This window comes from Gorilla gorilla, chromosome 15 (assembly GCF_029281585.2).
Source record: "Gorilla gorilla gorilla isolate KB3781 chromosome 15, NHGRI_mGorGor1-v2.1_pri, whole genome shotgun sequence".
In the NCBI taxonomy this organism is placed as follows: Eukaryota; Metazoa; Chordata; class Mammalia; order Primates; family Hominidae; genus Gorilla; species Gorilla gorilla.
Window position 1 is genome coordinate 16,001,821 of NC_073239.2, and position 72,089 is coordinate 16,073,909.

The following is a 72,089-nucleotide window of genomic DNA, read 5'->3' on the forward strand; positions in this document are numbered from 1 at the left end:
AATCTCTCTTCTCACATATGAGTGTTATTATATTTTTTGCTTTTTATTTGGATGGCTATGTAGGCAGCAGCCTGGAATTCTATACTTCTGGAGCTTGTAATGTTTTTTTCAGCTATTATTCCTTTAATGTCCCAGCAGAAGAGAAGAGATAGACTACATCACAACAAAATCTGTGAAAAAATATGGCTCAAAATGTTTGTAAATTGGTAGGAAACAGCCTACTAATCCAAAATGTCCAGCAAAGCCCAAGCAAGTAAAATCAAAGAAAGCTATGGAAAGGTTCACCATCATTAAACTGTTAGGGCCAAAGCATCTTAATACAAAATAAACTTAGGTTAGTCTTTCCAATCATTTTCTACTGCTTGTCGTTAGTATTAAAGGAGGGAAATTACAAATTGCCTACTCTTAAATTCAAAAAGAGTGTCTGATAAATACTTCGTGACAATTTATGGCACAGATTCTCAATTTCCTTCTAGTTTGTGCTGCTTTTTAGAACTCTCGTTAACCACTTAAATTTTACTGAAGCTACAGGTCAGGTAACAACAGCATGTTGGCTGCATCCTCTATACAGAACTTCTTCACTGTTTCTTGCACCAGATAGTATTGCATTTCTCTGTTACTTACCTTGATGTTTATAATTGCATAACAGTATAACATGTAAAATAAAATTTTGCCCAAAGCACATTGACCATTTTCTTATCGCTCTGTGTGCCTTTATCATTTTACCCAAATCTTTGTACCCTTTCCATCTATTCTATTAGCATCTTTTATTTATCTGTTTCCAAAGAGCCTTTGAGGCCAGGCGCAGTTGCTCACGTCTGTAATCCCAGCAATTTGGGAGGCCAAGGTGGGCGGATTACTTGAGGTCAAGAGTTTGAGACCAGCCTGGTCAACATTGTGAAACCCCATCTCTACTAAAAAATACAAAAATTACCCGGGCATGGTTGCAGGCTCCTGTAATCCCAGCTACTCGGGAGGCTGAGGCAGGAGAATCACTTGACCTTAGGAGGCGGAGGTTGTAATGAACCGAAATGCCATCACTGCACTATAGCCTGGGTGACAGAGTGAGACTCCATCTCAATTAAAAAAAAAAAAAACCTACTATTAAGAATAAATGAATCAAAAAAGAAAGAGTTCAAATAACCATATGAAATTAATTGTTCACCTATAGGTTGTTAGTTCACCTAAATCCATAGAGGAACCATGAACCATAAGCCCACTGATGTTAAATGAACTTCCTGAATGCAGACACTAACTCATTCGTTATCTGCTTCTCCTCCTCTTAAAGATTGTAAATATTATAAACAACCCTAAAATCATCTTAATTACTGACTTTTAAAAAAGTGTATTTGGCAATTTTTCTCTCAGTGTTTTCTGATGTCCTTGGTTCTATGTGATTCACCTTTCTCCTTGAGTTTACTCCTGTTGGCTTTTCCATCCAAGTCATTTTGCCCCATTTCCGGTTTATAACTAACATAACTTTCCTACTTTTCTGAATATTAATCACTTTCTTTCTGAAATTTCATCAAACATTCTTTGAACCAGCAAGCCCACTCCATAATGTGAGAGTGGGTAAATTGACTATCTCTAGACAGGAAAAATTCATATTATAGTACAAAAACACAGAGAACATTACGACAAATATTAAGGAGAACAATGAATGATTCAGCATTTTATGGCAGGTGTATGATCTACTAAAGTACTAACTCATGCTTTTTCTTGACTTGCACTTCATCACAAATCAGAGCTTAATAATTTATCATATTTAAGTAGAAGGTTCAAACTATATTAGATCTACTGATGCAGTCTGAAAGGTAGCAACATCAGAAGTATCCTCCATGAGTAATTTGGGCCCTGTCATTTCTCTACTGGTCTATAAAAAATGTGCCAAATTATTAGTCATTAACTCTATTTTCTGCAGAGATATGGTGGCTGACTTCAGGAGAAATGCAAATACAAGCTACAGCCACTACATCGGATTTGACAAGAGGAAAATCCACAGCTATATGACTTTGGACGTCTGCCATAAGCAATCTTGTATAAATAACTTTGAACTTAGGATATATGGGCACATTGAAATTCAAATTAGGGCTTGAGAACTCCAAGGTTCATTTAAACACCCCAGGATGAAACATGGTTAGCAGTGCTCCAGTCCTCTAACATAGATGATTCTGCCGACATGTCTATATGCACTTTAACCCTAAAGTAGCTGCTTATTCTGCATATTAAGATTGTGTGGAGTTTAAAAAAATATTTAAAGGAAAACAATAATAAATGAGTTATTGATAATGGAAAACATTTTTCCACAAAAAATCATTAATTAGACAAAAATTCTACAACATAGAGGCATAGTAATTAAATACTTAATGACAAAAATAACATTTCATTGACTCTTATTTGTTACATACACCAGCAATTTACAATGTTTGTTAAAAACGAAAAGAAAAAAAATACGTTAGCTGTATTAAGAATCATAGATAAGGTGGCCATATAATTTATTGTCCAAACCAGAACACTTTGGAAATCATGAGAATTACTTTAGGATAACTCATAAGCTAGATATGTCCTGAGCAAATCAGAACATGGTCACCATGAATTTTGGAGGATGCGTACCTATTGAGTTCTCTTTTTGAAAGTAACAAATGTTACATTCACTGGGGATTAACCTATATAAGCAATCCCCCTATTCTCACAAATAGATCAGTGTTTAAAAAAACAATATGTATCCATGTCATTTGCAGTGATTCAGCCTTATGAAGTTGTTCTAAATACTTCTCATTTTCTGTGGCTTTTAAAGAACATTTGGCAATTATTTCTTTCTTTCTAAAGGTAATTTTTTATTTAGATTTCATCCAAGTAATGAGGACAAAGATCATATTTTCTATAAGTTTAATTTGGATGCAAATCATTGTATTTTTATGGAATTAAGAATGGTATATTTTGTTCATTAATAAAATATTTTCTGGCTACTTCTCTCAAATATTTCTAATGTTCAACAAACGTCACTGTTGCAGGATTTTTCTCAGTCCCTTTGCCAGTGGGGACCTCTGCCTTGCTTGGGGCATGCTACCTGCCACAGGAGGTGTCCTGCCCAATCGGCCGGCACAGGCTGAGTCTGACTTGCCCACTGCTTCCCATGTTCTTGTCTCATGAACAAGAAAAACGAGAATGCACTGAACCTTGAAGGGTGAGGAGGGCAGAGAAGAGTTTTATTGAGTGATCAAACAGCTTTCAGCAGAGAGAGGATGTAGGAGTGGTCCCCCTAACTGAAGGCAGGAAAGCACCCCATGTGGCCAGGTACAGGGCCTTTTATGGACTCAGAATGGTGAATGTGTGCTAAGTGGTTTGTGAGTATGCAAAAAAGGTTAAAGTGAAGACACCACTCAAAGGTGGGCAGAATAGTGTAGAAAACCTATTAGGAAAGGGTAGGTATATATAAAATAGGTGAAGGGTGTGATCAGTCAGGAAACCATGTCAAACAGGTAAACAAGTTCTTAATCTGGTCAGAGGATTTAACCTGTAGCTTGGCTTTCGAGCTTTAAACTGTCTGGCTTGGAAGTGGGGTTTCACAGGGACCCGGCCCTATCTGCCTAGGCATTTGGCTGTCTCCTGCCACTATTATCATCACTGTGGTGATTACTAGTGTGGTTAGTAATTCATAGTGTTACATTGGGGTTTTTAGTTTAAAATCATATGTTTATTATTTTCCCTCCCTTATAATTACTACAAGTACAGGCTAAAGGTTTATATTTCACTGGAAAAATCAATCTGGCTGCCATACATTTGAATACATAACATTATTCAATTGATACAGTGGTGCAGAGTAGATGTTTAACATTTAGAGTGGCTTCCTATAGCCCTGTTCATACAGTCTTCACAGTTTTTAAAGAATGGAGCCAAAATAAATTTTCGAGCTCATTTATCCAAGTTAATCTTCACCATAATACCCAAAATTCCTGGAGATGCTTGATTATACATTTAGATTCATTGAAATTTGATTTCATGTTACAGGTGAAAAAATGATTGTTTTTGACCCAAGAGTAAAAAAAGAGAACCGGATTATTATTATTATTATTATTATTATTATTATTATTGCACCTCATAAGTATATGGTATGCTTGAGTCTTCAATTCTTCTTCAAACCCAATTCTTTAACAGGATTTAGTTTGCATAACACATATTGCAGCTCATTATGATTCTATTGGCCACTTGCAAAGTAGTGGCTATTTGGGGTCTAATTACATAATTATGTGACTACTCATTCAGTTTCAATATTTGTTCCTGGGAAATAATTTATAAGAAAAGATTCTCACTTCTTATTTTAAGAGTCTGGAAAGTTTTACTTGCTTGCCAATGCCTATATTTTAAGTTCACATCTTTATTCTCTTCAAGTTTATGTAACTTTTTTGTTATTTGATATGTGATTTTTGCCCTCAAGATATCTTTTATGCCTTACCCTATGCCTGAAAATTTTCCTTAAATTATGGCATTATTCTCAATGTTGTCTTTCATCCCAGATCAATCTAATTGTGGGAAAAATAATTTACTTCCCAAATGATTCTAAGTAAAGAAACTTCCACGTTGTTGAATAATTTACTATTTTATTCTAAATATAAAATGGCTGATTTTTTTAGTCAATTCTTTTATAATTATTTTGTGATTTACATCAAAATCTGTCTTTAAAAATTTCTGAGAATGAAAAAAGTATTTTCAACTTGCTTTAGACAATACCATGAGGAGTAATAAGTGCAATTTTGATGTTTAAATAAACTTTGGGTTCATCAAAATAATCTGTACCCTGAGGAATGTACTATCACCATAAAGGTTTTTTTTTTCTTAGTTGCTTGATCGTTATAAAAGTTGCTTAATAGCCAAATATTTAAAAAAATTCCAAATGTATCAAGTTATTACTATTGTTTTTTATTGAACACATTGTTTCATGAAGTGCCTGTATTATAATTTCCCAGAATTTTTAAATTAAGCTTACTCTTTAAAAAACTGCTCAGTAGTTTAGTAAACCAAGACAAGATACTTTACAACATAAAGTGATACTACAACTTCATGTTGGGAGAGTAGGCTTAAAAGCAGAGGGTGGACAAAACTTCTAAAGTTACCACATTTCAGCTGGAAAAAAGTTAATTGGGCACGGTGTCTCATGCCTGTAATCCCAGCACTTTGGGAGGCCAAGGCAGGCGGGTCACGAGGTCAGGAGTTTGAGACCAGCCTGGCCAGTATGGTGAAACCCTGTCTCTACTAAAAAATATAAAAATTAGCTGGGCGTGGTGGTGCACGCCTGTAGTCCCAGTTACTCAGGAGGCTGAGGCAGGAGAACCGCTTGAACCCAGGAGGTGGAGGTTGCAGTGAGCCGAGACTGCGCCATTGTACTTCAGCCTAGGTGAAGAAGCGAGACTCCATCCCAAAAAAAAAAAAATTAATTGGTTAATTGGTGACTTTGGTGACCTAAAAGACTGTAACGAGAGTAGTGTCTAATGCACCTGTTGAATTATATCAAAAATGTTTTATTTCTCAGAAGAGAGGTTTTAGTTCTTCACATCATTTATGCATGTACTGTACTCCCATTGAAAATTAAAGTAGTTATGCTATACTCCAGTGGTGTAAGGTTGTTCATGTACTTGCCAGAAGAGATGATACACAGGCACCTGTTCAGATGTCTTTGTCTACAGAGAGCTCTCTGCCTATGTGTGATATTTCACATCTTGGCTCACACTTATAAATGCAAATCCAACACTAAGGGACATTACAAATTTATGGCACACTGGGGATCTGTTAATTCTGTGGACAAGAATTAAGCTTCTTCATGTATTCATCCTTTTAATGAGAAAAAAGTGATACAATAGAAAATATGAGGGTGTAACTTAAAGCAATTTCTATGTAGTTTAATTTCATTTTTAAATGAAATTCTAATACCTATTTTATTTTAGTTTTACCTCTCCATATTCGACATGATATCTAGAAATAATTTTATTTAATCAATGAAAACAGATAAATTGCTTCATTTACCAGCTGTATGGCAATAGCCAAGGGGTGGATTAAGTGATGTACTAATGATGCTAATGCCAATTATAGAATTACCTTCTTAAAAATATATTAATTAAATTGCAATGTCTCCCTTTGTTCACTTTGACTGACATTTTTGGAAGTTTGGAAATCTTGGTTTGGTAGTTAAGTAGAATCCCATCAGGCAGAGTACAGGGAAGTTGAAATGCAGGAGAATTACTTTGATTCAAATAACTATTTGTTATTAAACTATTCAACAATTATTATTCAATATAACTCCAAATTATTAAACTATATTAATTATTCAAATAACTGCAATTATTAAACTATAACTATAATCAAACTATTCAGTTATATTTTTTCTTTAAAATATCCATCTAGTATGTGGCAAGACAGTATCTGCTTGTATAACTGTATTTACACCATTGCTATGATTTAAATGTTTATGTCCTCCCAAATTCACACATTGAAATGTTAACTCCTAAAATGATGGTAGCAGGAGGTGAAATCTTTAGGAGGTGATTGGGTTTTGAGAGCTTAGCGCTCTTGAATGGGATTAGGATAGTTTTAATACAAGTCCAAGAGAGATCCCTCACCCCTTCCACCATGTGAGGTTAGAGTGATAATCTGTCAGTTCATGAAGAAGTGGGCCCTCATAAGACACTGAATCTGCCAGTGCATTGATCTTGCATTTCTCAGCCTTTAGAATTACAAGAAATATTATTTTTTCCTACTAGGTGATCCCTTGATGTGGTGCTCTTCCCCTTTCCCTAGGGTTGGGACTTCTGCGAGCCAGACTGCAGTGATTGTTATTGCTCTTCTGGGTCTAGCCACCCAGTGGAGCTACTAGGCTCCAGGCTTGTGATGGGGAATGTTTGCAAAGAGTCCTGTGATGCAATCTGTCTTCAGGTCTCCCACCTGTGGATACCAGCACCTGCTTTGGTGGAGGTGGCAGAGTAGTGAAGTAAAGTCTGAGAGAGCCCTTGCTTGTACTTTTGTTTACTGTGATGGCTTTCTGGAATGCTGGTTATGCTAGCAGTGAAGCAGTCACGTGGAGGCACTCAGGACCTCTGGTTAGCCAGGCAGGGGAATTAGCTGTTGTTTTCTCCTTCCTGGGATCAGGGTTATTCTGTCATAAGTTACTGTAATGGCTTGAGTTGGTTGGCCAACAACGAGGTGGTGGTGGTTTCAAGAGAGCACCAGTTGTGATAGTAGTAGGGGGATCTAAGCTTGCGCTAAGTTGGCCAGTGTATTTTTGTTCCTCAGGCTATGGGCAGGGCCATAAAGCTCCCAAGAATTTCTGTCTTTTTTGTTTCTATCTTTTATGTATCTTTTGTGTACCCACACTGCCAGCGTGGGTAGAGAAATACAAACAGGTAGGGGCAGAGTTAGACTGGTCTGGGCTCAGACTCACCTTGGGCGGGGCTTGCTGCAGCCATTGTGGTGGATGGTGGTGTTTCTCAGGACAATGAGGTTATGTTCTAGAGGGGATTTTCGTTGCCTCTACTGTATTATATAGTTGGCCAGGAAAGTTGGAGATAGCTGGTGGCAAGAGGCCTCAACCAGGTCCCACACAGTTGGCACGGTCAGTGTCATAAAGGTTCACGTTAACCTAAAGGTTAACATAAAGGTTCTCCACGTCCCCACCAGACTCAGGAGCCCAGCCGGCTTCACCCAGTGGATCCCGCACGGGGCTGCAGATGGAGCTGCCTGCCAGTCTCGGTGCCGTGCGCCCGCACTCCTCAGCCCTTGGGTGGTCGATGGGCCTGGGCGCCGTGGAGCAGGGGGTGGCGCTCGTCGGGGAGGCTCGGGCCGCACAGGAGCTCATGGAGGGGGTGGGAGGCTCAGGCATGGCGGGCTGCAGGCCCGAGCCCTGCCCCGCGGGAAGGCAGCTAAGGCCTGGTGAGAAATCCAGCGCAGCGCCGGTCGGCTAGCACTGCTGCGAGACCCAGTACACTCACAGCAACCGCTGACCCGGATGCTAAGTCCCTCATTGCCGGGGCGGCAGGGCGGGCCGGCTGCTCCCAGTACGGGGCGTGCCAAAACCACGCCCACCCGGAACTCCAGCTGGACCGCAAGCGCCGCGCGCAGGCCCGGTTCCCGCTCCCGCTTCTCCCTCCACACCTCCCTGCAAGCTGAGGGAACCGGATCTGGCCTTGGGCAGCCCAGAAAGGGGCTCCCTCAGTGCAGCGGTGGGCTGAAGGGCTCCTCAAGTGCCGCCAAAGTGGGAGCCCAGGCAGAGGAGGCGCCGAGAGCGAGCGTGGGCTGTGAGGACTGCCAGCACGCTGTCACCTCTCAGAACTATTTACTCAGAATGAGTGAAGGCAAGTGATTAAATGTACCTTTTAATTGAGTGTAATCTGCTTGCTTTACATATTCAAAGTCTTAAAACATACCAAAAAGTCTATTTACCCCATTCCTCTCAATTTATTTTGTAGTAGTGGCTTTATCCTCTTTTACTGGCAGTATGTTTGAATACTGGCCTCCTTTATCAGGTAATTAATTTGTATGTAAGTTTGAGGAAATTAAAATGGCTGTGACTATCTTGCTTCATGAACTTGATCCACTAGAGTAGAAACTAGCGTACAGAAAGAAAAAGCAGCACAAAGAAAGTAGGTTAAGGGCAAGGCCCGAAGTGCAAGAAATGACTTAGAAAAAAAGAGAGTACACTTCAGCCTGTGTTGATTATGGAGATATTATCCAAATGGGATCATGAAGAAGTCATAAATTCCACCAAGAGATTTAAATGCATGTGTGTGATAAGAGGATTGGGAAAGGAGGTAGGAGATTGTGAGGGTATTTCTTGTCAGTGAAATGCATGGAATTTATGCCCCCAAGACATAAAAAAATCAATCACTCAACATGTATTTAATAAGTGACTACAATAGATATCTAACTAGTTTTGTCAAGTTTAGACAATCTGTAGGAAGACTTAAAAATATATAAAAATAGATGTGAGTGTAAATTTTATGTATCATGACATCGAGTGCAAGACGAAGTAATTTAAATTTTATTTTGTAGGGACTGGGGAGTTTTTGAATTAGTCGGCAGTAGGCAGCACTGTAAGATCATCTCATGACAGTGCTAAAAGTATGTAAGCAAGAGGCTAGTTATGAGGGCATTGCAATTGCAAATGCAGGACTATTGTGTGAGGTCGTGAAATGGCCATAGGACTAAAGTAAAAATGAATTTGGGAAAATGCAAAAAAAATTAATAAAACTTTATTGCTGGGCCTGAAGAATACATTTGCTATTCATAGTTCAAGATAGTTATATTATTCTGTTGTATCTACAGCCCTCAAAACATATAGAAGTGTTGCACTGATTATCCTTCCTTTATTATTTTATTCAATAGTGTATATTCAGTTTATTAAAAGGATACAAATGTATATTTTAGAGAATTTAATAAATATTAAAAATTAAATATATAATAATGACTCTAATACAGAAATATATAATGTATATTTGTAGTAGATTCCCATCTATTTTTAAATTATTTAATTTCAATTTTATTTTCTAAATTATTAATAGGCAAAACATCAAGTTTTTCAGTCCCTCTTTAAAACACTTGTTTCCTGATTGTTGTCCTAAAGACATTAGTGTTTTAAAAACTAATTTTCTTGTTAAATAATGACATGCAATTTACTGAAACCTCACCTGTGTTAAGCGTTTAAGTTACCTCTGATTGCTGGAAGTTAGAAATCATGAAATTGTACATATTTAATACAGCCATAATTTAAACATTGCTATTATTTTTCAATATATTTGCTAATTTGCTAGATTAAAAATGGTATTGTGGTGCTTTCTTTTTATTTCTTTTCCTATTGGATTGACATTTATAGATGTTTATTAGTAATTAATAGAACCTGTTAGAAATTTCTGCATAGTGACATTTCCTCAGTTTCTAATTTAGCTATACAAGTAATTTGTATAAATAATGTGGATCAATTCTCAGTGATATTTCACATTTTTTAAACTTTGTCTCTAAATAATTTGTATCTAAACATCATGCTTCAAGAAAGCCTTTCATGATTTAATAATTATTCTCATGTTCTTTTCTTTTTTACGGTTTTCTTAACATTTAGTAGGTCATTATTTGCAGTTTATTTTGTTTTGGTAAAACTGCAAATACATTTTTTGACAAAAGATAACTTCAAACTTATTGTTTTATTGTAGTTTAGGATATTGATTGGTTTTATCTAACCTAGTATTATTATTTAACATTCTTTAAGTAAAATAAAACTCCTTGAAAAGTGTGCTAAAATATGTGTGCAAGTTCTAACTTTAGGTATAAGTACCTTTTATTTTATTGTTTGTAGTAATTTCCTTTTTAACTATCAGTACCTGAGATTTCTCTTTTCTCCATGTTTTCAATATGCTACAGCAGGTCGAACATTTAATTTTGAGCCAAATTGATAAATATGAAATTGTAACTAGTATTATAGCTTACATGACTGTTACTATTTTGAGTACTGTCTCTGTTCTTATGGGTCATTCTGATTTTCTAATTTATAAAATCTTTACAAACTTTTAAACTAAATTATTGTGGCCAGGCGTGGTGGCTCATGCCTGTAATCCCAGCACTTTGGGAGACCGAGGCAGGCAGATCATGAGGTCAAGAGATGGAGACCATCCTGGTCCATATGGTGAAACCTTGTCTCGACTGAAAATACAAAAATTAGCTGGGTATGGTGGCACGCGCCTATAGTCCCAGCTACTCGGGAGGCTGAGGCAGGAGAATCGCTTGAATCTTGGATGTGGAGTTTGCAGTGAGCTGAGATCATACCACTGCACTCCAGCCTGGCAATAGACTAGGACTCCATCTAAAATAAATAAATAAATAAAAATAATAATAATTAAATTATTGTATCGTGCATTTGTATTGACAAACATTATAGTTTGTCTACTAGTTCTATGACAGTTATTTGCTTTAAAATATTATTTCCCAGCCTGTGGATGGTATTTTAATATTTTATTATACATTTTGTTAAGCAGAATTTTATTGTATTCAAATATCAGTATTTTCTCTTTTTGATTATGCTGCTTTGTAATTTGTATGGGAAATTCTGCCAGTTTTCAAGACATTAAAGATTTGTCCCTAAATTGTCTTTTAATAGTTTTAAATAGTCTTACTTTTAGATGTGAAAAAAATGATACTTGTATATAGTGTGAAACGGGAGAATTATAACATTTATGTAGATATTCAGTTGTCAATTATTGACTGGTGTTCTCTTTTGCTGCTAATTTGAATTGTGAAGCATGCTTGTATTCACTGTGTCCCAAATTCTCTTATACTCTACCCTATATTGCTGAGATTGGGGTTCTTCAAAATACAGTTTTGAGTCTCATTTGCTAGGGGGTTTGCTTTAGACTCTATCATTAAAATACACTGGAGATAATCAGAAGGCGAGAGAAAGAAAGAAGATGCTTGCTTCTGGCAGTTATAGGCAGTTACTGGAATGGCAGTGAGTATACAGGGTCTCCAGACTCCATGGAGCACAGGCAAAGGCAGCATGGTATGGGTCTGTTCTTGGCAGAATCTTTTCAGTGATATCAGAACTGACTGAAACAGCACCTCTAACAATGCAGCAGCGGGCAATAGATAATAAAATCCATCCAGAAGAGCATCACTATTCTTAATTTTAGACTCTCTGGCTGACATTTCATTCTCCTTTTTCTTCTTCTACACCTTACAACACCTTGTCACCACTTCTCTGTATTGAGACATTTGTGTTTGAAATACCTGGAGTGCTTTCTATTTTCTTCTCTGGTTCCTGACAATAACTATCTTTGTTTCTAGCCTTTTTATTATTATTATTGATCTATTCATCTTTGCCTTTACCTAATTAGTATAGATTTAGAATAATGTTATCTGGCTTGGCAGAGTTAGCTATCTTGTTTTCTTCAAAACTAACATGAATATCCTTACAGCATATTATAATTGTTTGTATTACTTTTAGAATTAATTTGTCAACCTTGATAAAATGCTGTTGAAATATTTAGTAAAATTGTATTAAATTTGATACACATACTTAGGGTAAAATAACATCTTTATAGTAATAGTTTATCCTCCTTTTAAAGCATATATAACTCTTCATATTTAAATTATATTACATGTTCTTCAACAGCATTTGGTGATTTAATCCATATGAATATTCACACATCTTTAAGATTTGTTTCTAGGTACATAATTATTAGTTACCTTTATGGTCAGGGTCTTTAACCATTTATTTTTCTATTGCATTTTTTTACATGGCTATTAATCATATATAAAAATGTTACTAATTTTGAACAGTGATTTAAATATTCAACCACATTGATAAGTGCTTGCCATAGTTCTCAAAGCTGTCTGGAAATTTCTCATACATATAATCATGTTGTACACAAATACAGCACATTTTACATTTCTTTTTAAATTCTCACACCTGTTCTCTCTTTTATTTATTTTTTGCCTCATTAGATTGATGGGACTCTTCATTAAAATTGCACGATACACAGTATTCTATAAGTATTTCTAAAATATTATTTAATAGTATGTTTGTTCTAGATTTTTATCTTTATACACTCCTTATGGGTTTAAAAATGTTTAGTTGTGTTCCTTAAATTCTATGAAAATGAATGTGTTTTTCTTAAGTGAAAAAAAAATTCTCTTCAATACAGAGTAATTTTTTGAATGGCATTTGGGAAAAGCCTAGCTGTGCGATTCTTCTGGTTCATGTGGCGTCAACTGGTATCATTCTTCAGCAGCACTCAGTTAGCGACTGAATAGAGCTGAAGAATTCAAGAAGGCTGTACTTACCTGCATGGCATGCTGGCGTACCTCTGCAATGTTTCTGTTTCTCCACGTAGTTGGTCTCAGTATACGCAGAAAACTTATGTGGCATATAGCTTCTAAGAGGGAGTCTTTTATGTATGGAAGAGGAAGCTACAGAACTATTGAGGTCCAATATAAGAAGTTATACAAAATCACTTCCATCACACTTAATTAATGAAAGAAATGTATAGGTAAAGTCAGATTAAAATGATGAGGAGATGCCAGGAGGTGGTGAAGCAAGATGGCCAAATAGAAGCACCAGCAATCCTCCCCAAAAGGAACACAAATCGAAAAAGTATCCACACAACAAAAGCACCATCATAATAACGGAAACTCAAGTGAGCTATTACAGTGCTTTATTTTAACATCATATTAAGAAAAAGGTCACTGAAGAGGGTAGAAAAAAACAGTCTTGAATTGCCTACACCAAAGGTCTGGCAGAAGAGAAGCACCGAAAGTCATCCTTCCCAACAGGAAAACAAAATTGAACAACTATCCATACAACAAAAGCACCATTATAAGAAGTGAAACTCAGGTGAGCTATCACAGTACTTGATTTTAACATCATATTAAGGAAACATGCACTGAAGAAGGTAGTCTTGAATTGCTTACACCACAGGTTACCCATCCCCTAGCAGTGGCCGTGGGTCACGGAGAAAGAACCTGTGCATTTTGGGGAGAGAGAATGTAGTGATTGTGGGACTTCACATTGGAAATCAGTGCTACCTTATCACAGCAGAAAGCAACACTGGGAACAACCCAGGTTGTGTCCTCCAAGGAAGCATCTAGATAAGCTCTAGCCAGAGGTGAATTGTCCATTCCAGCAGTCAGAAACTGAGTTTCAGCAAGCCCTGCCACTCTAGCAGGTTTAAGGGCTCTGGGGTTCTAAATACACTTGCGAGGCACTCTAGGTCACCAGGACTGTAATTCCTAGGCAATTCCTGGTGCTGTGCTGAGCTCAGAACCAATGGACTTGGAGCACATGTGACCCAGTGAGACACCAACCAGGGTGGCCAAGGAAGTGTTTGTGTCACCCTTCCCAGAACCCCAGGAAGTTCAGCTTGCAGTTCCAGGAGAGATTCTTTTCTTCTTCTTGAGGAGAGGGGAGGGGAGAGGAGAGTAAAGAGGACTTTGTCTTGCACCCTGGATACCAGGTTAGTCACAATAAAGGAGTGCACCAGGAAAATTTTTGATACGCCCATTTCAGGCCTTAGATCCCAGATGACATTTCTAGACACAGCCTGGGCCAGATGGGAACCTGTTGATTTGAAAGGAAAGACCAAGTCCTGGCAGAACCTGCTGGCTAAAGAGTCCTTGAGTCCTAAAAATTCAGGAGTGGTAGCCAGGCAGTACCCTCTTCAGGCCTTGGGTGAAACTCAGAGACTTGCTGGCTTCAGGTGTAACCCAGCGTATTACCAGCTATAGTGTCTAGAGAGAGAGAGAGAGAGAGACTCCATTTATTTCGTGAAACAGAGGAAGAGTAAAGAGAACTTTGTCTTGCATCTTGCATACCAGCTTGGCCATAGTAGGGTAGAGCACCAGGAGAGCTGCTTGAGTCCCTGATTCCAGGCCATGTTTCCTCTGTGGCACTTCTGGACCTGCCCTGGGACAGAGAAGCTCACTGTGCTGAAGAGAGAGACCCAGGCTGGCAGCATTTACATCAAACAAAACAAAACAAAAAAACTACAGGCCAATTCCCTTGATGAGCATTGGCTCAAAAATTCTCAACAAAATATTAGCAAACTGAATTGAACAATACATTGAAAAATTATTCATCCTGATCAAATGGAATTTATTCAAGGGATGCAAGAATGGTTCACCATAAATAAATCAATCAATGTGATATATGTAAACAGAATAAAGGAAAAAAATGATCATTTTAACTGATGCTGAAAAAGCATTTGATAAAATGTAACTTTCTTTCATGATAAAAACTGTAAAAAATCTGGGTATAGAAGGAGCACACCTCATCAAAATAAAAGCCATAAATAACAGATCCACAGCTAGTATCATAATGGGGACTATCCTAGGCAACATAGTGAGACACCATCTCTACAAAATATTAAGAAATTATCCAGGAATAGTGGTACATGCCTGTAGTCCTAGCTATTAAGGCGGCCTAGGTGGGAGGATTGCTTCTTGAGCCAAGGAGATTGAGGGAGCAGTAAGCCATGATCATACCACTGCACTCTAGCCTGGGGAACAGAGCAATATCCTATCTCAAAAAAAGGAAAAGAAAAAAAAATTAAAAAGGGAAAAGAAAATAAATTCTAGCCAGAAGTAAGCCAAAATATATTTGATATTTTAAAATACGTCAATCTAGGACACTTTTGCTTGTGATACTCACAGAGTGAAATCAGCAAACTGTGTTCTATGTTTCCTTTTGTTTTATATATTGTGATATTTCTTTACATTCTTTAGCTAAAAAGGTAATCTTTGTTAAAGGAGACCAAGAAAAACCCACAAAAAACACAAAAAATGTATTAATCATCTACTCCTTTATTCTTCCAATCTTCTCTCTCTATAATTAGCTGAAATTCCAACCTGACTTAATTATGTGGGTTTTCTTCTGATGCTTTTACACACGTATTTATAGATGCACACATATATTCACTATGTTTGCTCTGATTTTATTTTCATAACATTAAGCTTATATTACTTACATTTGTTTACAGCTTTTTGATGTATCGGCAAAGTATCATGAAAAAACTTTCAGTTAGGCAGAAACAGTGAAAACTAATTATTTTATTTAACAATGTAATGTTTTGAACTTATAAATATAACATTATTTATACATTATATAAATATAACATTATTTATACATTATATAAATATAACATTATTTATACATTATATAAATATAACATTGTTTATACATTATATAAATATAACATTATTTATACATTATATAAATATAACATTGTTTATACATTATATAAATATAACATTATTTATACATTATATAAATATAACATTATTTATACATTATATAAATATAACATTATTTATACATTATATAAATATAACATTATTTATACATTATATAAATATAACATTATTTCAGTAAAAATTCCCAACAATTAGTTGTTTTTTCTCCACTGAAAAAATGTTGTGTTGCAATATTTTTATTGGTATGGATTGCACAATAGGGATTACTTGGTCATAGTGTATATTTATTTTTAACTTTTATTATTATGCTAAATGTTTTGATTCTTTTATTAATCCAAAAAATATGTTTGAATTAGCCCATTTGCCTTTTTTTTAAACAACACACAATTTTAAAACCAACACAGAATTCAGCATAATAATAAGTTAGTGCCCACTGTTTTTCATGAATATTGTTGACATGGCTCGGGTTCAGAAGCAGACTTCTGGGGTTGTTATCAACTAGTATTATTTTTCTTTAATTATTTTGTTTTGTTCAACAGCCTGATAATGTCTTACATGCTGCGGTTGCTCAATAATTTCCAGTGAGTTACTGAAACTTGATCACTTGCCCTTAGCAAGTAAGTTCCTATTAAAAATAGCAACGGCTTGCTGTGGCCATTGTTTGGGTTGTTTTGACTAAATGTATTCTGGTAATAAGTTTATAGGCTCTGGGTGTCTTTTGTCATGCTGAACTGCTCTTCTGATCTGTGAAATCTTTTAGTTTATCTTGCCTAAATCCTTAACATAAAACTAAGAGTGTAATGTTTTTAAAGGATATCATTTTATTTTCTTAAAACTACCGTGTTTTACTGAACTGAAAATGCAATCTCGAAATAATAATTTGAGGAACTTCTTACCACAGATCATCTCTCTTCCACTTTATTATTTTGTCATTGACAATATTTAGGCACTGGCATCTAAAAAAATGCATTGATAGGAGATAATTTTGATGACATCTTAATAAGTACTTCATTGAATTTTTCAACCGGTAGAGCATTAGCACTTTATACCCTATCTACGGCAGAAATATGTCAAGCACAACAGATTACAGGTATCAAACAGCACCTTTTTAAATTTGTTGTTTAGTAGTGGGAGAGTTTGTGACCAGCCCACTATCCAGGTGTGATTTACCGCTGAGAACAAAACTCCCAGAGTCACGAATTTATAGTCAAATAGAAGTGGGCTCCCGGAATAGAGATGCTGTATCAGAACAAAAGTGGCTCTGCACAGAATCTACCTCCAGTAGATATCTGACCAAAGGCAAATTATTGTGATAATTTTTTTCACTGTGACTCTGAGAGACCTGCAGACCATTATAATTCTAAGTTACCTCAAATCAGTTATTACGCTTAAAAAGTCATTTTCTAAAATAGACCTAGGGTAATTAAGCCTCTTTGAAAAGCAGGCATGGTTATGATTTATACAGAAACATTATGAACAAAAAACTTTTTCAAAAGCTAAAATGTTATATTTCACGAACCTGTTGGAACCCAAAAGCTGCAGGTGCTTCTTTGAAAAATGACATTTTCATCATGTACTTGACAAGCAAAGCTGAAATATCAAAGTTATAAACACTCTTGCTTCTGAGTGCCAGCTGCTGTTTCTGTGGAAACAGCCTAAGTTGCAAATGCAAGGTAAAATGTACTTAACTTAAAATTATGAGGTTTTGAATATTTTACTAAATATCTGTTTAGATATATCTCATATTCTTGATGCCAGAAAAATTGACATTTTTATTATTTTATACATACATATCCACATTTGTAAAATTATATAATATTAAATGATTAAAGCAGTTGTTTTTATTCTAAACGTAATCTTATATAAGGTAAATATGACAAAATGAATATGCTTATCACAGATGTTATCAACTACTGTTCAAAATATTAAAAATAAGAAAAATAAGAACACATTACATGTTTATATAATCTAGCACCAACAAAAATAGAAATATTATTTGTTTAGTAGTCTTAGAGGAAACTAATTTTAATTTCAATTGATTATCCATATTATTTTTATTAAAAAAAGAATTAGATTTATTGTTGGATTAATAATAATGGATTCTGATAATTTTATCTTCACTTATCTTGCTCCAGCATTACAACACACAGTTTGGTATATGCAAAAAAGTTATGAAATGACTTCCAACACCAAATTGTTGCTAACAATGGAGTAATCTTCATATTTTTCTGTATACTTAAATTGGTGATATATGATATAGTCAGTGAAAAAACTTCATTATCTTTCAGCATATTTTCCTATACTTGGAATTCATAAAAGAATAGTAATTTTCGTAACTATATAAACAGAAACAGAACTTTATGATATTCTTTTATTGTGTAAGAGCCAATGAGATTTAAAATAAACATGTTCTAGACCCTAAGATCATAGCTCGGAATCATTATTAGAAGACGCGCTGTTCTTTATTACCAATAAAGCATTTTTAGATGTTGTTTCTACTCTTTAAGTTACTTAAGAGATGAGTTTTTAATAGAAGTAACAGTTACTTTACACCATGGAATACTATGCAGCCATAAAAAATGATGAGTTCATGTCCTTTGTAGGGACGTGGATGAAGCTGGAAACCATCATTCTCAGCAAACTATCGCAAGGACAAAAAAACCAGACCACATGTTCTCACTCATAGGTGGGAATTGAACAATGAGAACACATGGACACAGGAAGGGGAACATCACACACCTGGGCCTGTTGTGGGGTGGGGGGAGGGGGGAGGGATAGCATTAGGTGATATACCTAATGTTAAATGAGGAGTTAATGGGTGCAGCACTCCAGCATGGCACATGTATACATATGTAACAAACCTGCACGTTGTGCACATGTACCCTAAAACTTAAAGTATAATTTAAAAAAAAAAGAAAATATCTGAGATTTAAAATTATCATTTGCATAAAAATATATATGAATATGATTAAGCAAATAGTGCCATATTTTATGAAGTTTTCAGCAACTGGAAATAAGGAAGCTTATTGAGGAGTAACAATTTTAGAAAATTATATTACAACATGATCAGAGTATTATCTGTTAAGATTACTAAGATTACTATTTAAATGCAATAAAAGCTTTTTTTTTTTTGAGATGGAGTTTCGCTGTTTTGCCCAGGCTGGAGTGCAGTGGCGCAATCTCGCACACTGCAACCTCCACCTTCCGGTTTCAAGTGATTCTCCTGCCTCAACCTCCCGAGTAGCAGGGATTACAGGTGCCGGCCACCATACAAAAATGCAATAAGTTTTGTATTTTTAGCAGAGACGGGGTTTGGCCAGGCTGGTCTTGAACTCCTGAGCTCGTGATCTGCCCGTGTTGGCCTCCTAAAGTGCTGGGATTACAGGCTTGAGCCACCGCACCTGGCCCACAATAAAAGTATATGTATAAAACTGTTGTACATTAGATAGATATTCTATGTTGTTAGAGGAGAAACTAGTGAGATAGTTTGGTGGTCAAATGAATTCCTATTGAATAATAATTTAAATCAATCTAAGTATTCCCCTAAAATGGCTACACCAAATTTTGCCATTATCATCTGAGTTTTTTGCAGCTAATATAATAATTGTGGAACATGGAAATATTATGTGAATTTTAAGCAAAAACTGAGGATGTAAAATTATATGTACAGTATTACTATATTCATGTAAATAATATATTTATACATATAATAACTATTGCAAGCACATAAAAACTCAGCACTGTGTTACATAGCATTATGAGTGGTGACTATTTTAGGATTTAGCAAACTTTCTGTAATGCTGTTAAATTATCTCACTAAATATAATTTAAGTGCGTGTTGCAGAAAAAAAAAGTAGTTTGGGTACTAAAAAGTTCGTGACTGTTGAAGCTTCTTGGCAAATCACACCTTTTTTTCTAAATAAAACAGCATTATTTGTACCACTTAAAAAAAAAAATAAATAAAAGAGTTTTCTGGCCGGACGCGGTGGCTCACGCCTGTAATCCCAGCACTTTGGGTGGCCGAGGTGGGCGGATCACGAGGTCAGGAAATCGAGACCATCCTGGCTAACACGGTGAAACCCCCGTCTCTACTAAAAATACAAAAAATTAGCTGGGCGTGGTGGCGGGCGCCTGTAGTCCCAGCTACTCGGGAGGCTGAGGCAGGAGAATGGCGTGAACCCGGGAGGTGGAGTTTGCAGTGAGCTGAGATCACGCCACTGCACTCCACCCTGGGCGACAGTGCGAGACTCCGTCTCAAAAAAACAAAAACAAAAACAAAAAAAGTTTTCTAAAGCCTGGATAGATTAACTTGGAACTTAAGAAATACACATCTAGGGACAGGCTGAGTTACCACTGAAAGAATCTACATAATCATCAACTCTTAAGCAACTGATTTTATTTTATTTTTTAGAATTTGTCTTCTGTGATTTGACAAGACACTATATGTATTCAATTATGGTTCTTGAAAGGAAATTGATATATGTGACTTTTTCTTGGTAAGCAACATGAAAGATATATTAATCTTGAATTAAAGCATTTCAAGTTTCTCACAAGTATATTCACTGATTTTTTAAAATATTAGAATAAAATATATAAGAACAATTAAATATAGATGATCCACATCCACACACACATAAACATTTTTACTACACTAGTGAATTTTAGTGACTATGTTAAACATACATTTTAGTAATAATATGTTGAAATAAGAAGTAAATTTTATGAATATCAGAGGTTTAGCAGTTAGTTTTCTTATTCTTCAGATTATCAATTATTCCATATAATTCTGAAAGTGCTTGAAATTAATGTTTCTGTGTTAGTCTTGATTCTTTTCTTTAGTTTATTAGCAAGTGATAGCCAGGTCCCTAGGCTGAGAAAAGTGAATTGCAGTGGCCCATTGCCTGTCATTTTAAATGCAGCATATACCTTAGCAGAAAAAAATCAGGAAGTCAGTAGATTCTATACAGACTATTATTTTTCAAATTACGTTGGGTTTTACTAAGATTTAATAAGACTTTTACTTATTTTGACTTTTTCCATGTTTTAATTTTTAAGGTCTATTTATTTTCTTTTACTTTTATATATTTTTCCCTCTCTTTAATTTCCAAGCACACTGCTTTGTTTGACCCCACTTCTTAAGAAAAAGAAATACTGTTGCTTATCTGTAGCATAGTTATATTTTATATGACTGATAAAAATAAAATATTTGTAAACCATGAGGTTGGTAGAAAATGTAAATGTCAAACTTTCATTCTCACCAAATTTCGCTGTATACTAAATGTATCATGAGGCTCAGTAAATCACAAACCCTTTTTCTGCTATCACCCTACCTTCGCTGATACTATTCTGCATCATCATAGTGTAGAATGGGAAGGGTTTAACCTAAGAGGTTAAACCCTGAACCACAATCACCTAGATACTTAGTGATAGAGCTGACACTCAAACTCAGTTTATCTGTTGCCCTTTATTTATTGCACATAATTCTGTACTGAAATCATTTCAAGGTGAGTGTATTTCAACCCAATGTTCTGCTAGTCATGCCTTAAAACAGTGTGATTATTTCCTTTCCTCATAGTCTTGTTGAAACAGGTTTCTATGTTAAAGTAAAAATGCAATAAATATTAATTAAAGTGATTTACGTTAATTTTCATATATCGATATAATGGGATATATTACTAATAAAATACAACTTACTTTTATATAATTTTATAATTAAATTTTATATGTCATTCCATTTACTGATCAAAATAACCTATTGAGTTTCTTTTACATAGAACAAATTAAGCATTAAAACATTTTCATCATTTTTCCAACGATACAAAACATGTGAAAATAGTAATTTCTTTTTGATGAACATCTAATGGTCTCTCATTGTCAAAATTTTGTTTGATTTGCCTCATATTATATTATTAATAAAAGTGAAACATCTATAAAAATACTTAATCATAGTTGGCAATCACAAATATCAAGAGATTTATATCTTTATTTTGCTAATCATCTAAGTTCACTTTTTAACTTACATTTGCCTTAATTCTCAATTGATGATTCTCTATCATGTGCTCTTTTTAGGAAATAAGGAATATCTGTAAGATTTAATATTAAAAGCTAAGGAAGAATTTAAGAATTCATCACAACCACGTTTGAAAATAAACACAGATTTTTTTAAATTTTTAACTTTTATGGATATGTAATAGTTTTGCATACGTATGGAGTACATATGATATTTTGATACAAGAATGTGTAATTATGAATCAGGGTAATTGGGATATCTATCACCTCAAGCAATTATCATTTCCTTGTTTGGGAACATTCCAATTTCACTCTTAGTTATTTTGAAATATGCAACCAATTATTGTTAACTATAGTCACTGTATTGTATTATCAAACATTAGACCTTATTCCTGCTTTCTCATTTTATTTTTGCCCCCATTAACTAATCCTTCTTCCTTTCTTTATCCCTCCCTCCCTACTACTCTTTCCAACCCTCTGGTAGCCATCATTCTAAAGTTTTTTAGCTCCCACATGTAAGTAAAAGCACATGCGGTATTTCTCTTTTTGTGCCTGGCTTATTTCACTTAGCATGGGTAAACTGTTTTCCAGTTTACCCATGTTGTATCCTAATTATTTCTTTATATTATTAGGGTTTTTAATCTGTCAGTTACTCTCAGGATTAAACAAAAGAAGAATATTGGAGAAAAGTATATTTCATTGCTTGCTTATTACAATTTTACTGTATAACTATTTTATCAGTTGAAAGACGGAAAAATAATGTCTTCTTGTGAATGCTAAATGGTAAGTATATGGTTAGAAAATTCATAAAATTTTATAGTTTTGAACACAAGAATAATTATTATCTAATTCAATAGCAAAGGGAACTGTTTATGTGGCAGTTATGACTTCCTTGAGTGAAATCTCCATGAGGGCAGCTGTTGGTGTCAATTGTGTTCTTTTGATGTATCTCAAGTGCCAGGAACAATGCCTAGCACATAAGAGAAATTCAATACATATTTGTTAAATTAATGAAAATATATAGTTTTAAATTATTTTATTAACTATAATATATGAAGAATATGTTATGTTATGAACTTGGGGCACTTACATATATATAAGCTTGCTGCATGAGTCACCTGCATGTGTAAACTTTCTTTTCCACTTTGGGGAAATGAAACAACATATTGTTGATTCATTCAATAAAAAAGGTACAAGCTAGGAAATTAAATAGTAAAACAGATTAGAATAAGAGAATACTGACTTGGGACAATCTCTTTTTAAACTAATTTAAAGTGTTATAAAGTAATTACCTAATGTGAGTGTAATGTGTCTTAAATTGTTGTCTTTCTTTAGTTAGTGATATTGATATTAGCATCTAATTGAAAAATCACATTTCTGTAACATGCAGGTCAATTTCTCTCATCAAGCATGTTTTATTAGAACATACTCCAAAAATAATAAAAAATATAGGCAGGAACAATATTTTACATATCTCATTATTTTCCTAGTTTATTACCAAAGTTATTAATATATAGCATGACAGTCTATCCTTTGATTGAACTGGAGTTTCTTATTTGATATACTGAGTCTCATACACACCACCTGAGATTACCAATTAATTCAGGGATTAAAAATAAAGAATGTAGACAGAGTGACAATGTGATGTACTCTGTGGACCCTCTCTCCAGAGAAACTGGTGTACATTTTAAAAATATTTTTAAGCCTATAGAATTTGTCCTAAGGACAAACGGTAAATGAAGAAATATCTAGTCAAGAAAATCTATGAAAATTCCTTAGGAAAGTTAAATGTCATTGGTATTTGAACCAAGACCACTCCTCACCCTCTCCTGCTCAATTCTGCAAGGCAGAGACTCTTGCTCAATTTGGCAAGGCAGAGACTCCACTCCAGAAGACTTCTCTGTACCCGGGCCCCATTTGGAGTTTTCCTTCTGGAAACAGAAGGACATCAGTGCTTCTATCTTGTCCCAACTACTAGTTGCTGACACTGTCTCAGGGGAGTTCAGTTTAAGGGTAGAGGTGCCCTTTCTCCCTCCAGCCATCACTGACTTCAGAAACTATCCCTTCAAAGGAGCCAGAATTTGATTGGATGAGTTTATCGATCAGTTTATACCCAGGGGCATTGTTGAAAAGGATAGAGAAATCAGCTGGCAATTAGTGGAGTTTCACAGCTGCACATGGGGAGGAAAAGGGAGGAAGAGAGACCTACCAAACCACTGTTATCCCTGGGTGACTGGGCATATTCAACCCTGTGCCTTCCAGAGGAACAACCAGAGGCTCAGTACTTTGTGTGGGTGTGAGTATGTGTGTGTGGCAGGTTGGGTGGAGAGGTGGGGAATGTACTTCACTAAAACAATTTGGTCTGTCACTGAATAAATAAGCAAGCAAATAACAATAAAAATATCTGGAATATATGGTGAACCAGCAGCCGGAGTTACTACATTGTATTATCTTAAGTGTCCATTTCCCAACAAACAACTACAACAAGAAGATACAAATCAAGCAAAGAAACAGAAAAGCATAATTCACACACTGAATAAAAGGCAGGCAATAGACATTGTCTGTGAGTGTTCAAATGTCAAATTTAGCAGAAAAATACTTGCCATTATAATCATATTCACAGAACTATAGGAAATAAGCAATACCAATAAAACTAATAGCTGATTTCTAAGTAAAAACAGTGAAAGTCAGAAAACAGTGGGATAGCATATTTAAAGTACTTAACAAAGAAAACCTTGTCAAACAAGAATACTGTATCTAGTACAACTATGTTTCAAAAAAGGAAGACAAATTAATGACCTATCAAGATAAAAAAAATGAAAGAATGTGTTACTAGAGGTCTCACCTTAAAGAAGTATTAAAGGAAATTTTTTTTAGGCTAAGAGCAAGTGACCACAGATGATAATTCAAATATACACTGGTAAAGATCATTACGCAATTATCTAAGTCAGTAAGAATAAATATTGTTCTCCTTTCTTTTTTAAACTGATTTAAAAAGCTTTGTATAAAATTATAACTAGAATACACAGATATTCATTATATATACAATGCTAATATATAGTATGCATTAGGTTTGATATATAATTCTTTTAAACAAAATAAATAATATATAATTTACGTATAATTTATTGTTAGGCTCATAACATATAGAAATGCAAGACATATGCAATATATTTATCAATAACAACACAATAGGGGCACATGGGAGCAGAGCTGCCTTGGGTTAGGAAAATGACTAGAGATAGTAAAGTAATAATTGTAACAATACTAATACGAGACAATGTAGACTTTAAGAAATGCAACTATTGATAAAGAGGGATGGTTTCTAATGATAAAAGGGGAAATATGTCAAGAAACTGTAACAATTAAAGACATATATAACACTAAAAAACAGAGCCCCAAAAAACATGAAGCAAAGGCTGACGGAAAGAGAAAAATAGATAATTCAACATTAATACCTGAAGACTTGAATACTCTGCTTTCAATAATGGTTAGAACAACTAGACACATGTCAACAAGGAGGTGGAAAACTTAAAAATGCTATAAAGCAATCATACCTAACAGACAGCTATAGAGCATTCCACCAGATAACAACTGAATATATGTCCTTCTTAACGGTACATGGAATTATTCTTTAGGACAGACAATTTACAAGGCTACAAAACAAACCTCAATAAATGTAAAAGGATTAAAATAATACAAAGTACTTTTTGACAGTAATGGAACGATATTAGAAATCAGTAACAGGAGAAAATTTGGGAAAATTACAAATATGTGTAAGTAAAACCAGACACTCCTAAATAACCAACGAATCAAAGAAGAAATGAGAAGTAATCAGAAAACCACTTAAGGTGAATGGAAATAGGGACACAACATACCAAAACTTAGGGATGCAGTAGAAGCAGTGCTTAGCAGGAATTTTATAATTGTAAATGCCTGTACTAAGAAATTTAAAAACATTTCAACTCATTAACCCAGTTAAAAATGGGCAAATGCTCTGATAGACACTTCTCCAGAGAAGATATGCAAATGTCCAATAAGCACATAAAAAATGTTCAACATCATTATCATGAAGGAAATGCAAATCAAAACCATAATTATATACCACTTCATAACCACTAGGGTGGCTATAATTTTAAAAGACAGATATTAGCAGTGTTGACAAGGATGTAGAGACATTAGAACCCTCATACTTGGCTATGGGAATGTAGGACAGTACAGCTGTTTTGGAAAACAGGCATATCCAGGCAGATAAAAGTTTGATTGTTTTGAGAATAATAGTTATAATTCTCTAAATGAATATAGATCTTAAGCTTTTATTCATGAAATATTGTATTTCTAGGGTAATATTTTCAATTAAGTATATACAACAATGAAAGTCTGTTAAGGGTGCTCATCATGCCTTTTCATTTTACATTTTGTCCAAATCTTTCCTTTTCTTTTTTTTTTTTTAATAGAGACAGTCTTGCTCTGTTGCCCAGGCCGGAGTGGAGTGGCACAGCCATAACTCCCTGCACCCTTGAAATCCTGAGCTCAAGCCATCTCCATACCTTAGCCTTCCAAGTGGCTACTACAGGTGAGTGCCATCATGCCTGGCTGAATTTTAAAAAACAATCTTTTTGTAGAGACAGGGTATCACTGTGTTACCCAGGCTAGTCTCGAACTCCTGGCCTCAAGCAATCCTTCCACCTCAGCTTTCCAAAGTGCTGTGATTACAGGTGTGAGCCAGTATGCCTGGCCCTCTACTTCATAGATTATAATAGTGCTAGTGAAACTAATAACTATTTTATATGACAAAAATCCAGAATTTTCTTATTATTCATAGAAAAATTATCAATGGAAGTGTTAATTGTTTGGAAAGGTTATAATGCTTCATATACTTTCAACCATTTTTAGTATGTATCTGCTAAAATGTATATTTAAAAATAATGAATAAAACATTGAAAATATGTAGGAAAAGATGAAATTGCGATAATTTAAAAAATTACATTCACTTCAACATTTAGGCATTTTTATATAATTTTAATTCATACTAGTGAAATATACATGTGACACATTTAAGCCAGAATGCATGGACATCTGAGTGTTGGGATGGACCACAGGACTAGACTAGACTTGACACTTACCTATTATTCCTGTCTCCAGTTAGACCAAGAAATAGGTCAGTTGAACATTTACCCAGGACATCAATACATAAAAGACTACAAAATATCACTGTGGTACTAGAGTATAAGTAAATAAAGGATAAGGAAAAAAGGTTTCTATATTATTTTCCTATATTCTGTGTGGATCTCTAGAAAGGAAGAAGAAGAAAAAAATAGAGGAGAAGAAATAACCAAGAGCTACAAAAGACAGTTCCTAAAACAGAAAAAATTACAAATTTTTCAAATGAAAAGACTTAATATGGGTTGAATTAATTTTAAAAAGGCCCTGATCTGGCCAATTATGTTGAACACGTAGAAGTTTAGGGTGAAGAAAAAAAAAAACATTTCCAGGACTTTAACAAGAAAAATACACTGATATCTGCAAATAAAGTTTAATTTAATGGCCTAACTCTCATAATTAATAAAGTAGGCTAGAAATCAGTAGATTAATATTTTAGGAAGATTTTATAGTTGTAAATGCCTATATTAAGAAATAAGAATTAAGAAATAAGAAATGTAATAAAAATAAAGAATGTAATTTTTGTTTTAACATTAAATTTTAATTTAGAACGTATTAAAATAGAATTTAATATTAAAATAAAATATTCAAATTTAAGGTATTTTTTAAATGTATTATGTGGTGATATACAACATTTATTACTTATAATTAATATTTGAAAGAATCCTTCTAGCGCAATAGCTAAATAAAAGTAGTCAACCAACTAAATATAGAAAAAGAATGCAAAGGGTATAGGTAAAATAAAGACTGGCATGCAAAAACTATTAAAATACACATTTATGTGAATAACATTTTATCTACAATGAAAATTAAACAGAAACGGAACTAAAATAAACATAAAGGAAAAAAACAGGAAAAACAAGAAGTGATTGTATGCTAAAGTTAATGTCTTTTATTTGGTAAACTGTAAATGCTGGTTGACAAACTATTATAAATATGTGTATTTATAATACAAGTGTATCTTAGGAATATGAATATACCTATTATATTTCTGGTAGTAAAATAGCAATTAGGAAAATAAAATTTAATTAATTTAATAATAATAATAATTAAAAGGCAATTACAAATAATAATAGCATACCAGTAGGCTAAGAGTCCTGACTTGTAAAAGCATTGGAAGTCCTCACCCCTGTCCTTATAAGAATACCTGAACAACATAAAAATCACAAGCCAGAGATAACGCATGGCGTATATTTGAGCTCCTGGAGAAAAGAAAGGGATAATAAAGAAGAGGGACAGGATTGCCGCCCACCTTAAAGTGAGATGTAGCAGCATCTCACAAGGAGTGTAAGCCAACACCTGGCATGCTGATTTTATATATAAAATTGAAGTTCGGAGTTGAAATTGTTGCATTTGAAGTTCAGAGTTGAAATTGTTGACTGTGGGTACATGGTTTTGGAAATGTTCATTTTGGCTATCAATCATATTCTCTAGTTAATATGTAGATTAAAATGAGACTATTCCCATAACCCCTAATAAAATGCCTGGTACAGAGTAGGTTTTCAGTAAATTTTAGTGTCCCTGTTTGAGTGAGTTTGAGTTTTTTTGTGCTGTGAAGGGTAAATAAATTGACCAGAAATTTTTCAAAAATATATTGAAATCTCTTGTAACTCTGGACTGTAATTTATCACTGTAATGTCACTGTTCTGTGATTCTGTGGCATGCTTGTTCATACTGTTGATTTTCTGATTTACTGATTTTTCTGAACTGGTTTTGGAGGGGTCTTGTGGAATAGGAAGATACGGGGGTGGTGGATTTTGAAGACAGTCAGCTCTTCAAGAGGAATTATGGTGAGTGAGGTTTAGGAAATGTCACTGGGGATGGAGAATTAGTCTGCTACTGGCTAAAATGGGTTTTTAGAGGTGGAATGGAACCTTAGAGGTGGTTTAATCTAACCCCTCATTTTACAGCTATGGAGATAAGTATAGAGAAGTGAGTTGTGCACTTTTCTTGGATCCTTGAGTGAACTGTGGTTGTATAGCAAACTACATCCCTAATATCTGGAGAGATGGGTGCACTCTGAAAGATACAGTATTGGAGATTTGCTTATCTAGAGCAAAATCCACTAAACACCACAAACTGGTATGAATCTTTCGATGGTAATTTTGACAAATTGCTGGAGTCTAAGTGCTGAGAAACTCCTGGGGGTTATAGTCATGTGGAAACCCCAATATTTTCATAGCTTTCTCTCTTGGAACAAAAACAGTTCTTCTGGTAAGGATCTGGGAAAAATATCTGTCTAGTCCTGAAAGGAGGAGGTGTACAGTAGCCACCATGAAAATCTCAGCCTCTTCTCCCAAGCAAAGGTTCATTCTCTAGGAGTAATGAATTCTCAGAGGGCAATTCTGAACCTTCATTGCAACTAGAAAAATGATTTCTGCCCAACTCCAGGCAGTTTCAATCTTCATGTCTTCTGTAAGTCAGCGAATGGTGGGGGCCATATCATAGCAACCGAGGGACAGAAATTCAAGAAATTAGATGAGGAGAGCTGCACCTGAGAAGGAACTAGAGAATATGGCTGTGGGAGCTACATCCTTGAAGAAGAGACAGAAACTTGTGGAGACAAACACCTGAGACACAGGCCCTGTTAAAGACTTAGGCATGATCCAAAGATTATAGACTGCTCCCCTCCCACATATTCTATCCCTACCCCGTAAGTGTCCAGTATAACAACAAGAGATTACACTGAGAGAACTGCAATACACAGACTCTCTTGAGTGGCAATAAAAAGGGAATTCTAAGTGCCGAGAAGTGAGGCAAAAACAGGAACTGTAGACAAATTTGAAGCCTCTGGTATCTGCAGGTACAACAAAAGTTTAACATAGCACAAACCCAGATTATCATAAATCCTCATACTAAATGCCAGTTACTTTAATATCTATTAGCTCATGCAACATAACATGACCTGCTTTCAACAACAGCAACAACAACAAACAAAATTACTTCATACCACAAGCAAAAAAAACCCCAAAAAACAAAAACAAAAAACTGAAGAGACAAGGAAAACAGACAGAACAGAATGCAAAATGCAGTTATGCCATATATGTTGGAATTACTGGCACAGGCATTTAAAATAAGAATAAGACTTATTAACGTGTTATAGGATCTAATGTAGGAAGTAGAAAACATGCAAGAACTGATGAGCAATGAAAGTCATCAGAGATATGAAAATCCTGTGAAAGAATCAAAATGAAATGCTAGAAATCAATAACACAGTAACAGAAATGAAGAATGACTTCCTGAGCCCATCAAGTAAGGCAAGAATTAAGGAATTTGAAGAAAAGTCAATAGAAAATTCACCAGCAGAAATACAAAATGAAATAGGAATAAAAATATCAAAAGGGGTAATATGCTTTTAATTGAAATAACAGAAGAAGAACAAGAGTAGAACAAAACAACATTTAAAGTAGTAATGGCTAGAAGACCCACATTACCTGACTCCAAATCATACTATAAAGCTACTGTAATCAATATAGTATTATTTTGGCTAAATAGTAGACACAGCGATCAATAGAATAGAAAGTCCAGAAATAGATGGATATAAATATAGTCAACTTATTTTTTACAGGAGCAATTCAATTGAGAAAAGGTAGTCATTTGTAAATTGTTCTGAAACAATTTGATGTCCATATGCAAAAGAAGAAAAAAGAACTTAGACTATACAACTCACACAAAAGTTAACTAAAAGGATCAAAGATACAAGATAAAATGTAAAACTAAAACTTCCAGTATAAAATATTGAGAAAATCTGTTTAAATATATGTTTGGGGATACATTTTTATATACAATGACAACCCAGACTTGAGAGAAAATTTGGATACATTTTATTTTATTATTTTCTTTGTTTTTGTCTTTTTCTTCTCTTTCTTTTTCTTTCTTTTTCTTTCTTTTATCTTTCTCTCTTTCCTTCCTTCTTTCCCTTCCTTCCTTCCTCCTTCCTTTTTCCTTTCTTCCTTCCTTTCTTTTTCCTTCCTTCCTTTTTTCCTTCCTTCCTTCCTTTTTTCTTCCTTCCTTCTTTTTTCCTTCCTTCCTTCCTTCTTACCCTTCTTTCTTTTTTTTCTCTTTAAGAGAAACTTTTAAGACAATAGAGAGCATATCATAAACTGGGAGAAATGCTTGTAAAATGCACATCTAATAAAGAATTTGTATCAAGAATATACAAAAACCTTTGAAATATCACCAATAAGCAACAAAAGCCCAAATTAAAAATGGGGCAAAATATCTAAACAGACAACTCATCAGTGAAGTTATGCAGATAGCAAGGAAGCATTTGAAAAGATATTCAACTGTATTTGTCACTAGGGAAGCAAAGATTTAATAATTAGATATCACCATACATCTGTTAGAATGGCTAAAATAATTTTTAAATAATTCAAAATACTAATTTTAAGAGGAGGGGTATAAGACACTGTAATGTATTGCTTGTGGAAGTGAAAAAAAGCACAGTCACATTGACAGACAACTTGGCAGTTTGTCACAAAGCTAAGTATAATCTTACCACATAGCACATCAATTGTATACCTGGGAATTTAACCAACTCATATGAAAACCCTCATGTATAAGTTCATAGCCATTTTATTATTATGATTTTTTGATACAGGATCTTACTTTGTTACCCAGGCTGGAGTGCAGTGACACAATCATAACTCATTGCAATATTGAGCCCCTGGGCTCAAGTGATCCTCCCACCTCAGCCTCTAGCTAAAACTACAGATGCACATGACCATATCGTCTAATATACTATATTTTTTAAAAATATATAGTGATGAGGTCTATGTTGTCCAGTCTGGTCTCAAACTTCTTAGCTCAAGTAATCCTGATGCTTTGGCCTTACAAATTGCTGGGATTACAGGATTGGGCCACCATGCCCAGCCCAGTTTTATTCTTCATTGTCAAAAATCAAACTAGCCAGGATGCCCTTCAATAGGTGAATGGATATACAAATGATGGCATTTCTCTACAATGGAATTACCATTTAGAGATAAAAATTAATGAACTATCATTCTACAGATCAACATAGATAAATCTTAATTGCATATGGCTAAGTGAAACAAGCCAGCTGCTAAGTGAAACAAGCCAGTCTGAAACAGATACATAACTCTATGAGCCTACTTACCTGACATTCTGGGAAAAACAAACAAACAAACAAAACCCTATAGATATAGAAAGCAGACCAGCTATTGGTATGTGCTTAGTGAGGGAAGGATGTTAAATAGATGAAGCATATGGGAAATTTTTAGTGTGGGGAAATTATTTCATACAATATCGTAGTGGTAGATACATGACACTATCCTGTTAAAACTCATAGAAACTTATGGTACAAATAATAAACCTTAATGTATATGAACAAAACAAAATCAACTAGGGTATTGAATAACCTCAGGATGAAATTAAGGAGCTAAAGACAAATTTAAATGTATTACAAATGTATGACATAATCTAACTTACTAGAGTTTGTGGAAAATGTTTTTTGCCTAAGTAATTTTGAAAATAAATGGAAACTTGTATTAGTTCGTTCTCACTCTGCTAATAAAGACATACCCGAGACCCAGTAATTTATAAAGGAAAGAGGTTTAATTGACTTATAGTTCACCATGGCTGAGGAGGCCCCAGTAAACTTACAATCATGGCAGAAGGGGAAGCAAACACATCCTCCTTCACACGGCAGCAGCAAGGAAAAGTGCCAAGCAAAAGAGAGAGAAGTCCTTGTAAATCCATTGGGTCTCGTGAGAACTCACTGTCATGAGTTAACCGCCCCCATAATTAAATTGCCTCCCACTGGGTCCCTTCCACTACACTTGGTGATTATTAAAATTCAAGATGAAATTTGAGTGCGGACACAGCCAAACCATATCAAAACTCTAAGGACAAAAGGAACTATATGTAGCACCGAACTCTAGATGGTAAAATTGTTTCCCATCGAGCTGTGTGTTAACATGATATATGTATGCTGAGGCTGAGCAAATAGGTAAATGTATGGAGAATGGTAGGAGCCAGCTTTCAGACTCATGACATGAGAGTGCATAGGTAAACCATGTTGGAAAGTTAAATGAACCATGTGGCACCAATTTGGGTTGGATACTTCAGTATGAGTTCATTGTAATTTAATATTAATTCAGATATACATATCACATATAGGAAGAGATAAACAGTAAGCACATATAGTGTCCAGATGATGGTTTCTAATGAGTATGGAATGGAGGAAAAGGGTCACTTGATACTGGAGTAACCAAACACTACCTAGGCCAGGTGATCAAGGTTAACGTCATCAGAACCCACACCTCAGTCTAATCATGAGGTAAACATCAGACAGACTTGTAATGAAGGATGGTCTAAACATACCCGACCGGTACTCCTCAAAATGATCAAAGTCATCAAAACAAGGAAAGTCTTCAAAACTGTGACTGCCAAGAGGAGCCTAAGGAGCCTAATGACGACATGTAATGTGGTATCCTGTATGGATCCCAGAACAGAAAAAATGATATTAAGTAAAAATTAGAAAATCTGAATAAACTATGGAGTTTGGTTAATAATTTTGTATTAATATCAGTTTACTAGAGTGGTACATGCAGTATACTAACAATGTAAGTTATTAACAATAGGCAAAACAGGATATGGTTAGAAGAGAATTCTCCATATTGTATCTTTGTAAATTTTTTGTAAATGTAAAAGCTATTCTATAATTAGATGTTTACTTTTGAAAGTAAAGATAGAAGGATTTTAAAGAATGAATTAAGTAAAGAGTTTAAAACTTTACCATGTAACTATTAAGACAAATTGGAATTTCTCCTAAAAATCCATGGCAAATAACAGACATAAACTTAGTAAGAAAACACTCAAGCCATGTTAGCAATAAGAGTAATAGTAAACTTTTGAAATAACGTCTTAACATGAACACTTTGCAGATTGACTTTAAAAAAATCAATTTATTTAGGATAAATTCTAAGTAATTTTGTACATTCCTTATCACAATCGTATGCCAAAATGTATCATTCCCATTTAAAATTGAGTATATAATGGTTTAAAAATTTAAGCAATGTGTATGAGGTTGTACAGGTCACAGGATAAAAAGAAGTAATTGGCTTGCAGATTTCAAGGACTACATTGTTCTATTTTACTATACTTCATTATATTTTAAAAAATTCATTATATTATATATACTATACTTCATTATATTTTTAAAAAATTCATTAGGTTTGTTATCACCATAAAATTACCATCAACATAAACTAATATTTAATGGACAATTATTTTTGAATTTAGACTGTAGAATGCTTTAATGCTGTTGATATTTTTAATGGGATTGAATTAGATTTTTAGACATTTATTTAATTAGTTATAATATGTTTTGCTTCTTTATGATCAAGTATAAAGAAGCTGAGAAAGCGTTGTTGGGCTGCTAAGGGTGGTGTCATAAACTCTAGTACTCCATGGTATTGCCAATAATAAGCTAAAGTAAAATTATAATGCATATTAGGCAGCAAATTGAAAACTTGGATAGCTGCTCTGGCACCTTTTAGAGTTATTTGCACATATTTTGTGAAAAAATGTTTTTCAAATTAGGTCAGACAGCCAGGTAATGTTTTCTGTTGTCATTCATTAATTAGGATAGCCATATGAGACAACATGACTTCCTCCAGAGGTCCTTTTCATGAGAAAAAAAAAGAAAAGGAAAGTAACAAACATATATAATGACATATTCTTCTCAGGAATGGGGGCACACTGGGTGATAAGTTTTAATCTCAGCTGTTGGCAGGCTTGGCACTCAGTAGTGGCTGTAACCAGATAATGTGTGGTAAATAGAAGTCCATGGTATTGAGCCCATTCATAACCTCCATGCCTGCTGCAGTGACCACATTATTCATGAGCTATCAGGCAAGGTGGATGGCTTAGTGAGAGGCTGACTCACATTCAACAAGCCATTTATCTTGTCCACTTGATTATTAAGGTTCTCTTCTGCTTCTGCTGTTTGTTTTGAAACATTGGCAGGAGATGCAGACACTTTTATTAGGAATGTCTGTCTACATACCTCTTACCTGTCATTTTTGTCAAGAGCTTTCTAATTATGTTTTCTCCAAGCTCCTAATGCTCAGTCCAAACTGTTAGCCTCTGCCTGAAGGTCAATGTAGATCTGAAATTCTGCTCATTTCTCCTTCCAGGTTAAATTAACAAGGTTGTCTGGGTGATATGAGGATTTTCCCTAAAAACTTTGATTAAGAGATATCCTTGAGTGGGGTGCTAATACTGCAGATGCCTACTACTGGTTGGCACTGGAATATTATGTGGAATTATTATAAACCAGGACAAATTTCTGTCCCCTAGAAAAGGGGGAAAAACCTGTAAGAAACTCTCTACAGACCATAAATATCTATTGCGAAAAGGACGGCAATATACTGGTATTAGAAGTCTTGGAGACATGAGCAATTTATCATGCAACTTACTTGTTCTTTCAGTAATTGCTTGAGTCTTATTTGTTTACACTACCTCAATTTGAATATCTGGTGCTGCTATGCACACCCAACTTTATGGTTTCATACGTCGGACAACACCCAGTTGATGATGAACAACTCAAATTTCATGATAAATTGGTGAAAAAATCACCAATTTGATCGAATGTTTAACATTTTCCAGGGCCCAAAAGCAAGCACAGAGTTGTTTCTGAACATGTGAATAATAATCTGCAGAGTATGGCATAGCTTTGCCTCTAAATTATAAAGGTATATATTGTTATTCACCCATGAGACCTACCAAACATTTCAAGCATCATTCCTAACTTTGTTAACTTTAAATCTGGGTAACATGGACAAGTGGCACAGCAGCCTACATGGCAGCCTATACTTGGTAAATAACCTGTTTTCTACAGCCCACTCATAACTGGCATTGGAATTACATGCCCAAATGAAATGTAGTTGACTCTTGAACAATGCAAGGATTAGGAGCGCCAATCCCCACGCAGTTGAAAATTTGTGTATAAAATTTACTCCCCTAAAATATAACTATTAAGAGCCTGCTGTTGACTGGAAGCCTTACTGATAACATAAACAGTTAATTAACACCATTTTTAATGTTATAGTTATTATATGCTGTATTTTTAATTAAAAATTATGTTTATTGATAGATAATAATTGTACATATTTATGGATTACATGGTATATTGTGACACATGCTCACAATATGTAATCATTAAATCAGGGTATTTAGCCATCACCTCAAAAATTTATCATTTCTTTGAATTGGGAGCACTTCATATCTTCTAGCTATTTTGAAATATCAAATATATTATTAACTATAGTCACTGTACCATGCTAATGAACATTAGAACTTATTTCTTCTATCTATCTGTATATTTGTACTGATTAATTAACTTCTTTATTCCCTTCCCCCAGCATCCTTCCCAGCTTCTGGTAGCTATCATTCTACTCTCTATTGTCTTTTTTTTTTTTTTTTCTGAGACAGAGTCTCACTCTGTCACCCAGGCTGGAGTGCACTGGAGTGATCTCGGCTCACTGCAACCTCCATCTCCCGGGTTCAAGGGATTCTCCTGCCTCAGCCTCCCAAGTAACTGGGAATACAGGTGCCCGCCACCACACCTGACTAATTTTTGTGTTTTTAGTAGAGATGGGGTTTCACCGTGTTGGTCAGGCTGGTCTCAAACTCCTGACCTTAGGTGATGGGCCTTCCTTGGCTTCCCAAGGTGCTAGGATTACAGGGGTGAGCCACCGCATCTGGCCATACTCTCTATTTTCATAAACTCAACTTTTTTAGCTTACGTATATTATATGTGTGTTTCTCTATATATTTATATATAAATAATTATACACAAATTATAAATATAAAATTTAATTATAAATTGTATATATTTATATTTATATACACACATACTGTATTATAATAAAGTAAGCTAGAGAAAATAAAATGGTATTTAGAAAATCATAAGAGAAAATGTATTTACTATTGATTAATTGAAAGTGGAATATCATAAAGGTTTCAACTTTATTCTCTTCACTTTAAATAGCCTGAGGAGAAGAAGGGAAGGAGAGGTTGGTTTTACTGTCTCAGGAATAGCAGAGGCAGAAAAAAAATCACTATATAAATGCAGTTTAAACCTGTGTTGTTCAAGGGTCAACTGTATATATTATTTCCAAATTTCAAAGAGGCTCTCTAGGAGTTATTTCTCTCTTAAAGGTAGGAAATATTATTGGTCAGACCTACAAATTCAATGATACATTTTTCTTTTATTTTTTGCATTTTGCAGGGACTACTGCTGTCAAAAATTCATAACAATCTGCTTTTTTCTCTAGCCTCTAATAACAATTTCTTCTTTTCCCTTTCATCCTTTATTAATATCCTCCTGAAGACCCTTCCAGCTCATACCTGAAAGCTGGTTCCAAAGCTGATGCCACATGTTTTAGCTTTTTGTAACAACAGCAACCTACTTCTGGTGCCAATATCTGTTTAGGCTGTCTATACCGTATGACAAATTCATTCTAAAACTTACTGGATTAAATAACAATCATTTTATTATTTCTCATGATTCTGTTTGTTGATTGGGGCTCAACTGGATGGTTGTTTTGCTCCGTGTCACTGTGGTCTTGTGCTACGGCTATCTGTAGTCTCTACTGGGCTGGAATGTTCAAGACATTTCACCCATTTGATTCGAATTAATGCTGGCTGTTGGCTTGGAGTCCTTCCATGGATGTTGATGATAACAACACAGTTTTTCTTAATGTAGCCTTTTTATGTGACTTAGATGTCTAACGGCGTGATGACTGGTTTTTAAGAAGAAGTGTTTTAAAAGATGAAAGTAGAAACTTTAGTTCTTCTAAGGACTATTTTTTGGAAATTAAAGAGTCATTTCAGCTGCACTTTATTGATCAAAGAATCAAAGGGCAAGCTCAGATTAAATGTCATGGGAGATGACACTAGGCATGAATAGTAAAAGGTCTCATTCATTAGGGGTGCTATCTGTGGACCAGCAATAACAGTAAGACTTCATAATATTTGTGTCAAATATACACAGTATTAGGAACTCATACTCCCTTATCTTGAATATTATAATATGCACTGCTTATTCATTTTTCTGTATTTTTTTACTCTCATATCCTATTACTCACTGCTCCCAAAATGTTCTGTATAAACAAAAATAAACGCATCTTTCCACTGCTCAATAGTATTTAAAGACTTAATTGGATTTCATAATAGAACTTATGCCCCATAGTTTATATTTATATGTTTAGCTCTTAGCACAAGGGGTTAGCCTATGGTTAGTGCTTAATACAAGTTTATAAATGAATGAATGAATGATGAATGAAGTACTGTGTAGTGTGAACTTCTCTAATGACAATTCCACTTTTCTAAACCACAGAGACATATTTAATTCATCTATTCTATTTAGACTAAGGTACAGTGAGCATCCTCAAAAAGTTCAGAGTTTAGTAAGAAAGATGAATATATAAAGTAATAAGAAAAGAAGTACAGAAAATATTTAAAAAACAGTGTAAAAGAATTTTAAGAGAGAGAAGAGTAGTTTAAAAATATAAAAAACACATGTATGCATGAACACTTTAAAAAAACTCAAAATTATAACTCTTCCTTTAAGAATATATTTTTTTAAAAAAACAAAATAAACAGATGCACAGGCAAGAATGATTTATTTTTATATTATACATTAACACACATGGTCATATGTAATATAGAAATTGATTATTTTGTTTTGTTAAATGTGTAAATAATAGAGTAAGCCATATACATGTGTTGGATTCTGTTGGTAAAATAAGAATATTAAATCTTTTGTCCTCTCTAATGTACATGTTTTGTTCTCCAAATTATTTCTACATGAATTCAAAAAATAAATTGTCAATTTACCTGATTTTAAGTATTATGAATATATAATAACAGCATATTCCTAAAACTCCTGATTTCAACAAACTCATTCCTTGTATAAATGATTATTTTTAGGAAGTACATTTAAAATATTTTTTATTTGCTTTTATTATGCACGTTTGGAATTATTTGTTACTGCCTTTACTTATCACTTAAAATGATGTAACTTCTTGGATTAGGCATGCCCATATAAATATTATTTTGGACAGTAAATTAGAATTAATTTGCTCTGCATCCTTCTAGATTGATTATAAAAAGCTTCACTCCAAGACAAACTTCAGGTATTTTATATACATTAAATGCTAAGATTAGAGAGTTAAGACCATGTTTTTCATCTAGATTTTGCAGATGTTGTCATAAGATGTAGTTGTGGGTTTGTGTGTGTGTACATTCTTACAAACATGATTGCAACATGGTTAACTTCCATATAACCAAATGAAATGGACTTAATGTAGCAATTTTACTGTACCATACATTAGATTTATTTGAGTTATTTTAAGTTATAGTTTACTTAATTTCTACACATACATTTATTATGATCATGTGCATGCTTAATTTTGGTATTTTTTCTAGTCATTTTCCCCACAAACACTTTCCCATATAACCTCCAAATCCCACATTAGCCCCATTGTCTATACAGGGATCCTTATTGACAATTGAATATTCAGTTTTTCATAGTTTTTTCTTCATCATAGACTCAGGAAAGGAAGACAGACAATAAAGGGCATTTTATCAAGCAAATTAACATAGTAAGTAACTGAAGATTAACACCTTTGTGGAATTGAAGTGTCACTGTGGAACATACGCCCGCAAAAAGGGACAAAAGAAATTAGGTACTTAGTTACCTGCTCTCATCAATCATTGGTTGAGCACTGCTACTGAAGATATGCATTACTGGGCAATACTTCCAGCCTGCTTCTTGCAGGCAGGGTGGATTCATATTGTCAAAGAAAGCTCTGAGGCAATGATATGGATGCTGATGAGGGAAGTCGGGGTGAAATGTACAGCACTGGTAAGCTCCATGAGGCTGTGGACATGGTAATGTCATTAACTGCCAACAGGGAAACCTTGAAAGGTACTTGTTGAAGATGGTAGAGCCTTCATCAGCCTGTATTTCTACATGACTCTGTGAAACTCCCACCCAACACTGCAGATTGGATTTTAATAGACCAAGGAAAAAAAATCATATTTTAAACAATGAAAATTAGGGGATTTATGTGTTAAAACAACAAATGTAAATGAATGTCTCACGTTTTCTGATTTTAAAGGACTCTAAAAAGGAAGAATTACATTTTAAAAATACCCAAAATCTTTCACTGGAAGTTGGGATCCTAACACCTCTGTTTCAAATACCTTATTTAAAATTTGTCAAAAGACATATTGAATATTCTTTGTGATTCTCATTCTACATTGCTATAGAGAAATGCATATGACATTATCATATAATTTGTTTTCAATATGAAAATATCTTGTCTACTTGTGTGTAATCAAAATTACCACAAATTTTGTATCTGACTATACCCTCATTAATCACTAAGATATCTATATGTGTCATCAGCCATCAATTACACAAAAACTATTTTTTAATGCCTCTGTCCTTTTAAAATCAATTTAAGAATTTTTGAGCACCATCTTTTAGACTTTGTGATAAGAACAAACATGAACATAGAGATCTTTTTTTTAAGAGAAAAACTTTTATTTTTGTTTCAGGAGTGCATATGCAGGTTTGTTATATATGTAAACCTGTGTCATGGGGGTTTGTTGTCAAGGTTATTTCATCACCCAGGTACTAGGTCTAGTACTCAGTAGTTGTTTTTCCTGATCCTCTCCTCCCCCAACCCACCCTCAAGTAGGCAGGCCTCAGTGTCTGTTGTTCCCCCTTTGTGTCCATGTGTTCTCATAATTTAGCTTTCACATATAGTAAGTGAGAACATGTAGTATTCGGTTTTCTATTCCTGCATTAGTTTGCTAAAAATAATGACCTCCAGATCTATCCATGTTCCTGCAGAGGATATGATCTTGTCCTTTTTTAGGGTTGCATAGTATTCCATGGTGTATATGTACCGAAGTATCTTAAAATATTAAGACAACTCCTTAGTGACTTTTTCTCATCTGGATATATAGTGATAATACATTCTCTGATTGGTTGACTTCCCAGCTTGTCTTATGGTTTACCATGGCTAGGTCATTCTCCCAAGATGATTTTTTGCTCTTGGGCTCTCTGATTTTTCTATAAATAAATTCAAATCCAATATACTTTTATTTTTCTATTATTGACTGCCTTTAGTTTTCTATTATTAACTATCTTATCTCATATAATCTTTGTAAGAATTGACCGGCTGTTAAACATAGAAATCTCAGACTAACAGTTAATGTGTATTGTATACTTTATTAATCATTAACACCCCATAGATATTAATATTTTTATTAATAGATGAAAATACAAGACCTGGAGATACCTGGTGTCAAAGATTTCAGAGCTAGTAAGTGGCAAGTCTACATTTAACTCAAATCTGACTAAGCCAATATATCCCTGCCATCTGCCTCCTTCTTCGTTGGATTGATTATGCAATGCCTATGATGCCCAATGTTCTAGTTACAGAAAAAAATAGATTAAGAATCCATAATGTAAATCATAATTTGAGATATTTATCATTTACTTCAAAGATTAAGAACATTTTCTCATATTCAAATATTCATTTGTGGAAATCCTCATTCACTTGTAATGCTTATCTTAGGTTACTTCACAACAATAACAAACTGGACACACACACAAACACACAAAATATTATCATGTACATTGTTCCTAAGTTATAAAAAGATAAATCAGTTGCTATTACTAATTTATTCTAGGTATATGACTCTTGTTCAGACAAACCACATATATATTGATAGATTCTCTATTTGTTGTTATCTGAAGAAATCTATTAATTTTAAATGTGTGGATATTTGAGTAAAGTAAGAACAAAAAATAATATGGTACAGCAACATTGTGTGGGATTTACTCATGTTACTGCCAAGATTTGAGCAGAATGTAGGAAATTAGCATCAATGATCAATGTCTCACAATTTCTTTCATCAAGCTAAATCACAGTCACATCTGGAGTCTTTAATTGTGCCTCACAATTAGTTTAGCATACTGTAAGTGCCAATTTAAAAAGTTGGAAAAGGCAACCTGAAGGTAAGCAATTTCATGAAATAATATATTTTTCTTAAGCTACTACTAGCATACACAATTAGTTTTAGAATTACACTTTCATTTCCATTTCCTTGTAGTTAGAAACTTCAACGTAATGAAGTACTCTACTAAATAGGCATGTTCTTGTTCTTCCATTTCTCACTGCTACTGGGTTATTTGCTTTCAAACTCTTATTCCTGAAGTTTATAATCTTTATGGACACTGCACATTTTACATTATTTTTTATCCTAATTCAGAATGAAGTAGCCGTTTGTTTTCTAGGAGGTATCTTTACAGTTTTTGAGAAAAAGTTTAGCTTCTCTTAGGAGTCACCACAAATAAGCTCTCCAGGAAAGAATCCTTTGTGAAGTAGAACATAGCAGAGTAGTTTCCAAATTTAGTATGTATGTGTCACCTGGGGTGTTTTTAAACATTGCAGAGTTTAGGACTCCACCATAAATATTTGAAGTCCATATTTGGGGAGGGGAACCAAGAATTTGAATTTTAATAGGTAACTTGGTGAATCTGATCCCAGTAGTTTGATACTGGTAAATCATTTGTGTAGATTCTAAGAATAAGAAATCTGAAATCAAAATGATTGAGGAGGCCCTTGTTTGTCAATTTATATTGATTCCTGTTGGGGAGACATCTAATGCTTAAGCCCACATGTTTCCTTCAGTTCCAATGGCTCTGTTAGTGCATGCAACTCTGGCTAGGAAATCTTTCCTATTGCTGGTACCTCAGAACAGATAGCATATGTATTCATCCATCGCTTATCAGTAATTGCAGTCATCTTCTAACTGGTCTCCCAGCCTATCTCATCTGCTCTTATATCCAGTACTGATATCTGGAATGTCCAAAGGATATGGGGCTGGCCTGCTTGCCTAAAGTACTACAACTCAACTATCTAGCACCTCTCAGAGTGGCAGTGAGCACACTCATTTTAAAGGTTCAAGTATGTTCGAAGCAGAGGTGAAAATTAGTTTCTCTGCTTACCACCAAATAATATATATAGTATTATTCTGGTTGTGTTTTTAACTATAATCATGATTGAAATTGTAGTCTTGAATTTAGTTATGTTACAAACTTCTTGTCTATTACCTGGCATACTTTTATTTCCTTGAAGTGGAATTTTGTTTTTAAGAGAAAGAAATGAATACTTTTCTTCAGCAGTCACTATCAGAATTTATTCAGTATACCTTAGATATGGGCTTTGCATATGTTGAGAGAGCTTTACCTCTTCACTTGATTGTCTACATTTTATACTTCATTTACTTAGTCATGATTCACTCACTGATCAGAAGAATCATCTAGTGAGCACACTGTGAACTCTCATTAAGTTTCCTGTTAGATCGATAGACCACAATTGCTTCAAAATTTCTTCTGTGCATCCTTAATGTAAAACCATGTGTTTTGCAAATATGAGAAAACATTATAAATACTGACTCTGAGATTTTAGAAGTTATAATTTGAAAAGTATTTTATCTAAAATGTTGCACAAAAAGTGACATTTAGACAAGGTCTTGGGACAAATAAGGCTTAAATAAAACAGTATAAATAGTTATATTGTTAGATGTACCACTTTGTATTCAATTGATCTGATTTAAGATTAGCATGTTCTTTTCAGTCTACTTTATTATTTATAGCATACACTAGGCAACAGTTAGGAAGAAAAACTACTTTTTAAAAAGTGTTTGCTATTCTCCTCAAAAATTAAAATTTATCTACTCCAAAAGAGGTGATGGGTATTTGTCTCCTCAGCATCAGTAGTGAGCAGAAAAATCCCACTCTGTGTTTCTGATTTTCAGCCTAAATCTTTTTCAGTTCATATTTTATATAACTTCAAATTCATAGGGGAGTTTCAAGAAAAGTGCAAAGATCACTCATATACGCTGCATCCAGATTTAGACAAGTTAACATTTTACTTCCTTATCCCCAAATGCTTTAGCATAAATATTTTAATACTAAGGATGTTTGTTTATATAGTAGCCAGATGATCAAATTAGGGACACTTAAAAATGGCACACTATTATTATTTAGTACAAAGTCCATAATCAAATTTTGTTTATTGTCTTAAGAATGGATGGTCCTGATAGAATCTATCACCATTCTTGATTCAATCTACCATCACAAAATTCATTTTGTTTTCTTGTCTCTTTAGTTTCCTTTAACTTGAACCCATTCTTCTCTCTTTCTTTTTCTTTTATGATACTGATATATTTTTTATTATGGTTTTTTACAGTGTGGAAGATACTGATATATATTGAAGAGTACAGTCTAGATGTTTGTAAAATGAATCTCACTTTGAATTGTCTAATATTAATGCATGATTATATTCAGCTTACATATTTTTGACAGAATAAATATCTGAGATTTTATTATTCTTAGTTCACTATTGTGGGTGAAATTTGATCATCTGATTATATTGGTATCCACCAGATTTTTTCCTTGGTAAAATAAGCATTCCTCCTTTTTTAAGTAATGTGTGAGGCAGTTTTTGATACTTATTTACATTCTATTTTTCATTTATCCGGTGATCATTGTCTCCATTGATAAATATTACCTGAATCATTTATTACTCTGATGTTTGAAAAATGATTTTCTAAATCTGTTATTTCTTCTCTATTCATTATACTGCATTCCATTGTTAAAAATAAACTTTTTGCCTTCTCTTTTACCAATCCGTCTATTTATTTCGATTTATCATCTACCTATCACATATGTATAAGTATAGTTTGATAGATTAGTAATTTATTCAGTGGCTTATATAGTATTGCTACCATTATTCATGATTTGAAGTTCAAATCATGCCTGATTGGACAGTAGTAGCCCCTTCCCTTTGACTCCCATATTACTTTCACGTGATCCTAAATTCTTTTTTAGTGTTTCCTTACTTTCTGGCTCAAGAATTTTGAGGGTCATATTGTATATATATATATATGTAGTCCTAGCCCTGGGATCACAAATTTATCTGAGGCCAAGGAAACTCAGGTTTACTTTACTGATGAATGATGTTTATAAACCAATATCTCTTTCACAGCTGTGGTTATTGCTACTTAAATAGCATGGTTCCTAGGTCCCTTCAGCAAGCAGAGAACAGAAAAATTAAATCATTGGCTCAGCCCAATATATGGGAAAATTTCTAATTCAGCGCAACAGTTTCTTTTCTTTTCTTTTCTTTTTTTTTTTTGGTATTTCCCAATTCTGTGTTGTACCTTCTTTCTCCAATAGGGAGGGCCCTGACTGCCAACATCTCAATATTTACTTAATTAGCTTAATTCTACAAAACAAATAAAATAGCTTCAGAATGGCAACACTCATCTATCAAAAAAAAAAGTTCCAAACTAGTTAGAGTTTTAGATTAGTTTGCATTTATTTTTACTTGTGAATGACAATATAGAATGAAATTAAGGTTTTCAAGAGTTCCTGTAACACTTTTTTTTCCTTGAATGTGGTTATAATTAATCATTTGAAGTAAAGCTAAATCCAATATTAGTTTTTCCCACATATTTGTTGATTTAATCTTATTTTTTGAATATATAAAACATTAATATCTTGCCAAAACTCAATAGCATGCAAAATTATGCTAATCATGTAATATTATCTTATCTTTTATACTCTAGTTTTATGTAGACCCTGTAGCTAACCAAATTCATTAATTTCTTGCTTATCCTTCTTGAGTCTCTTTGCAAAGTAAATGCTATCTTTCTTACTTTTAAAATCTTCACAAAAAATTATATATATTATTGTATATTAATATCATATATACTTTGCTGGGCTTTTTCAATGTAACAATAAATCCTGGTAATCTGTCCATTTCACTTCATGCAGATCTTTCTCATTTTTTCTACAAAGCCATAGTACTTAATTGTACGTCAAACCAAAGTTTTTCAAACAGTTCCTTATGTATGGGCATTTAGATCACTTTCAATATTTTTCCATTAAAAATATCAATTGCCGTGGATAACTTATGTATATGTATTTTTGTATAGTTGAAAGCATAGCTTAGGGGTAAATACCTAGAATGGGAATTCCTCAATTAACAAAGAAATACCTATGTGATTTTATAGTTTGTCATATATCAAATTCTCTTACATGGGTTGAATTTGAAATTCTCCTATTATTAGTAATAGGAGAATAACTTTTAAGTAATAGAATAACTTTTCACCAGGTCATTTTTACAGATATTTTTAAATGAATGCACTGTTTATGTCTTTTGCCCATGTTCATTTTCTGCAAAATTTTTACTTTATGTTGTTTCTTCATTTTAAAGTTTGGTTATATGTTAGGCATATGGCCCTTTCTATAGTATGTCTTATAAATATTTTCTCTCAGATATACCTAAAGATATTTTCACCAGGCAAATATTTTAATCATTATTTTCAATCAAGCTAAAAGTATCAATCTTCTGTTGCATATGGTTTCAAATTGTATGTATAAAGCCTATTTTCATACTCAATTTATAGTGTAATTAGTCCTAGTTTTTTTTTTCCAAATATTTGTATGACTTTATTCTTAACATTTAGATTTCTTATCTATTTGTAAATGTTCTTGTGTACAATCCAATCTTATCCATTTTTCCCATATGGCTTTCCATTTTCTGAACCTATATTTTTAAAAGTTTGCCTTTGCCTATTGATGCAAAATGCCACATTTATCATATATGAAACTTCCTTATGGACTAGATTAATTCTATATGTTCAATTAGGTTCTACTGATATTTCTATGTATGCGTGTGCCAATATATCACTGTTTTAATTATAGTAGTTCTTTACTATGACTTAATATTAATAGGACTAAACTTCCCTTTGGAAATCTATGTTTTTTATTTTACTATTTTCTAAAGTTTTTATTAAATGGCAATTTAAGTTTCAATTAATCTGGCTTTAGTAAAATACTTTGCTGATACTGTTTTTAGGATAATGTTAGATTTAGAAATCAAATTAGAAAAACTTGTGCTCTTTTTTGTAATTTTGGAATTGGCCAAAAATAAGAGATGCATTACTGTTTTTCTTTTCTCAAGTGTAATGTTGCATCTGTTAGGATTATTTTAAAATTTTCCTCATTTGGGTTTTGCACAATTCTTAAATTTATAGCTAAGAATTGTATCTTTTTTGCTGTTTTTAATAAATGTTCCTCTCATAATTTTAGTTTTATAATGTGAATCTTCTGCTGTGTTATTCACAAAAATTCATAACTGCTTTATCATCTTTGAGAATTGTCTTTTAAATTGTTATATTTAATGCTTTTTAACATATATTTTATTTTATCTAATTTTAGAATTTGAATCTTTTTACTTATTATTTCCACCGGTTGGTATATCTTAGTCCCTCTGGCCCCCTCCCCCTGCCCCAGTTTTGACTCAGGTCAGCCAATTGCACTTTATTTAAAGCATAGAATAAGGTCTCATTTTTATGAGTCAATAGGAATTTTGCTCTTTTTGTTGTTATGCAAGGGAAGCCTATTCACATTTTTAAATAAACCATATGTTTGGGTCTCAAATAAGTTTTATTTTTGTTTCAGTTCTCTAAGGATTTACATATATATAAATATGTACAGTTTAAGATTAATGAACAGTCATGCAAACACCAATACTAGGTCAAGAAATTAAATAACAAAAACACTCATAAGTTCCCTGTGTGCCCTTCTTTGATGACAATTTTATTATCTCTTCCCAAATGAACCACAGCCCTGAATTTTGTGATACTCATTTTTCATAGTTTCCTTACTCCTAAATGCATTCTGAACCAATAGTTTAGATTTTTTATTTTAATGTTTATAAACTTTACTTTCCCAATAATATACTTTGAAAGTTTTAGAAATACAGAGTAGTTTTATGAATAGCAGTGAGTATCTCTGTATATTTCACCTAAACTAGTTGTTGAGAGTTGGCATCATTGTGTTATCAGATCCCCCTTCTTTCTCTTTCTTTCTCATTCTCTATTTATTTTTGTTAAATTTTGTCCCTGGCTTCTTTTGCTTAAAGTTATAAACTACAACTTCTGAAACCACCTTTGCAAAATTATCACAGTAAGAGAACTCTGACATAGTTGGCCCATCTTGCTTCTAACTTCCAAGCTGTCGTTTGTCATCCTTGGCACAAGCCAAACTAACTTGGGGAGAAATTTAATTAATGCTTTAACCTTAAAGACAGGTTTATATTAGCCCGTCCCAGAACTAAACTGCCTTTGTAAAACTCATGGAAGTCCACAAAGTTAGGATTATGAAAGGGGACTAAATTCTACTAAGATGTAGGCATAGTTACATGAGAAGATAATCAGCCATTTTTCTGGAGATCACCAGATTTGAAACTTCCCCAACTACTCCAGTAGATAATATCACTACTATAGAACCTAAGATTGCCTTTTTGAGATGTCTTTTTAGACTTTTGCATTTGTGACAATTGACTAACTCCACCTGGACTTGTGATTTGTAACTCAACCCAGTCTTGTGGCACCCCATCACACACCTGTGATGGCATCCCCAGTGGATCAGCAGCACTAATTCCCTACCCACTTGTCTAACAAACTCTAATTGAAAACCCTTAACCTCTGAGCCTTCAGGGAGACTGATGTGAGCAATAAGTTCAGTTCTTTCTTATGGGCCAGACTCACATCAATTAAACTCGTTCTTTATTGCAATGCCATGATCATAGTGAATTGGTTTTGTCTGTTCAGGCAGGAAGAACCCATCTGGTGATTATACTTCTTCAGTAATTAAGAGATTACTTCTGTAGTTGGTCTCTCAAATAAGTATAGTACATATGGCATTTTTTCCTTCTACAGTGTAGTCTACACTTGTAAAACCATATGCTGTGAAACCAAAAATTATCACATTGGAATTGATTTCATTATATTAATACATTTGTTTTATTCAGGATATGTATTTTTTTCCTTTGATAACTGTTGACATTATGCATGACCTACAGCATTTACACGGATAGATTTTGTGATCTAGACCATAATTTTTCTCTTTGTTAATCATATGTCCATATTGTTCCTAATATTGGCTTATGGATGTGAAAGGAAGATGTCTGAAAGAGAAATTTTAGTAAAACATGAATTAACTTGTTTCTGTCATATTTCTGAAAGGATTCTAGAGTAGCAAAGTAGAGAAAAACCTTGATCAAAATATCATTCCAAATTGAGATGGAAAAATACACCCATATCAAGGAATCTTATTAATTTGCTTTAAAGTTCTAGGAGTATTCAGAATTTATTGTCATTTCACTAGAATTCAGGTATCCAACATATGGTCTGAAACTAATCAGCAGCCTAATTGAAAATTCTACTGTATAACATGTGTGAAACTGTAAACAAATATAAAAGTTACCTAGTTAGTTAGCACAGGGTCCCCAAAGCTACCTGCTACCAACTGCTCAGAAATTTTGGGCTAAATTTATCTGAATTAGATTAACTATTAATTAAGTTTAAATGTGCGTGTAACTCATTATGTAATGAAAAGGTTTACACATTTTCTTTCAGTAACACATTAGCACAAAAAGGCTTTTAAGGATTACTGACAAAAATACATTTGAATATATTGGTCATGCATTCTTTCAGTACATTAACCGATACTCTCAAAAGATCAAACTCAATTATTTTACCACTATTACCAATTAAAAATTTCACAAAGTCCATTCATTATGGTTATTAATTATACAATACTTCTTAGAAAAAAGAAAACTAAAATATATCAAAAGCATATACTTACGTAATTCACTCAAGGAGGATAATGTCTATCAAGACCTCTTCTTTGCACATTCAATCACATGCTAACTATGCTGAAGAGTTAAAATGTGAGAAAAGAGAATCAGAAAAATATACAATGGATGAGGGCCAGGACATGCTATCCCCAAATGTGGCATCTGTTTGAGAAAACAGCAGATGCAAGGAAGTCACTCTTACCTTCCCCTGTTCTCCCCTGATACAGGTTAAAAAAAAATCTAAGGAAGGTCACTCTCAGGTCTCCTGTCCTTTTCCCCTAAACCAAATCATAAGATTGTCATTCAAGAGGTTCACTCTATATGCCCAGTAGAAAGGGGCCAAAGACACAGAGACTCAAGGACATTCTGAATAAACAGGCTTTGCTGTTTCCCCTGGTTTATTACTAGTATTACTAGTATATTGTACTCTTTTGTTCTCCAATAATATTTCTTCATGCCTGCCCACTTTTCATCAAACCTATATATAAAAATACACAAATTTCTCTGTTTCTTTGAGTCTTCATTTCCTGTTGAAGGCTCCTTTGCCACATAAAGCTTATATTAAATACATTTGTATGTTTTCATATTATTATTCATCTGTCTTATGTTACAGGGGCCTTAGACCTGCACCTAGTGATAGGTAAAGAAAGAAATTTCTTTTTGACCTATACAATGTTATGGAAATTAGAATAAAATATCTTATTAAGACAGCTATTTCAATTTGTGAATATAAATCTATCATAAAGTCTAAAGAAATATTAAGGCCATTGTCTATATTAAATAGCAGTAAAAAAAATGGCTTAATCTTGGTAACCCAAATAAATAACCTCATGGATTTTAAATACTTGTTAACTGAAATTAAACAACTCAGCAAGTCTTAAGTTCTCAGTCTTCAAATCCAGGTGAAGGGAATTTAATATAAAGTGCTTACAATGTATTAGGCACTTTTCTTGATAGTTTATAAAGTTTTACAAATTTTAATAATCACAAAATATCTGTTATAATTTTATGGCTTATGGATATAAGTACAAAATTCTACCACTGGCAGCATTGCAAAATGAGCAATCCAAAAATTCCATGCAAAATATCTAGAAATGCTGAATTAAATTGATGATTTTTTAAATTCTGTAGCTGAATTACCAAGGAATAAAGATCACAAAAGCTCGACACAAAGAGGAAATCTGAAGCAGGAACAGTAAAAAGAGTTAAGTCCTGGCAGATTTGAGGTGAGGTTGCCTATTACAATGTCGCAGGGGCAACTATTTCCCATTATCTTGTAATTACAGGAGAGGAAGTCTTGAGTGGAAGGTAGTTGGAAAATAGAAAATGAGTTTTCCACTTAGGACAGGGGCTTTGTTTCTGAGTAAAGGATACACATATTTATTAAAAACAGGCTGCCACAGACAAATAGATATCTCTCAGTGGCAAAAAAATGTGGACAAAGCAGAGTGATCAGATTTTTACTAGGAATTCAAAAGGCTCCTTTGAGAATTTCTAACCATAGATTTTCCTTAGGTGTTTTTGGAGCTTAAATTGATAGCCCAATATAATGAATTAACATGGAATATTTCCCTGAACTACGATATCCGCCCAGGTGATAGGAAGATGGAACCACAAACTTGTTGAGAAAGGACAGACCCTTAAATCTTAAGGAAACATCTGATTTCCATATTAAAATGAATTCAAACTCTAAAATGACAAATTTCAAATAAAAATAACCTACCGTGAGTAGAATTAGCAGAAATAAATGTATCAGAATTTGGCTTCTAAATATAATCTACATCTAATAAAATTGTTACACAGAGATAATAGGGAGCAAATAATTAATGAAGATAATTTATAATTATAAAACATTCAATTCTTCACGAAGACACAATAATTCTAGATACATAAATACTTACTAGAGTTGTTTTCAAAATATATTAGGGAATAATGACTACCAGAAAAAATAACAAATCCATAGGCATAGTTGGATATCATAACCAAGACTTGGCTAAAACAGTGATATGACAAGAAAAAAGATAAAGAGAAGGTACATCCGTGAATAATTGCAGCAATAATATCAGATATCAAAAAGAAAATGCAGTTATCCAAAAATTAAAGAGGATGTTATTGAAAACTTTAAGCCTCTACATTCAAAACTTGATATGAGAAGGAATAATTCTTAAAAACATAAGCCATGAAAACTGATTAAAAGAGAAATAGAAAACCAAATTATTCCTGCAACCATTGAAAATACAGAACAATTTAATAAAAATAGCTTTCTACGAAGAAAACTTTAGGACTTGAAGCAGGCCTGCAAGGCTTTATTTGTAATTGTTGTACCATGACGAAAGAAGACATGTTATTACTCATATACACACTATTCCAGAAAATTAAAAATGAGAAATTTTTTTATCTCATTGTGTAATACAAGAGCATCCTTGATATCAAAACTCAACATAAGAATTATAGATACAATATTTCTAAAAACCAAAATAAAAGTTTACAAACTGTATCTTGATACTAATAAAAATGACAAAAAGCAATAGAGTTGATTTAAGTAATACTAAAAATTTTTCCTATGAAAGTGTATATTGCTTCATAATGTGCTATTGGTAAACTGCAGAAAAATGGCATAGAGATTATTTTGAAGTAAGGTCTGGTTGAAAGACAATATAGGAGATTTCAATAATTGGAAAGTATGAAGAAAGGCTTAGTAAAATTGTTTGTAACTGAATTTGTAAGTGGAAAAAATAGTTTGATTTTTGTTCTAGCTATAACTAAAGGACAATGTGCCTTTAAATAAATGTTAAAATTATGTAAATATTAATGCTTTTTAAATATAATTTTGATATTTCACTTTCCAAGTGTGTGTTGTGTGTTTATGTCAAGGTTTAATTTCTGTCCTTTTTAGAGTTTACATCTTATAAAGCAAGGAGAGTTCAGATTTGCAGTCATATTGTGGTGAACTTGAGGAAAAAAATGACTAAAAAATAATTTTAGGCTTTCTTCCTATTTCTTGTGTGAATTATTGCCCATCAGAAGAAATAGAAAAAAATAACTCACAATACTGCTAATATAAAATAGAAACATTCTGCACTTTATACTATTATTGTAAATGTAATTTTATGTTGAATTATTTTTATTTTTACTACAAAATTATAAAATCTCAACTGGATACTATAACTACATTTTAATTTTAATTTTTGGTTGCTGAATTTTCACGAGAATAAGACAATGTGATTGTAATGTTTTATATACTCTGCAAATTGTAGCAGGTTATTATGCTGATGTTTTCAATTATATCTAAATTTGATTGTTCAGCAAATTTGCACCTTTCATTTGCAATGCTAATATCCTAAAAATTCGCAATCAGAAAATCCTGAAAATAACATGAGAATGTGTATATTCTTTCTCAATCTACCTGGCTGTCAGTAACTATTTATGTTTAAACATAGCTAACATACATAAAAAAGAAAACAAAACAGACCTCTGAAAGCTTGCTTGGTTTTGAAAAAATATATGGAAGTTATTAAATTACACTATATTGGGGACATAAAATCTATTCTTCTAGTGCTGGGTTCAGTCACAATGACTTTGAATACAAACATACCAGGTGACAGTGTGTGTGTGTTTGTGTGTCTGTGTGAGTGTGTACTTTATTATACAATAATCAATAGCATCAATTATATCTAGTCATTGTTAAAACATATGTCTATTTTTATAATTTTAAATCAATTAATGAACTCTCAGCATATAAACAGAAGACATTTAAAGTTGGTATTTTAAAAATCTAAAGTATAATATACACTTGGTAATATATCCAAATAGCACAAAAGCATATAATAAATGTTATTCAGCCCATCTAAAGACTAAGAGTTCAGAGAATTTTTTCCTTACATTTTTTCAGAATTGTTGTATTCATGTGAAATAAATCTTTTAGAATTTCTTTGTAATTCTTTTGTAGTCTCAATATTTTATTTCTTATATTTCATGACAATATTGGTATTGAATTAAAATATAGAAACATAAAAAGTGCACAGTTTCAATTAAATTTTCACAGTGTGAACATACTTGGGTAACCCTACTTTGTTAAAGACACAGAATACTGCTATCATTTAGAAGATTGCTGTCCTAAAGCTCTGAGACAACAACCCATTTCTTTTATTTCACATTGAATAGTAATTTTTTCATTTTTCTTTAAATTATTAGTTCTTGACATTAGTCAATCTGTATGTTTTCAGCATTGTGTATTTTAGTATTTAATGTTATGTTTACATTTACCTGTGGTATTCAATAGTACCAATAGAAATAATAATGAAAGGTTATTAAAATTTTTATATAAATTGGCTACTGAATGGTAACCATTTCTTCTGGCAATTATTGTAAGACTTTTGTATGTGTGTGGTTTTTTTTCCCATAAGTTATTGGGGTAAAGGTGGTATTTGGTTACTTTAGTACATTTTTTAGTGGTGATTTGTGAGATTGTAATGCACCCATCACTCAAGCAGTATACACTGCACCATATTTGCAGTCTTTTATCCTTGCTCCCCTCCCACTCTTCTCCACAAGTCCCCAAAGTCCACTGTATCATTCTTATGCCTTTGCGTCCACAAAGTTTAGCTCCCACGTATCAGTGAGAACATACGATGTTTGGTTTTCCATTCCTGAGTTACTTCACTTGGAATAATAGTCTCCAATCTCATCCAGGTCACTGCAAATGCTGTTAATTCATTCCTTTTTATGGCTGCGTAGTATTCCATTGTGTATATATGTATATATAACACAGTTTCTTTAATCACTTGTTGATTCATGGGCATTTGGGTTGGTTCCAGGATTTTGCAATTGTAAATTGTCCTGCTATAAACATGTGTATGCAAGTATCTTTTTTTGAATAGTGACTTCTTTTTCTCTGGGTAAATCCCAGTAGTGGGATTGCTGGATTAAATGGTAGTTCTACTTTTAGTTCTTTAAGGAATCTCCACACTGTTTTCCTTAGCAGCTGTACGAGATTACATTCCCACCAGCAGTGTAGAGGTGTTTCCTGTTCACCACATCCTTGCCAACATCTACTGTTTTTTTATTTTTTGATTATGGTCATTCTTGCAGGAGAGAGGTAGTATCACATTGTGGTTTTGATTTGTGTTTCCCTGATCACTAGTGGTGCTGAGCATTTTTTCATATGTTTGTTGGCCATTTGTGTATCTTCGTTTGAGAATTGTTTATTCATGTCCTTAGCCCACTTTTTGATAATATCACCATCATTTTTCACAGAATTAGAAAAAAAACAATTCTAAAATTCGTATGGAACCAAAAAAGAGCCCACATAGTCAAAGCAAGACTAAACAAAAAGAACAAATCTGGAGACATCACACTACCTGATTTCAAACTATACTATATGCCCATAGTCACTAAACAGCATGTTACTGGTACAAAAATAGGCACATAGACCAGTGGAACAGAATAGAGAACCCAGAAATAAACCCAAATACTTCCAGCCAACTGATCTTCAACAAAGCAAAAACAAAAAAAACAAAAAACAAACAAACAAAAAAAACATAAAGTGGGGGAAAGGACACCCTTTTCAACAAATGGTGCCGGGATAATTGGCTAGCCACATGTAGGAGAATGAAACTGGATCCTCATCTCTCACCTTATACAAAAATCAACTCGAGATGGATTAAGGACTTAAATCTAAGACCTGAAACTATAAAAATTCTAGAAGTTAACATTGGAAAAACCCTTCTAGTCATTGGTTTAGGCAAGGACTTCCTGACCAAGAACCCAAAAGCAAATGCAATAAAAATACAGATAAATAGTTGGGACCTAATTAAACTAAAGAGCTTTTGCATAGCAAAAGGAACAGTCAGCAGAGTAAACAGACAACCCACAGAGTGGGAGAAAATCTTCACAATCTGTGCATCTGACAAAAGACTAATATCCAGAATCTACAATGAACTCAAACAAATCAGTAAGAAAAAATCAAACAATCCTGTGTGTGTGATTTTAAGAAAAATGTATTACCTAATTTCTAAACAGACTATAACACATGCAACTATATAAGAGTTTATTTTTAGGTGAATATCAGAAAAGAAATGAGTACTTGGAAAACATTAACTTTGCTTTATTTTATCTTTCTTGTATAATACATATGATGTTTAATCAAGACTCTGTACCAACTTGTGAATACAAGTTTTGATACTCATCATAAATATATCTTTTCTCAGCATTTCAACACCTGGGGTGAATTATGATAATTAAGCACTATATTGTTATGTTTTTACTTTTCCTTTCCAGCCCCTACTGTGAAAATTCAATTTCCAGATGCTTTTTATGTTTATAGTTTAAAGGTGTAAAAGAGATCTGCTTTTTCTAAGCTTTCAGGTTTGTCATATTAGAAATTCCTTTTACAGCACTCTTTCAGTACTTTCTTATTTATCTAGCCAAATTAGGATGCGTATTTTTCAGGGGAAAGAAGAGGTTCTGCATTTATAGGTTGGGTTTAAATAAATAAATTTTAATACTGTAATTCATTATCATTAATATTTTTATGAGAAGATAAGCAAATAAAGTGTAATTTAAATAATATTAAATGTCTGCAGACATAAAATTCAAATCTGTCATATGTACCCATAAAAATTAAAGATAAAAAAAGATCAAATTTTTATTTGATCAAATGAAGATAATTCCTTTCTAACATAAATATGGTACACATTAAATGAGATAATATAATGTGTTCTAAAAACTATATAGCTCTATATCAATATTATGTTTATATTGCTATTGCTGCAACGTTATTTTCTCTAGATACATATTCTTAGACTTGATTTTTAATTTTTTTTTTTTTAATTTTAATAGCTTTCAGTGTAAAGCTGGTTTTTGGTTACTTGGATGAATTTTACAGCAGTGAAGTCTGGGTTTTTGGTGCACCTGTCACTCAAGTAATACATGTTGTACTCAGTAGGTAGTTTTTCCCTCACTCCTCCTTCCATCTTTCCCCTTCTGAGTCTCCACAGTCCTTTATATCAGTCTGTATGACTTTGTGTACCCATAGCTTAGATCCCACTTATCAGTGAGAACATACGGTATTTGATTTTTTATTCCTGAGTTATTTCACTTAGAATAATGGCCTCCAGTTCCATCAAAGTTGCTACAAAATACATTATTTCATTCCTTTTTATGTCTGAGTAGTTTTCCATGGTGTATATATATCACATTTATTTTATCCACTCATTGTTTAATGGACACTTAGTTTGGTTCCATATCTTGGCAATTGTGAATTGTGCTGTAATTAAACATATGCAAGCAGGTATCTTTCTGATATAATGACTTCTTTTCCTTTGAGTAGATACCCAGTAGCGAGATTGCTGGATTGAATGGTAGATCTACCTTCACTTCAAGAAATCTCCGGCCGGGCGAGGTGGCTCATGCCTGTAATCCCAGCAGTTGGGAGGCTGAGGCTGGTGGATCCGAGGTCAGGAGTTTGAGATCAGCTTGATCAGCATGGTGAAACCCCATCTCTACTAAAAATACCAAAATTAGGTGGACATGGTAGTGCACACCTGTAATCCCAGCTACTCAGGAGGCTGAGGCAGGAGAATGGCTTGAACCCGGGAGGCAGAGGTTGCAGTAAGCCGAAATCGCGCCATTGCACTCTAGCCTGGGCGACAGAGAGAGACTCCATCTCAAAGAAAAAAAGAAAAGAAAAGAAAAAAAAAAAAGTCTCCACACTGTTTTCCATAGAGGTTGCACTAATTTACGTTCCTACAAGCGGTGTATAAGCATTGCCTCTTCACCACATCCACGCCAACGTTTGTTATTTTTTTTTTTTTTACTTTATTAAGACATTCTTTCAGAAGTAAGGTGGTATCTCATTGTGGTTTTGATTTGCATCTCCCTGATGATTAGTGATGTTGAACATTTTTTCATATGTTTCTTGGCCATTTGTATATCTTCTTTTGAGAAATGTGTACTCACGTTATTTGTCCACTTTTTGATGGAGTTTATTTGTTTTCTTTTTCTTGTTGATTTGTTTAAGCTTCTTGTATATTCTGGATATTTCTTTTGTTGGATGCATAATTTGCAAACATTTTTCCTATTCTGAGGGTTGTCTGTTTACTCTGATGGTTATGTATTTTGCTCTACAGAAGCTTTTTAGTTTAATTAGTTTACATTTGTTAATTTTTGTTTTTATTGCATTTGCTTTTGGGGTCCTAGTTATGAATTATTTGCCTAGGTTAATGTCCAGAAGAGTTTTTCCTAGGTTATCTTCTAGAATTTTTGTGATGTCAGGTCTTAGATTTAAGTCTTTGGTCCATCTCGTGTTGATTTCTGTATAAGGTGAGAGATAAGGATCAAGTTTCATACTTCCACATGTGGCTATCCAGTTTTCCCAGCACCATTTGTTAAATGGGGTGTCCTTTCCGCAATTTATATTTTTGTATGCTTGGTTGAAGTTCAGGAGGTTGTAAGTAACTGGTTTTATTTCTGAGTTCTCTATTCTGCTTCATCGGTCTGTGTGTCTGTTTTTATACCAGTACCATCCTGTTTTGGTGTCTATAGCATTGTAGTGTAATTTGAAGTCAGGTAATGTGATGCCTCCAGATTTGTTCTTTTTGCTTAGTCTTGCTTTAGCTATTTGGATTTGTTTTTAGTTTCATATAAATGTTAGGATGTTTTTTAAATTCTATGAAAAAATGATGTTGGCATTATGATAGGAATTGCATTGTATCTGTGGGTTGCTTTGGGCAAAATGGTCATTTTCATGCTACTGATTCTTCCAATCTGTAACCACAGGATGTGTTTTCATTTGATTGTGTTATCTATTATTTCTTTCAGCAGTGTTTTGTAGTCTTCCTTATCAAGATCTTTCACCCCCTTGGATAAGTATATTCCTAGGTATTTTATATATATATATATTTTTAGTTGGCATTTAAAAAAAATACTGATTCAGTCTCACTGCTCCTTATTGGTTTGTTCAGTGTTTCCATTTCTTCCTGATATAATCTGAGAGGACTGTATGTTTCCAAGTACTTACTCATTTCCTCTAGATTTTCTAGTTTGTGTGCATAGATGAGTTCATAGCAGTCTCGAATAATCTTGTATTTCTGTGGTGTCAGTTGTAATGTCTTCAGTTTCATTTCTAATTAAGCTTATTTGAATATTCTCTCTCCTTTTCTAGGTTAATTTAGTTAATGGTCTGTCAATTTTGTTTATCTTTTCAAAAAGCAGCTTTTTGTTTTATTGATCTTTTGTATCTCCTTTGTTTCAATTTCATTTAGTTCTGCTGTGATATTTGTTATTTCTTTTCTTCTGCTAGTTTGGGGTTTGATTTGTTCTTGTTTCTCTAGTTCCTTGAGGTGTGACATTAGGTTGTAAATTTGTGATCTTTCAGACTTTTTGTTGTAGGCATTTAGTGCCACAAACTTTCCTCTTACCACTACTTTTGTTGTTTCCCAGAGGTTTTGATAACTTGTGTCACTATTATCATTCATTTCAAAGAATTTTTTAATTTCCATTTTGATGTCATTGTTAAACCAAATATCAATCAAGAGCAGATTGTTTAATTTACATGTATGTTTATAGTTTTGATGGTTTATTAGTTGATTTCTAGTTTTAGTCCCCTGCGGTCTGAGAATACACTTGATATGATTTCTTTATTTTATTTTTTGAGATGGAGTCACTCTGTCACCCAGGGTGGAGTGCAGTGGTGTGCTTTCAGCTCACTGCAAACTCGGCCTCCAGGATTCAAGTGATTCTCCTGCCTCAGCCTCCTGAGTGGCTGGGACTACAGGCCCCCACCACCATGCCCGGCTAATTTTTTGGTTTTTTTGTATTTTTAGTAGAGACGGGGTTTCACCTTGTTAGCCAGGTTGGTCTCAATCTCCTGACCTTATGATCCACCCGCCTCGGCCTCCCAAAGTGTTGGTATTACAGGCATGAGCTGCTACATCATTTAAAAAAAAAATTATTGAAACTTGTTTTGTGGCCTATTATATGGTCTGTCTTGGAGAATATTCCATGTGCTGATGAGAAGGATGTGTATTCTGCAGTTCTTGGGTAGAAAGTTCTGTAAATATCTGTTATGTCAATTTGTTGTAGAATGTAGTTTAAGTCCATTGTTTCTTTGTTGGCAATTCTTCCTGGATTGATGATCTGTTAGGTCCTGTCAATGGAGTGTTTAAGTCCCCCACTATTATTGTGTTGCTGTATTTCTCATTTTTAACCTAGTAGTAAATTTTTTATAAATGTGGGAGCTCCAATGTTAGGTATATAATACATTTAGGTATGGAATATCTTCCTGTTGGGCTGATCCTTTTATTATTACATAATGACCTTACTGTTGTTTCAGTAACGTCTGTTTTATCTGATATGAGAATAGCTACTCTGGCTCTTTTTTGGTTTCCATTTATGTAGAAAATTTTTTTCCACCCTTTTACCTTGAGTTCGTATGAATTATTACTTGTTAGGTGAATCTCTTGAAGGCAGTGGATATTTGGTTTGTGATTTTTTATTTATTCTTCCAATCTGTATCTTTTAAGTGGGGGCATTTAGGTCACTTACATCCAATGTTAATATTGAATTTTGACACACTATTCCAGCCATTATATTAATTGTTACCTAGATATTTGGTTTTCTTCATTGTATTATTGTTTTATAGGTCCTATGAGTTATATGATTTCAAGAGGTTCTATTCCGGTGCATAACAACCTTTTGTTTCAGGATTTGGAACTGTTTTTAGTATTTCTCATAGAGCAAGTCTGGTAGTGACAAATTCCCTCAGCATTTGTTTTTGTGAAAATGATTTTATTTCTCCTTCATTTATTAAAGTTAGTTTTTCAGGTCTTTCCCCCACAGTAGTTCACTAGCAACAGCTAGCTAAATTCCAGGCAGTGAACACTCAGAACTCAAAACTGCCCCAGGCCATAAGCCTTTGCTGCAGAGACAGGAACCGTGGCTTTCAGGCCATGTCCCTCTCAGTCAACCTGCAAACCCTGGGCAACCAGCTCCTGCATCCCTGGCTGCAGCACACTTCCTACACACCCCGTAGTTTTGGCCAAGGGTGTCCATCCCCACTGGAGATTATATTACAAATTTCAGTTCGGACCTTCTCTCCACCTGTGACTGCTGCCTAAGTTAGTTGGCAGACTTCTGCTAGGTCTCCTGTGATGTAGAATCAGGAATGGCTTCCTTCTGTCTGGCACTACAGACTGGGAATGTGCACTGTTGCTTCTACTTTATATTCCCCACCACTCTCTATATCACTTCCAGTGCTGGGAAAGCTTAAGGCCTTTCCCTGTAGGCTGGATTGCCAGGTTCCTGGTGGGGGTGTATATCCTGGAGGCAGTCTCTCACACTCTGGGGACTTCAAGTTTTTTTCCTGGTGTACAGTGTAGGCTGCAGCCTGCTGCTTCTTTCAAAGGGTCTGTCATTTCTTTCTATTTTCCAGTTAAGTTCCTGCATTGCTTCTTCAAAAAAAGTTCATGGTGTGAACCTTTATATACTATTTTATCTTTCCAAGTGGGAGAAGCATGCTAACACTCCCTCCAGTCTGCCATCATGAAGAAAAAAAAAAAAAAAACGAAAAACCTAGACTTGGTTCTTTTGATTCTTAATGTATAAAAAAATACTATGTAGTATGTTTAATTGTTGTAAAATAGATGAAGGTAATTACCTGTAGATTATTATGGAGAAACCAAGTGTAAACCATTCTAAGATTTTTAATTAGCTTAAGAGAGTTACCTAATTTTTAAAAATCTGTTCTTTAATAGACGGGCCAAATTTAGATGGCAAATATTTAATATTACTTTGACTTAATAGTCTATAAATTATTTGGACATTTTAAAATGACCATTTGAGTATAAGTGCATAATAAATGCTTGAATCATTGTGTGTGTACATGTGTATACACATAAATGTAGATATAATTGGTATTTTCTTATCTGTGTAAGAATTAATACATATGAGGATTGAAAATATCTCAACTCAGTATTGGCAAGTACCATTTCAAAAAAACAGAAAAAAGATAATGAGAAATTAAAAAATGAGAGTTGTAAAAAGTTAGTGATTTGATGCAAGTATTAGATATATTCAGAAATGTCTTAAAATATTGAAAATGAGATTCACTGAAAGGAAACAGGACATTAGAATATTCCATTATTAATTTGCTGTTTTTAAGCTTGTTTAAGCAGCTATCAGTCAGTACATCATGTTGTGTTTTACAATTTCAGCTATTAAACATAATCAGAAACAAAAAAGGATACCAAGTAACAGATTCTCTGTCCTTAAAAATGCCATTTTGTCGATTATTTATAATTTGCCTCCAAGCTGAAGTGTGTGTGAGATAGCTGTCAAATTTTTCTTTTCTTAAATGTTGAAATATAATTTGGCAATTTTATTACAAAAGAGAGAGCAGTGTTGAGACATAGAAGAGAATTATAGTTATTCTTTAGTGTGGGAATTTAGAAAAATTTCTAAAGGAAGAGAGGACTAGAGCAAACGTTAATGTCACTATTCCACACAAATATTTAAATGAGAAAAGCAGCAGAGTGTGGTGGATAAAACTGCGGAGCCAGACTGGTGTTAAAATTTTAGCTTTACAACTTTCTGATTGGGGAATGGGCAAGTAACCTCTCTGTGTATTAGTTTCTGGTCAGAAAATGGGGATTAATTTAGATTAATTGAAATAAACCTTGTACAAATAAATTATGTTTTTAGTCTTTCAGACTTTAACTCATTGTGATTCTAAAATAAATAGAAATAATTTTAGGTACCTATCAAACTATCATAATCTATATCCTAAATGGATTGGTTATAAAAATGTTATCTAGGCCCTATGCCTGTAGACTTCCAATAAACATTGGGACCTAAACCATAATGCCACAAATGTCAATCATGTCATGTTTTGAGCAAGGTGTATGAGATGAGTTATATCGGTAGAGCTTGAGGAAGTTGCAACCTTACAACCTTATCCCTTCATTTTAAAGTTTGTTGTTGTTGTTGTTTTTTAATGATGAGAACATAAGCAGTGACTAGCATTTGGCACATCATGATCACAAAATCCTCCATTTCTTTGTCAGCCAAGGGTTTCATTGTCTATTGATGATCATTGACTTTAACAGTTAAATAGTTTGTAAAACAGCACTGTCGTCAAATCAATAGAAGAAAATATCATTGAATGTGAAGATATATCAGCTTTAAACTGCATGTTTCTAATAACACAGTCAGAAAACATACATCGTGATAAATGCAAGGAGAAAATGAAAATATGAAACTTGTTTGGAGATTTTTACATACTTTCTCTGCAACTCATAGAGCTGGAAACAAACAAACAAAAAACAGCTTTGTAAGATCTGAAGAGCATAAATCCGAGCTTGACCATGGACATTAATGAAACATTTGAATGAATAACTTAAGAATACTTATTCTTTTCCAGCACATGTGGAATATTTACATGTATTGACCATAGTTTTGGTTATCAAAATGCTCTTAAGAAATTCAAAGAATTGACATCGTATGGTCACATTATTTGACCAAAGTGCAGTTGTTCAATATTAATAAGAGAAGTGTAAATTATGTGAGTCACATACATTTAAAACTTTAAAAATTGTACTTCTCTAAACTCATTGGCCTGGCAAAAAAAAATATGGTTAAACAACAAAAAAAGTTAGTTTTAACTATAATTCAGAAAACTTCACTTCTCTTTCTCTGCTTCTTATGGTGGGTAGAGTTTTTTTCACTTGTATTCTTTCCACTCAGCCTTAGGACTTGCTTTGGCCAGTGGGAGGTTTCATGCATGGAAGTGGGAAATGGAAAAGCATTGTGCAGTTGGGGTTGCCTCTTAAACTTCATGCCATCGTCATGAGAAGAGATTCCCCTTGCCAGTACCCCTTTCTTATTCAAGGCCCCAGGATAAATATATGTGGAGTAGACCTGAGTTCAAACCACAATGAAGATCCATGCGATGCTTGGCCCATGGATTTTGACCCAGCCACCCAGCTCAGCTGAATCCAGGTTACCTGAACCAGCTCAGCTGAAATTACCAAGCTTCCTCAGTGGTCTCAGAGATACACGACAATTTAATATTTATTGTTTTATGCCACTGACATGTTTTGCTTTTTTGATATTCAGTATTATTTTAGCAATAGATAAGCAATGTATAACTAATACACATTTCAAAAAAAGTAATTCATCTGAGAATCTGGAAGAGCAATGTTAAGTAGCAATTTTAGTAATAAATAATTGAACTAGAAAGGAAAAAATGTTTTAAGTAGTTAACAATCCGACGTAAAAATAATTAGAAAAACAGAATAAAACCAAAGAAAGTAGGGCATGATTAGAAAATGTAGTACAGAAATTAAAAAATCAGAAAACAAATAGAATTGTGATGGTTAATTTTATGTGTCACCTTGACTGGTTTATGATATACCCAGACATTTGGTCAAACATTGTTCTGGATATGTCTGTGAGGTGTTTCTGGATGAAATGAACATTTGAATTGGTAGACTGTGTAAAGTAGATTGTCCTCCCTAATTTGAGTGAGTATAATCAGTTGAAGGTCTGAATAGAGCAAAAAGCTGGTCCTCCTGTGAGTAGAAGGGAATTCCACCTGTTGACTGTCTTTGAGCTGAGACATTGTTTTTCTTTTTTTGTTTGTGTTGCTGGCCTTTGGACTGGAACTATACTATCTGCTTTTTTTGTGTCTCCCATTTGCCAACTGCAAATCTTAGGACTTAGAAGAGTTTATAATTGCATGAGCCAATTCCTTACAATAAATCTATATCTATGTCTATATCTTTACATATATGTATGTACATCCTATTGATTCTGTTTCTCTGGAGAACCCTAATAAAAGAATATAACCAAAAAATTTCCTGTATAAAAATGTATAAAATAACAATAAAAAAATACATCTGGCTGAAGTAATAAATAAAAAAGCTACACATAAATAATTATAAAAATAATACATATAGGTTATATCAATATATTAATATATTAGATTACATCATGTATCCAGAGACACTAAAAATATAAAATAAGAATTTTAGAATAATCTTTTGTAAATCATTTTAATACAATTGGCTAATAATTTGCAATTTCCTAGAAAAGTGTAAATGACAAAATTGTATAACAGAAAACTAAATGGTACTATTATTATAATTTACATGAGTAATTAAGTGTCTTCCAACAACAACAACAAAACAGCAGCCCACATAGATAGGGAGATTAATTTTACTAGATACCCTAGAAATAGATTATTTCCATTTTATAATATTTAATTAAGATATGAGACAAAGAATACTTACCACTCAAATTATTTTATGAGTTTGGTATAAATTAAATATTGAAACCAGATAAGGACAAAATTAAAAACAAAAATGTGTTTCAAATTTTAACTCAGATGACAAAATGCTAATGAAATATTTATCACCTCATTCCACGAGTGAAGTTGATAAGCCATTACCACATTTAGTTTATTTCAGGAATTTGAGATCATTTCAACGTTAGTTATCCTATTAACTGATATATCATATTAACTGATTGAAAGATAAATACAAATGATTATTTCATTGGGTACAAAAAATATTTTAGGAAATTCAAAAACTTTTCACGGAATAAAAACACAATTAAGGATTGAATAAAACTTGCTCACTTTGAAAAAATATTAGCAAGCACAAAACCTAGAGGGTTCAATGAAAAAAAAACATTAAAAGCATACTCATAATCAGTAATAAAATAAGGTTACTCAAAATTACTATTTAAAATTTTTGAAGCCTCTGTCTACTGAAATAAAATAGAAAAGTACACAACTTTTTAAGTGTAGAGAGATATAACAATTGGACAGGGAAATGTGTTTTGATAGAAACAACCTTACACACACATATCAATACACACCAAAAACAAAGAAACAACACAAAATATCTATTACTTGACTTACTATTAGAATTATCAAAAGAGATAGGCAAGGTGTTAGAATTTAAAAATCAGTATATAAAAGTTGGTTAATTTTTAACAAACAGTAGAAAATGTAACTTAAAGGAAATAAACTTAAATAACAAGGGAAGAAAGTTAAGGTTCCTAAAAATATATCATATAAAATATACAAGAGATATATGTCTGGAGAAAACTATGAAAATCAATTGACAGGTATAAAGGAAGACAAATAAGGAATATCATATTTTATGATAGAAAAAAACCCAATGTTTTAAAAAACATTGAACTGTAAATTCCACACATTTTCGTTAAAATTCCTACCCTTTCTTTTGTTTTTCATGGAATTTGACAAAAACTTTCCAAGAGATATTTCAAATAGCAAAAAGCAAGAAATATCTAAGTCATTAGTTTCAGGGAGTATCCTCTTCCATTTGAGAGACAGATTTATTATAAATATAGTTTAAGAGAAAACAGCTAATGTTTTAATACATTTCTCCAGAGTTTAAAATGATTAATAAAAATATTTCTCTTTTTAATATGATTTTATACCAAAGTAAAATATTAATTAGTTAATATTTTAAAACTCAATTTTTAAGATTTTGTTTACATTATTTGGAGTTTTAAACAAATTGTCTCATAATTCAAATTACATTAAGTTTCACAGGCATAACATAATGATGAAAGGTATTGGCACAAACACTCATGGTGAAAACAACCTAAGTGACAGAAACTTAAAAAATTACAAGTCTGAAATGTCAAAAATTGTTACTTTGAAGTCAGTCAGTAACATATAAAAGTTTGAAAATTTGCATTACACATATTTGAATATCTACATTGTTCTGTGTAAACCTAAAATCTTTTTTATATATTTCAGAGTCTAAGACTAAAAGGAATGTTAATGTCCTTAAGAAATTACTAGTAAGCTGACCACAGTTTATGGAATTAAGCAGTGTTATAGGATTACTATATTTAGATCAAAATGAACTAGTTTTTTTTATTGTTTCCTCCTCTGATTACATTTAGTTTGTATGAAAATTGAATTAAAATTGTTTACTTTGAAAGCATGTGTTCTCAAGTTTACTATAAGTAGAAGATAGCAAAATGAAACCTTATTTTTTATTTTGAAAAGTAAATCGCACCAAGAAATAAAATTACTGGCACTAATTTAGAAGTTAGAGATCAAGGGAGGTCTTCTCAATAGGATGTGACACACTACCTACTTAACTTAAAATCAAATCCCTGCTATTAATCGTGTGATATACAATTATGAAAGCACCATAGAAATTACCCAGTGTCTTTGAGACACCTTTACTTCATGCATAAAATGGGGTAAAAATAATATTACCATTACTGAACCTCACTAATTACTTTTTGGATTAATCTTCTATGAAAATTAATCTGAGCATTGAACATAAATGCCCATTTCTGATGCTAAGGAGCTCTACAGAGTAATCACTATTCACATGTGTTTATGCAAGTTTCTTTCATCATGATAGTTTTTTATCACATCACAACTAAGATGTTTAACTCTTTTAAAGTCAATTAAGCCCATTGTTTGTGAGTGAACTGAGACCTTAAAATTGAAGTTTTTTTTCAATGCCAACACTCTAAGCATTAGACTTTGCATCGATAATATATATAAAATATATTTAATAAATTTGAATTTCTATAAACTCATACCTAAGCTCATTGTGTGTGGGTCTGTGTGCATCATATTTTATTCCTCAATCAGTGTCACTTATTAGAAGTCACTGTAAATGCACAGCATTACAATAAAATGGGCTCATCATCAAAGACAATTTTGTCTTCAGCTGTGTGTACAAATAAGTTTTGGTCAGAGCAGTTATATAAATCTATGTAGTGAATTTGTTACATTAAGTGATTTAGTCATCGAAACACTAATTTTTGTTACCACAATATAGATATAATACTGATTACAAATTAAGTTAAAGCTATTTGCAATTGAAATGTAATTGAGATAAGATGAGAAAATTAATGTTGAAATACATGAGACTAAAACACTTTAAGTTGTGATTGCATTATTTTAAATTTCATTTTGATTTAAGAAATTTAAAGAAGCAAAAAGATGAGCCATAAGATATGTGATTTTGATATTTTGTGATATTTCTACAATTTTAAATAAACTTTGTCTCTAATCAACTTCTTTTTAAGACACATATCAATGTCTCAATTGGCAAAAAAAAAAAAAAGGATTTATGAGATTTGTTGCTACAGCATTCCTTCTGTCATATTGCCTTCATAGAAACCTTGAAAAAAATGTAAGCACTTTCTTGATCACAACTCAACAATTCTTACTATAGGATAAAACCAAAATAATATGGCCTATAAGAAACTTCATAAATTAACATTTTCTTACTTGTTTTACTTGATTAATTTCCCCTCCCCAGGTTCCATTAATTTATGTGCTCATTTATTCATTCATTCATTATATATTTATTAATGATCTACTCTTTGCTTGAAACTGCTTTGGTGCTATAGATACTTGAAGAAATGTATTTATTGTTATTTTGAAGCACACATCTTATCACCACTATACTCCAAATTCCCTCAATATATCATGCTGTTTCTTACCTTAATGCATTTGTTCAATTTTCCTACTCTTTAGTAGCGTACTCTTTACCGCCATGTTCTCTTGGCAAACATACTATAAATTATTCAGAACTCCAGCCAGGCATAATTACTGTGAACCTTTCTCTAACAAAATTCACCTTTCACAGGCATGCTCTGTTTCTTTAATTTTACATATACATCCAAAATGAATGGCTCCATTTGTCATATAAAATGTACTTGAAAGAGAAAAATAAACCTATTATAAGGCTGAGTTTCTACTGCTTATGAACATTTACAGTCCAAACAATGCCTCAAATTTTTAGGACAAAGAAAGAAAATTTCTATTGTTTATCATCCTACTGCCTTTGCTGCAGCTATTGCTTCTTACTGGCACACAGTATTGCTATTATATGTGGTCCTCAAACATTTGGCCAACAAATCAGAGCCATACTAGACCTAAATCTTGCAGATCCAACTGCCAGCACAGATCAGTTTTGTGATTTAAAAGATAGAAACACCATTAAAGATTCTTCTTTCTCAGTACTGCACTCAACATAGTGTGCTCAGACATGAGTTTTCAGTTCATAGCTCTTAAGGCTCATAATATTGTACATCAAGGCTGCAACACCAGGGGTACAGTCTCTAAAGTAATTCAAATGTCTACATGAATTAGAACAAACAAAACCTTTTCCTGGTTCTAGGCCCTGGATTGCACCATGATTTGGGGCAGTTTCCTTTCCAGCCTTCCTTGTAGCTTATTCTACTCCATCCCTCTATCCCTTGACACACAATCTATAAATTGGGGAAACTTCTATAAATTTATATTATATACAGATTTATAAGAGGTCTATGACCTTTTATAGGTAACTAAGTTGACAGCTTTGCCAGAGCAGAGGGCAATAGAAGGCAAATTTCATGGACATTTAATCTATGATACTCCATTATGCTAAATATATTTTTAATTTTACTTAATATTTTTAATAATGTATTTATGCACCTGACTACCCATCTCCTGCATGAAGCTTTCCAAACTGGGACCAATATCATCATCCTATCTCAATTTTCTGATTTGTGTTATTAGGACTTAACATTTTTTTCTATTAATATTTTATTTAATTTATGGTTAGTCTATTTTTGTAGTTGCCTTGGGCATATTGTCCTATAACTCATGATAGAGGTTTAGGTTTGAAATATACATTTCAGAATCATAGTAATACACATATTAGTTGAATCTACGGCTGTATGACATAATACATGGTGATGCGTAGTACAAAAAAGAGATGAAATATAGACCCTTGAAAATTTTCAACATCAGTATAGTAAGCAAAGGAAGAAGATACTATGAAGCAACATAGGCAGAAAGAGATTAGGAACCAGGAGAAAATGCTGACAGAGTAATCTGGGGAAAATCAAGTTTTAAAATATTTCAGTAGTGGAAAATATTGCAAGTTTTTAAGTTAAATCGACAAAGATGCAAAATTTGGTACTTAAGATGTTATTTTAAATATTCAGATGTATATGAGAAGAAGCTTGGAAAACATAGGAAGAAGTTAAAGAATTATGAAAAATAGCAAAATGGAATAAGCAAAGAGGAGCACCAAAAATTTTAAAAAATGAAAATAAAATAAAAATGCATGTATCTCAAGAAGTGGGCAGAACAATAAAACAGTATTCTGAGAATTCCTGTGAAGCCGAGTTCCACATTTATTGGAACCAAAATTCTTACCAATATAGAGCAATGTTTTACACATTTCATTAACCATTCCCAGGCTATGCCTGATTTTATCACAGGTAGGAATCTGGCACAAGGAATCCAGTTATTTTAGTTCTGCAAAAAGTGTGTGCTTGGCCAGATTCACAAAACAGTTCAAACAAGTACAATCATACTTCTAGATTAAGTATTTCTCCTGAACTTTTGTAGTAAAATTTAAAAGGATATAGAATTCTTGGTTTTGGCATCTTTTTATTGTTTGTTCTTTGTTTTTTTTTCAACATTTAAAATATTTCACTCCACTCCCTTCTAGCATAGTTTCAGACAAAAAGTTGCTATAATTCTTATACTTGTTCTTCTATAAGTAAAGTTTTTTTTTATTTCTTTTACTTTTTATTCATATTTTCGCTTTGGTTTTCTGAAGTTTATATATTATATGCATAAGTGTAGTGTATGGTTTTTTTTTTTTTGGTTTTGTTTCTATTTATACTACTTAAAGTTCTCTGAGTTTCTGGGATATGTAGTTTGTCAGTTCTGAACTTTGGAAAATTTTCGCCATTATGATATCAAATAACTCGTGTTTAATTCTTCTATTTCCTATTTTCCAATTAATTTTGTTATACAATCAGAAATTGTTCCAGAGCTCTTAGATGTTTTGCTCCTTTTCTTTGCCTTTTATTTTTCTGTGCATTTTAACTTGGGAAGTTTCTACTGAGATATCATCAAGTCCTCTGCCCCATCCCTTGGCTGTGTTTAGTCTACTCGTGACCCTATCAAAGACTTTGTTTCTATTACATTGTTTTAGAGCCATCATTTTCTTATGATACTTTCTAGTGTTTTTATATATCTGGTTACATTATTAATTCTCTTTCAGCATGTTATCTACTTTTTTTCTATTACAGCGTTTAACATGCTAAACATAACTGTTTTCTATTCTGTAATAATTCTCACATGAGCTATATCTGAGTCTGGTCTTGATGTTTGTGTTACCTCTTCAGCATGTGTTCATGTGTTTTTGTTTTTTTCCCCCTCAACTTTGGCATGTATACACCTCCCAACACACACACACACACACACACACACACACACGTATATGCCAGATATCCTGTAGTGGGTAATAGCAAATTGGTTAGATAGGTATTTAGTTTGAGATTAAATGTTAATCTGGCTAGGTATTATACTATGTTCAATGTTTGTTGTAGTCATTAGTGCTAGACACTTCACATTTCATTAGTGTTTTTGCTTTTTGTCATTCTTATTAATTTTGAGCTTTTCTAACTACTCTTCATAAGGAGTCCATTGTGGAGCACTTTCAGCTATAATCTATTGTTCTTATATTAAAGTACAGGTGTTAGGATAAGGTTTTAGAGAGGGGAAACTTTCTGAAATATTGTGATTAAAACTCCATTTTATTATTCCAGCATCTCTTGGATGTGATTTTCTTTCTTTTTTTTTTTTTTTTTTTTTTTGAAGTAGACTCTTGGATGTGACTTTTGAAAGTGTTTTTCCTGTAGCATTGTTTTTATTTACCCTTGTAAGACTAAGAAGGCTAGCAAGAGCTGTAGTGGAAAGAATACCCTTCTCTCAGAGGGGATGAGGTTCTGATAATGCCTTTTGTCCTAAAGAGTAGACCTTTTTTAGGCAACATACTTGGATTATTTTAAAATAATTACTCTTCCCTCCCTTGCCAGAGTTTCAAAAGTGTTTTTCTCAGATCTTCCTTGTGAGAAACGGTGAGGGTCCTACTGGTTAAAACTCATGAAATGTGGAAACTCCTTTCCCAAGACTGAGGTCCCCAGCAGTTTCTCACTGTCATGCTCATCCATACTCAGGCTCCTATTTTCTTTTTCAACATAAACGATCCATGAATTATATTTCTGATTTTAATATTATGATTTTCTGAATTTAATCCAGTTGTATATATCTTTTTGTTAACTTAAATATTTCAACTGTGAACATTGATATTTGCAGGTACTAACTCATTCCAATATTTACAGTAAAAATGAAATTAACTTGCTCAATTTCCAAAAGTGCCAAAGACACCTGTTTTATATCCTATTGAAATCTCTTGCTTCCTGTGTTCAACTAATTAAAATCCCATACATTCTGATGAGCTTTATAAATGTAAAATATAGCAACTTCTATCTTAAATAATCACCTTAGTATTCTTGACAATTTCACTGAATCAAAATAACTGCATTTAGATCTCACTTTTTTTTCTACTACTTTGTTAT